Genomic DNA, 72,089 nt, shown 5'->3' on the forward strand with positions numbered 1-72,089 from the left:
AAAAGTGATAATTTACATGGAATAGTCATTTACAATCAAAAAATTAAACATTAAAAAATTTCCATTTCTGACCATATGGAGAAATTTGGACAGGTCACGGGTCATCGTTTTTCATCAGAAAATTGATTTTTTGGACTGTAGAAAAATTGATTCAAAATGTCATTTGGAATGTGCCTCATGCTGAATAACTACTTTTTGAAGCCTCAATGTGACCAAAATTGCCATTTTTACAGACATTTTCTCCTATTCAGAAGCGTCTATTTCGACCAATTTCAGGCATTAAAGTGACTCTAAACACACTTATTTTTGTTCCAAAAGTGATAATTTACATGGAATAGTCATTTGCAGTCAAAAAATTAAATATTAAATAATTTCCATTTCTGACCATCTGGAGAAATTTCGACAGGTCACGGGTCATCGTTTTTCATCAGAAAATTGATTTTTTTGGACTGTAGAAAAATTGATTCAAAATGTCATTTGGAATGTGCCTCATGTTGAATGACTACTTTTTAAAGCCTCAATGTGACCAAAATTGCCATTATTACAGACTTTTTCTCCTATTCAGAAGCTTTTGTTTCAACCAATTTCAGGCATTAAAGTGTCTCAAAACACACTTATTTTTCTTCCAAAAGTGATAATTTACATGGAATAGTCATTTACAGTCAAAAAATTATACATTAAAAAATGTACATTTCTGACAATCTGGAGAAATTTCAACAGGTCACGGGTCATCGTTTTTCATCAGAAAATTGATTTTTTGGACTGTAGAAATATTGATTCAAAATGTCATTTGGAATGTGGCTCATGCTGAATAACTACTTTTTAACACCTCAATGTGACCAAAATTGCCATTATTACAGACATTTTCTCCTATTCAGAAGCTTCTATTTCGACCAATTTCAGGCATTAAAGTGACTCTAAACACACTTATTTTAGTTCCAAAAGTGATAATTTACATGGAATAGTCATTTACAGTCAAAAAATTATACATTAAAAAATGTACATTTCTGACAATCTGGAGAAATTTCAACAGGTCACGGGTCATCGTTTTTCATCAGAAAATTGATTTTTTTGGACTGTAGAAAAATTGATTCAAAATGTCATTTGGATTGTGCCTCATGTTGAATAACTACTTTTTAAAGCCTGAATGTGACCAAAATTTCAATTTTTACAGACATTTTCTCCTATTCAGAAGCTTCTATTTCGACCAATTTCAGGCAATAAAGTGCCTCTAAACACACTTATTTTTGTTCCAAAAGTGATAATTTAAATGGAATAGTTATTTGCAGTAAAAAAACTTAAACATTAAAAAAATTCAATTTCTGACCAACTGGAGAAATGTCGACAGGTCACGGGTCATCGTTTTTCATCAGAAAATTGATTTTTTGGACTGTGGAAAACTTGATTCAAAATGTCATTTCGAATGTGCCTCATGTTGAATAACTACTTTTTAAAGCCTCAATGTGACCAAAATTGCCATTATTACAGACATTTTCTCGTATTCAGAAGCTTCTATTTCGACCAATTTCAGGCATTAAAGTGACTCTAAACACACTTAATGTTGTTCCAAAAGTGATAATTTACATGGAATAGTCATTTGCATTCAAAAAATTAAACATTAAAAAATTTCCATTTCTGACCATCTGGATAAATTTCGACAGGTCACGGGTCATTGTTTTTCATCAGAAAATTGATTTTTTTGGACTGTAGAAAAATTGATTCAAAATGTCATTTGGAATGTGCCTCATGTTGAATGACTACTTTTTAAAGCCTCAATGTCACCAAAATTGCCATTATTACAGACTTTTTCTCCTATTCAGAAGCTTTTGTTTCAACCAATTTCAGACATTAAAGTGACTCTAAACACACTTATTTTAGTTCCAAAAGTGATAATTCACATGGAATAGTCATTTACAATCCAAAAATTAAACATTAAAAAATGTCCATTTCTGACCATATGGAGAAATTTGGACAGGTCACGGGTCATCGTTTTTCATCAGAAAATTGATTTTTTGGACTGTAGAAATATTGATTTAAAATGTCATTTGGAATGTGCCTCATGCTGAATAACTACTTTTTAAAGCCTCAATGTGACCAAAATTGCCATTATTACAGACATTTTCTCCTATTGAGAAGCTTCTATTTCGACCAATTTCAGGCATTAAAGTGACTCTAAACACACTTATTTTTCTTCCAAAAGTTATAATTTACATGGAATAGTCATTTACAGTCAAAAAATTAAACATTAAAAAATTTCCATTTCTGACCATCTGGAGAAATTTCGACAGGTCACGGGTCATCGTTTTTCATCAGAAAATTGATTTTTTGGACTGTAGAAAAATTGATTCAAAATGTCATTTGGAATGTGCCTCATGCTGAATAACTACTTTTTAAAGCCTCAATGTGACCAAAATTGCCATTATTACAGACATTTTCTCCTATTCAGAAGCTTCTATTTCGACCAATTTCAGGCATTAAAGTGACTCTAAACACACTTATTTTAGTTCCAAAAGTGATAATTCACATGGAATAGTCATTTACAGTAAAAAAATTAAACATTAAAAAATTTCCATTTCTGACCATCTGGAGAAATTTCGACAGGTCACAGGTCATCGTTTTTCATCAGAAAATTGATTTTTTGGACTGTAGAAAAATTGATTCAAAATGTCATTTGGAATGTGCCTCATGCTGAATAACTACTTTTTAAAGCCTCAATGTGACCAAAATTGCCATTATTACAGACATTTTCTCCTATTCAGAAGCTTCTATTTCGACCAATTTCAGGCATTAAAGTGACTCTAAACACACTTATTTTAGTTCCAAAAGTGATAATTCACATGGAATAGTCATTTACAGTAAAAAAACTTAAACATTAAAAAATATCCATTTCTGACCATCTGGAGAAATTTCGACAGGTCATCGTTTTTCATCAGAAAATTTATTTTTTTGGACTGTAGAAAAATTGATTCAAAATGTCATTTGGAATGTGCCTCATGCTGAATAACTACTTTTTGAAGCCTCAATGTGACCAAAATTGCCATTTTTACAGACATTTTCTCCTATTCAGAAGCGTCTATTTCGACCAATTTCAGTCATAAAGTGACTAAACACACTTATTTTTGTTCCAAAAGTGATAATTTACATGGAATAGTCCTTTGCAGTCAAAAAATTAAACCTTAAAAAATTTCCATTTCTGACCATCTGGAGAAATTTCGACAGGTCACGGGTCATCGTTTTTCATCAGAAAATTGATTTTTTTGGACTGTTGAAAAATTGATTCAAAATGTCGTTTGGAATGTGCCTCATGTTGAATAACTACTTTTTAAAGCCTCAATGTGACCAAAATTGCCATTATTACAGACTTTTTCTCCTATTCAGAAGCTTTTGTTTCAACCAATTTCAGGCATTAAAGTGACTCTAAACACACTTATTTTTCTTCCAAAAGTTATAATTTACATGGAATAGTCATTTACAGTCAAAAAATTAAACATTAAAAAATTTCCATTTCTGACCATCTGGAGAAATTTCGACAGGTCACGGGTCATCATTTTTCATCAGAAAATAGATTTTTTGGACTGTAGAAAAATTGATTCAAAATGTCATTTGGAATGTGCCTCATGCTGAATAACTACTTTTTAAAGCCTCAATGTGACCAAAATTGCCATTATTACAGACATTTTCTCCTATTCAGAAGCTTCTATTTCGACCAATTTCAGGCATTAAAGTGACTCTAAACACACTTATTTTAGTTCCAAAAGTGATAATTTACATGGAATAGTCATTTACAGTCAAAAAATTATACATTAAAAAATGTACATTTCTGACAATCTGGAGAAATTTCAACAGGTCACGTGTCATCGTTTTTCATCAGAAAATTGATTTTTTTGGACTGTAGAAAAATTGATTCAAAATGTCATTTGGATTGTGCCTCATGTTGAATAACTACTTTTTAAAGCCTGAATGTGACCAAAATTTCAATTTTTACAGACATTTTCTCCTATTCAGAAGCTTCTATTTCGACCAATTTCAGGCAATAAAGTGCCTCTAAACACACTTATTTTTGTTCCAAAAGTGATAATTTAAATGGAATAGTTATTTGCAGTAAAAAAACTTAAACATTAAAAAAATTCAATTTCTGACCAACTGGAGAAATGTCGACAGGTCACGGGTCATCGTTTTTCATCAGAAAATTGATTTTTTGGACTGTGGAAAAATTGATTCAAAATGTCATTTCGAATGTGCCTCATGTTGAATAACTACTTTTTAAAGCCTCAATGTGACCAAAATTGCCATTATTACAGACATTTTCTCGTATTCAGAAGCTTCTATTTCGACCAATTTCAGGCATTAAAGTGACTCTAAACACACTTAATGTTGTTCCAAAAGTGATAATTTACATGGAATAGTCATTTGCATTCAAAAAATTAAACATTAAAAAATTTCCATTTCTGACCATCTGGATAAATTTCGACAGGTCACGGGTCATTGTTTTTCATCAGAAAATTGATTTTTTTGGACTGTAGAAAAATTGATTCAAAATGTCATTTGGAATGTGCCTCATGTTGAATGACTACTTTTTAAAGCCTCAATGTCACCAAAATTGCCATTATTACAGACTTTTTCTCCTATTCAGAAGCTTTTGTTTCAACCAATTTCAGACATTAAAGTGACTCTAAACACACTTATTTTAGTTCCAAAAGTGATAATTCACATGGAATAGTCATTTACAATCCAAAAATTAAACATTAAAAAATGTCCATTTCTGACCATATGGAGAAATTTGGACAGGTCACGGGTCATCGTTTTTCATCAGAAAATTGATTTTTTGGACTGTAGAAATATTGATTTAAAATGTCATTTGGAATGTGCCTCATGCTGAATAACTACTTTTTAAAGCCTCAATGTGACCAAAATTGCCATTATTACAGACATTTTCTCCTATTCAGAAGCTTCTATTTCGACCAATTTCAGGCATTAAAGTGACTCTAAACACACTTATTTTTCTTCCAAAAGTTATAATTTACATGGAATAGTCATTTACAGTCAAAAAATTAAACATTAAAAAATTTCCATTTCTGACCATCTGGAGAAATTTCGACAGGTCACGGGTCATCGTTTTTCATCAGAAAATTGATTTTTTGGACTGTAGAAAAATTGATTCAAAATGTCATTTGGAATGTGCCTCATGCTGAATAACTACTTTTTAAAGCCTCAATGTGACCAAAATTGCCATTATTACAGACATTTTCTCCTATTCAGAAGCTTCTATTTCGACCAATTTCAGGCATTAAAGTGACTCTAAACACACTTATTTTAGTTCCAAAAGTGATAATTCACATGGAATAGTCATTTACAGTAAAAAAATTAAACATTAAAAAATTTCCATTTCTGACCATCTGGAGAAATTTCGACAGGTCACAGGTCATCGTTTTTCATCAGAAAATTGATTTTTTGGACTGTAGAAAAATTGATTCAAAATGTCATTTGGAATGTGCCTCATGCTGAATAACTACTTTTTAAAGCCTCAATGTGACCAAAATTGCCATTATTACAGACATTTTCTCCTATTCAGAAGCTTCTATTTCGACCAATTTCAGGCATTAAAGTGACTCTAAACACACTTATTTTAGTTCCAAAAGTGATAATTCACATGGAATAGTCATTTACAGTAAAAAAACGTAAACATTAAAAAATATCCATTTCTGACCATCTGGAGAAATTTCGACAGGTCATCGTTTTTCATCAGAAAATTTATTTTTTTGGACTGTAGAAAAATTGATTCAAAATGTCATTTGGAATGTGCCTCATGCTGAATAACTACTTTTTGAAGACTCAATGTGACCAAAATTGCCATTTTTACAGACATTTTCTCCTATTCAGAAGCGTCTATTTCGACCAATTTCAGTCATAAAGTGACTAAACACACTTATTTTTGTTCCAAAAGTGATAATTTACATGGAATAGTCCTTTGCAGTCAAAAAATTAAACCTTAAAAAATTTCCATTTCTGACCATCTGGAGAAATTTCGACAGGTCACGGGTCATCGTTTTTCATCAGAAAATTGATTTTTTTGGACTGTTGAAAAATTGATTCAAAATGTCATTTGGAATGTGCCTCATGTTGAATAACTACTTTTTAAAGCCTCAATGTGACCAAAATTGCCATTATTACAGACTTTTTCTCCTATTCAGAAGCTTTTGTTTCAACCAATTTCAGGCATTAAAGTGACTCTAAACACACTTATTTTTCTTCCAAAAGTTATAATTTACATGGAATAGTCATTTACAGTCAAAAAATTAAACATTAAAAAATTTCCATTTCTGACCATCTGGAGAAATTTCGACAGGTCACGGGTCATCATTTTTCATCAGAAAATAGATTTTTTGGACTGTAGAAAAATTGATTCAAAATGTCATTTGGAATGTGCCTCATGCTGAATAACTACTTTTTAAAGCCTCAATGTGACCAAAATTGCCATTATTACAGACATTTTCTCCTATTCAGAAGCTTCTATTTCGACCAATTTCAGGCATTAAAGTGACTCTAAACACACTTATTTTAGTTCCAAAAGTGATAATTCACATGGAATAGTCATTTACAGTAAAAAAATTAAACATTAAAAAATTTCCATTTCTGACCATCTGGAGAAATTTCGACAGGTCACGGGTCATCGTTTTTCATCAGAAAATTGATTTTTTGGACTGTAGAAAAATTGATTCAAAATGTCATTTGGAATGTGCCTCATGCTGAATAACTACTTTTTGAAGCCTCAATGTGACCAAAATGGCCATTTTTACAGACATTTTCTCCTACTCAGAAGCGTCTATTTCGACCAATTTCAGGCATTAAAGTGACTCTAAACACACTTATTTTTGTTCCAAAAGTGGTAATTTACATGGAATAGTCATTTGCAGTCAAAAAATTAAACATTAAAAAATTTCCATTTCTGACCATCTGGAGAAATTTTGACAGGTCACGGGTCATCGTTTTTCATCAGAAAATTGATTTTTTTGGACTGTAGAAAAATTGATTCAAAATGTCATTTGGAATGTGCCGCATGTTGAATGACTACTTTTTAAAGCCTCAATGTGACCAAAATTGCCATTATTACAGACTTTTTCTCCCATTCAGAAGCTTTTGTTTCAACCAATTTCAGGCATTAAAGTGTCTCTAAACACACTTATTTTTCTTCCAAAAGTGATAATTTACATGGAATAGTCATTTAGAATCAAAAAATTAAACATTAAAAAATTTCCATTTCTGACCATATGGAGAAATTTGGACAGGTCACGGGTCATCGTTTTTCATCAGAAAATTGATTTTTTGGACTGTAGAAAAATTGATTCAAAATGTCATTTGGAATGTGCCTCATGCTGAATAACTACTTTTTGAAGCCTCAATGTGACCAAAATTGCCATTTTTACAGACATTTTCTCCTATTCAGAAGCGTCTATTTCGACCAATTTCAGGCATTAAAGTGACTCTAAACACACTTATTTTTGTTCCAAAAGTGATAATTTACATGGAATAGTCATTTGCAGTCAAAAAATTAAACATTAAAAAATTTCCATTTCTGACCATCTGGAGAAATTTCGACAGGTCACGGGTCATCATTTTTCATCAGAAAATTGTTTTTTTGGACTGTAGAAAAATTGATTCAAAATGTCATTTGGAATGTGCCTCATGTTGAATGACTACTTTTTAAAGCCTCAATGTGACCAAAATTGCCATTATTACAGACTTTTTCTCCTATTCAGAAGCTTTTGTTTCAACCAATTTCAGGCATTAAAGTGACTCTAAACACACTTATTTTTCTTCCAAAAGTGATAATTTACATGGAATAGTCATTTACAGTCAAAAAATTAAACATTAAAAAATGTACATTTCTGACCATCTGGAGAAATTTCGACAGGTCACGGGTCATCGTTTTTCATCAGAAAATTGATTTTTTGGACTGTAGAAAAATTGATTCAAAATGTCATTTGGAATGTGCCTCATGCTGAATAACTACTTTTTGAAGCCTCAATGTGACCAAAATTGCCATTATTACAGACATTTTCTCCTATTCAGAAGCTTCTATTTCGACCAATTTCAGGCATTAAAGTGACTCTAAACACACTTATTTTAGTTCCAAAAGTGATAATTCACATGGAATAGTCATTTACAGTAAAAAAATTAAACATTAAAAAATTTCCATTTCTGACCATCTGGAGAAATTTCGACAGGTCACGGGTCATCGTTTTTCATCAGAAAATTGATTTTTTGGACTGAGAAAAATTGATTCAAAATGTCATTTGGAATGTGCCTCATGCTGAATAACTACTTTTTGAAGCCTCAATGTGACCAAAATTGCCATTTTTACAGACATTTTCTCCTATTCAGAAGCGTCTATTTCGACCAATTTCAGGCATTAAAGTGACTCTAAACACACTTATTTTTGTTCCAAAAGTGATAATTTACATGGAATAGTCATTTGCAGTCAAAAAATTAAACATTAAAAAATTTCCATTTCTGACCATCTGGAGAAATTTCGACAGGTCACGGGTCATCATTTTTCATCAGAAAATTGTTTTTTTGGACTGTAGAAAAATTGATTCAAAATGTCATTTGGAATGTGCCTCATGTTGAATGACTACTTTTTAAAGCCTCAATGTGACCAAAATTGCCATTATTACAGACTTTTTCTCCTATTCAGAAGCTTTTGTTTCAACCAATTTCAGGCATTAAAGTGACTCTAAACACACTTATTTTTCTTCCAAAAGTGATAATTTACATGGAATAGTCATTTACAGTCAAAAAATTAAACATTAAAAAATGTACATTTCTGACCATCTGGAGAAATTTCGACAGGTCACGGGTCATCGTTTTTCATCAGAAAATTGATTTTTTGGACTGTAGAAAAATTGATTCAAAATGTCATTTGGATTGTGCCTCATGCTGAATAACTACTTTTTAAAGCCTGAATGTGACCAAAATTTCAATTTTTACAGACATTTTCTCCTATTCAGAAGCTTCTATTTCGACCAATTTCAGGCAATAAAGTGCCTCTAAACACACTTATTTTTGTTCCAAAAGTGATAATTTAAATGGAATAGTCATTTGCAGTAAAAAAACTTAAACATTAAAAAAATTCAATTTCTGACCAACTGGAGAAATGTCGACAGGTCACGGGTCATCGTTTTTCATCAGAAAATTGATTTTTTGGACTGTGGAAAAATTGATTCAAAATGTCATTTCGAATGTGCCTCATGTTGAATAACTACTTTTTAAAGCCTCAATGTGACCAAAATTGCCATTATTACAGACATTTTCTCGTATTCAGAAGCTTCTATTTCGACCAATTTCAGGCATTAAAGTGACTCTAAACACACTTAATGTTGTTCCAAAAGTGATAATTTACATGGAATAGTCATTTGCATTCAAAAAATTAAACATTAAAAAATTTCCATTTCTGACCATCTGGAGAAATTTCGACAGGTCACGGGTCATCGTTTTTCATCAGAAAATTGATTTTTTGGACTGTAGAAAAATTGATTCAAAATGTCATTTGGAATGTGCCTCATGCTGAATAACTACTTTTTAAAGCCTCAATGTGACCAAAATTGCCATTATTACAGACATTTTCTCCTATTCAGAAGCTTCTATTTCGACCAATTTCAGGCATTAAAGTGACTCTAAACACACTTATTTTAGTTCCAAAAGTGATAATTCACATGGAATAGTCATTTACAGTAAAAAAATTAAACATTAAAAAATTTCCATTTCTGACCATCTGGAGAAATTTCGACAGGTCACGGGTCATCGTTTTTCATCAGAAAATTGATTTTTTGGACTGTAGAAAAATTGATTCAAAATGTCATTTGGAATGTGCCTCATGCTGAATAACTACTTTTTGAAGCCTCAATGTGACCAAAATGGCCATTTTTACAGACATTTTCTCCTATTCAGAAGCGTCTATTTCGACCAATTTCAGGCATTAAAGTGACTCTAAACACACTTATTTTTGTTCCAAAAGTGATAATTTACATGGAATAGTCATTTGCAGTCAAAAAATTAAACATTAAAAAATTTCCATTTCTGACCATCTGGAGAAATTTCGACAGGTCACGGGTCATCGTTTTTCATCAGAAAATTGATTTTTTTGGACTGTAGAAAAATTGATTCAAAATGTCATTTGGAATGTGCCGCATGTTGAATGACTACTTTTTAAAGCCTCAATGTGACCAAAATTGCCATTATTACAGACTTTTTCTCCCATTCAGAAGCTATTGTTTCAACCAATTTCAGGCATTAAAGTGTCTCTAAACACACTTATTTTTCTTCCAAAAGTGATAATTTACATGGAATAGTCATTTACAATCAAAAAATTAAACATTAAAAAATTTCCATTTCTGACCATATGGAGAAATTTGGACAGGTCACGGGTCATCGTTTTTCATCAGAAAATTGATTTTTTGGACTGTAGAAAAATTGATTCAAAATGTCATTTGGAATGTGCCTCATGCTGAATAACTACTTTTTGAAGCCTCAATGTGACCAAAATTGCCATTTTTACAGACATTTTCTCCTATTCAGAAGCGTCTATTTCGACCAATTTCAGGCATTAAAGTGACTCTAAACACACTTATTTTTGTTCCAAAAGTGATAATTTACATGGAATAGTCATTTGCAGTCAAAAAATTAAACATTAAAAAATTTCCATTTCTGACCATCTGGAGAAATTTCGACAGGTCACGGGTCATCGTTTTTCATCAGAAAATTGATTTTTTTGGACTGTAGAAAAATTGATTCAAAATGTCATTTGGAATGTGCCGCATGTTGAATGACTACTTTTTAAAGCCTCAATGTGACCAAAATTGCCATTATTACAGACTTTTTCTCCTATTCAGAAGCTTTTGTTTCAACCAATTTCAGGCATTAAAGTGTCTCTAAACACACTTATTTTTCTTCCAAAAGTGATAATTTACATGGAATAGTCATTTACAGTCAAAAAATTAAACATTAAAAAATGTACATTTGTGACAATCTGGAGAAATTTCAACAGGTCACGGGTCATCGTTTTTCATCAGAAAATTGATTTTTTGGACTGTAGAAATATTGATTCAAAATGTCATTTGGAATGTGCCTCATGCTGAATAACTACTTTTTAAAGCCTGAATGTGACCAAAATTTCAATTTTTACAGACATTTTCTCCTATTTAGAAGCTTCTATTTCGACCAATTTCAGGCAATAAAGTGCCTCTAAACACACTTATTTTTGTTCCAAAAGTGATAATTTAAATGGAATAGTTATTTGCAGTAAAAAAACTTAAACATTAAAAAAATTCAATTTCTGACCAACTGGAGAAATGTCGACAGGTCACGGGTCATCGTTTTTCATCAGAAAATTGATTTTTTGGACTGTGGAAAAATTGATTCAAAATGTCATTTCGAATGTGCCTCATGTTGAATAACTACTTTTTAAAGCCTCAATGTGACCAAAATTGCCATTATTACAGACATTTTCTCGTATTCAGAAGCTTCTATTTCGACCAATTTCAGGCATTAAAGTGACTCTAAACACACTTCATGTTGTTCCAAAAGTGATAATTTACATGGAATAGTCATTTGCATTCAAAAAATTAAACATTAAAAAATTTCCATTTCTGACCATCTGGAGAAATTTCGACAGGTCACGGGTCATCGTTTTTCATCAGAAAATTGATTTTTTGGACTGTAGAAAAATTGATTCAAAATGTCATTTGGAATGTGCCTCATGCTGAATAACTACTTTTTGAAGCCTCAATGTGACCAAAATTGCCATTATTACAGACATTTTCTCCTATTCAGAAGCTTCTATTTCGACCAATTTCAGGCATTAAAGTGACTCTAAACACACTTATTTTAGTTCCAAAAGTGATAATTCACATGGAATAGTCATTTACAGTAAAAAAATTAAACATTAAAAAATTTCCATTTCTGACCATCTGGAGAAATTTCGACAGGTCACGGGTCATCGTTTTTCATCAGAAAATTGATTTTTTGGACTGAGAAAAATTGATTCAAAATGTCATTTGGAATGTGCCTCATGCTGAATAACTACTTTTTGAAGCCTCAATGTGACCAAAATTGCCATTTTTACAGACTTTTTCTCCTATTCAGAAGCTTTTGTTTCAACCAATTTCAGGCATTAAAGTGACTCTAAACACACTTATTTTTCTTCCAAAAGTGATAATTTACATGGAATAGTCATTTACAGTCAAAAAATTAAACATTAAAAAATGTACATTTCTGACCATCTGGAGAAATTTCGACAGGTCACGGGTCATCGTTTTTCATCAGAAAATTGATTTTTTGGACTGTGGAAAAATTGATTCAAAATGTCATTTCGAATGTGCCTCATGTTGAATAACTACTTTTTAAAGCCTCAATGTGACCAAAATTGCCATTATTACAGACATTTTCTCGTATTCAGAAGCTTCTATTTCGACCAATTTCAGGCATTAAAGTGACTCTAAACACACTTAATGTTGTTCCAAAAGTGATAATTTACATGGAATAGTCATTTGCATTCAAAAATTAAACATTAAAAAATTTCCATTTCTGACCATCTGGAGAAATTTCGACAGGTCACGGGTCATCGTTTTTCATCAGAAAATTGATTTTTTGGACTGTAGAAAAATTGATTCAAAATGTCATTTGGAATGTGCCTCATGCTGAATAACTACTTTTTAAAGCCTCAATGTGACCAAAATTGCCATTATTACAGACATTTTCTCCTATTCAGAAGCTTCTATTTCGACCAATTTCAGGCATTAAAGTGACTCTAAACACACTTATTTTAGTTCCAAAAGTGATAATTCACATGGAATAGTCATTTACAGTAAAAAAATTAAACATTAAAAAATTTCCATTTCTGACCATCTGGAGAAATTTCGACAGGTCACGGGTCATCGTTTTTCATCAGAAAATTGATTTTTTGGACTGTAGAAAAATTGATTCAAAATGTCATTTGGAATGTGCCTCATGCTGAATAACTACTTTTTGAAGCCTCAATGTGACCAAAATGGCCATTTTTACAGACATTTTCTCCTATTCAGAAGCGTCTATTTCGACCAATTTCAGGCATTAAAGTGACTCTAAACACACTTATTTTTGTTCCAAAAGTGATAATTTACATGGAATAGTCATTTGCAGTCAAAAAATTAAACATTAAAAAATTTCCATTTCTGACCATCTGGAGAAATTTCGACAGGTCACGGGTCATCGTTTTTCATCAGAAAATTGATTTTTTTGGACTGTAGAAAAATTGATTCAAAATGTCATTTGGAATGTGCCGCATGTTGAATGACTACTTTTTAAAGCCTCAATGTGACCAAAATTGCCATTATTACAGACTTTTTCTCCCATTCAGAAGCTATTGTTTCAACCAATTTCAGGCATTAAAGTGTCTCTAAACACACTTATTTTTCTTCCAAAAGTGATAATTTACATGGAATAGTCATTTACAATCAAAAAATTAAACATTACAAAATTTCCATTTCTGACCATATGGAGAAATTTGGACAGGTCACGGGTCATCGTTTTTCATTAGAAAATTGATTTTTTGGACTGTAGAAAAATTGATTCAAAATGTCATTTGGAATGTGCCTCATGCTGAATAACTACTTTTTGAAGCCTCAATGTGACCAAAATTGCCATTTTTACAGACATTTTCTCCTATTCAGAAGCGTCTATTTCGACCAATTTCAGGCATTAAAGTGACTCTAAACACACTTATTTTTGTTCCAAAAGTGATAATTTACATGGAATAGTCATTTGCAGTCAAAAAATTAAACATTAAAAAATTTCCATTTCTGACCATCTGGAGAAATTTCGACAGGTCACGGGTCATCGTTTTTCATCAGAAAATTGATTTTTTTGGACTGTAGAAAAATTGATTCAAAATGTCATTTGGAATGTGCCGCATGTTGAATGACTACTTTTTAAAGCCTCAATGTGACCAAAATTGCCATTATTACAGACTTTTTCTCCTATTCAGAAGCTTTTGTTTCAACCAATTTCAGGCATTAAAGTGTCTCTAAACACACTTATTTTTCTTCCAAAAGTGATAATTTACATGGAATAGTCATTTACAGTCAAAAAATTAAACATTAAAAAATGTACATTTGTGACAATCTGGAGAAATTTCAACAGGTCACGGGTCATCGTTTTTCATCAGAAAATTGATTTTTTGGACTGTAGAAATATTGATTCAAAATGTCATTTGGAATGTGCCTCATGCTGAATAACTACTTTTTAAAGCCTCAATGTGACCAAAATTGCCATTATTACAGACATTTTCTCCTCTTCAGAAGCTTCTATGTCGACCAATTTCAGGCATTAAAGTGACTCTAAACACACTTATTTTAGTTCCAAAAGTGATAATTCACATGGAATAATCATTTACAGTAAAAAACTTAAACATTAAAAAATATCCATTTCTGACCATCTGGAGAAATTTCGACAGGTCACGGGTCATCGTTTTTCATCAGAAAATTTATTTTTTTGGACTGTAGAAAAATTGATTCAAAATGTCATTTGGAATGTGCCTCATGCTGAATAACTACTTTTTGAAGCCTCAATGTGACCAAAATTGCCATTTTTACAGACATTTTCTCCTATTCAGAAGCGTCTATTTCGACCAATTTCAGTCATGAAGTGACTCTAAACACACTTATTTTTGTTCCAAAGGTGATAATTTACATGGAATAGTCCTTTGCAGTCAAAAAATTAAACCTTAAAAAAATTCAATTTCTGACCATCTGGAGAAATTTCGACAGGTCACGGGTCATCGTTTTTCATCAGAAAATTGATTTTTTTGGACTGTTGAAAAATTGATTCAAAATGTCATTTGGAATGTGGCTCATGCTGAATAACTACTTTTTAAAGCCTCAATGTGACCAAAATTGCCATTATTACAGACATTTTCTCCTATTCAGAAGCTTCTATTTCGACCAATTTCAGGCATTAAAGTGACTCTAAACACACTTATTTTAGTTCCAAAAGTGATAATTTACATGGAATAGTCATTTACAGTCAAAAAATTATACATTAAAAAATGTACATTTCTGACAATCTGGAGAAATTTCAACAGGTCACGGGTCATCGTTTTTCATCAGAAAATTGATTTTTTTGGACTGTAGAAAAATTGATTCAAAATGTCATTTGGATTGTGCCTCATGTTGAATAACTACTTTTTAAAGCCTGAATGTGACCAAAATTTCAATTTTTACAGACATTTTCTCCTATTCAGAAGCTTCTATTTCGACCAATTTCAGGCAATAAAGTGCCTCTAAACACACTTATTTTTGTTCCAAAAGTGATAATTTAAATGGAATAGTTATTTGCAGTAAAAAAACTTAAACATTAAAAAAATTCAATTTCTGACCAACTGGAGAAATGTCGACAGGTCACGGGTCATCGTTTTTCATCAGAAAATTGATTTTTTGGACTGTGGAAAAATTGATTCAAAATGTCATTTCGAATGTGCCTCATGTTGAATAACTACTTTTTAAAGCCTCAATGTGACCAAAATTGCCATTATTACAGACATTTTCTCGTATTCAGAAGCTTCTATTTCGACCAATTTCAGGCATTAAAGTGACTCTAAACACACTTAATGTTGTTCCAAAAGTGATAATTTACATGGAATAGTCATTTGCATTCAAAAAATTAAACATTAAAAAATTTCCATTTCTGACCATCTGGATAAATTTCGACAGGTCACGGGTCATTGTTTTTCATCAGAAAATTGATTTTTTTGGACTGTAGAAAAATTGATTCAAAATGTCATTTGGAATGTGCCTCATGTTGAATGACTACTTTTTAAAGCCTCAATGTCACCAAAATTGCCATTATTACAGACTTTTTCTCCTATTCAGAAGCTTTTGTTTCAACCAATTTCAGACATTAAAGTGACTCTAAACACACTTATTTTAGTTCCAAAAGTGATAATTCACATGGAATAGTCATTTACAATCCAAAAATTAAACATTAAAAAATGTCCATTTCTGACCATATGGAGAAATTTGGACAGGTCACGGGTCATCGTTTTTCATCAGAAAATTGATTTTTTGGACTGTAGAAATATTGATTTAAAATGTCATTTGGAATGTGCCTCATGCTGAATAACTACTTTTTAAAGCCTCAATGTGACCAAAATTGCCATTATTACAGACATTTTCTCCTATTCAGAAGCTTCTATTTCGACCAATTTCAGGCATTAAAGTGACTCTAAACACACTTATTTTTCTTCCAAAAGTTATAATTTACATGGAATAGTCATTTACAGTCAAAAAATTAAACATTAAAAAATTTCCATTTCTGACCATCTGGAGAAATTTCGACAGGTCACGGGTCATCATTTTTCATCAGAAAATTGATTTTTTGGACTGTAGAAAAATTGATTCAAAATGTCATTTGGAATGTGCCTCATGTTGAATAACTACTTTTTAAAGCCTCAATGTGACCAAAATTGCCATTATTACAGACTTTTTCTCCTATTCAGAAGCTTTTGTTTCAACCAATTTCAGGCATTAAAGTGACTCTAAACACACTTATTTTTCTTCCAAAAGTTATAATTTACATGGAATAGTCATTTACAGTCAAAAAATTAAACATTAAAAAATTTCCATTTCTGACCATCTGGAGAAATTTCGACAGGTCACGGGTCATCATTTTTCATCAGAAAATAGATTTTTTGGACTGTAGAAAAATTGATTCAAAATGTCATTTGGAATGTGCCTCATGCTGAATAACTACTTTTTAAAGCCTCAATGTGACCAAAATTGCCATTATTACAGACATTTTCTCCTATTCAGAAGCTTCTATTTCGACCAATTTCAGGCATTAAAGTGACTCTAAACACACTTATTTTAGTTCCAAAAGTGATAATTCACATGGAATAGTCATTTACAGTAAAAAAATTAAACATTAAAAAATTTCCATTTCTGACCATCTGGAGAAATTTCGACAGGTCACGGGTCATCGTTTTTCATCAGAAAATTGATTTTTTGGACTGTAGAAAAATTGATTCAAAATGTCATTTGGAATGTGCCTCATGCTGAATAACTACTTTTTGAAGCCTCAATGTGACCAAAATGGCCATTTTTACAGACATTTTCTCCTATTCAGAAGCGTCTATTTCGACCAATTTCAGGCATTAAAGTGACTCTAAACACACTTATTTTTGTTCCAAAAGTGATAATTTACATGGAATAGTCATTTGCAGTCAAAAAATTAAACATTAAAAAATTTCCATTTCTGACCATCTGGAGAAATTTCGACAGGTCACGGGTCATCATTTTTCATCAGAAAATTGTTTTTTTGGACTGTAGAAAAATTGATTCAAAATGTCATTTGGAATGTGCCTCATGTTGAATGACTACTTTTTAAAGCCTCAATGTGACCAAAATTGCCATTATTACAGACTTTTTCTCCTATTCAGAAGCTTTTGTTTCAACCAATTTCAGGCAATAAAGTGACTCTAAACACACTTATTTTTCTTCCAAAAGTGATAATTTACATGGAATAGTCATTTACAGTCAAAAAATTAAACATTAAAAAATGTACATTTCTGACCATCTGGAGAAATTTCGACAGGTCACGGGTCATCGTTTTTCATCAGAAAATTGATTTTTTGGACTGTAGAAAAATTGATTCAAAATGTCATTTGGAATGTGCCTCATGCTGAATAACTACTTTTTGAAGCCTCAATGTGACCAAAATTGCCATTATTACAGACATTTTCTCCTATTCAGAAGCTTCTATTTCGACCAATTTCAGGCATTAAAGTGACTCTAAACACACTTATTTTAGTTCCAAAAGTGATAATTCACATGGAATAGTCATTTACAGTAAAAAAATTAAACATTAAAAAATTTCCATTTCTGACCATCTGGAGAAATTTCGACAGGTCACGGGTCATCGTTTTTCATCAGAAAATTGATTTTTTGGACTGTAGAAAAATTGATTCAAAATGTCATTTGGAATGTGCCTCATGCTGAATAACTACTTTTTGAAGCCTCAATGTGACCAAAATGGCCATTTTTACAGACATTTTCTCCTATTCAGAAGCGTCTATTTCGACCAATTTCAGGCATTAAAGTGACTCTAAACACACTTATTTTAGTTCCAAAAGTGATAATTTACATGGAATAGTCATTTGCAGTCAAAAAATTAAACATTAAAAAATTTCCATTTCTGACCATCTGGAGAAATTTCGACAGGTCACGGGTCATCGTTTTTCATCAGAAAATTGATTTTTTTGGACTGTAGAAAAATTGATTCAAAATGTCATTTGGAATGTGCCGCATGTTGAATGACTACTTTTTAAAGCCTCAATGTGACCAAAATTGCCATTATTACAGACTTTTTCTCCCATTCAGAAGCTTTTGTTTCAACCAATTTCAGGCATTAAAGTGTCTCTAAACACACTTATTTTTCTTCCAAAAGTGATAATTTACATGGAATAGTCATTTACAATCAAAAAATTAAACATTAAAAAATTTCCATTTCTGACCATATGGAGAAATTTGGACAGGTCACGGGTCATCGTTTTTCATCAGAAAATTGATTTTTTGGACTGTAGAAAAATTGATTCAAAATGTCATTTGGAATGTGCCTCATGCTGAATAACTACTTTTTGAAGCCTCAATGTGACCAAAATTGCCATTTTTACAGACATTTTCTCCTATTCAGAAGCGTCTATTTCGACCAATTTCAGGCATTAAAGTGACTCTAAACACACTTATTTTTGTTCCAAAAGTGATAATTTACATGGAATAGTCATTTGCAGTCAAAAAATTAAACATTAAAAAATTTCCATTTCTGACCATCTGGAGAAATTTCGACAGGTCACGGGTCATCATTTTTCATCAGAAAATTGTTTTTTTGGACTGTAGAAAAATTGATTCAAAATGTCATTTGGAATGTGCCTCATGTTGAATGACTACTTTTTAAAGCCTCAATGTGACCAAAATTGCCATTATTACAGACTTTTTCTCCTATTCAGAAGCTTTTGTTTCAACCAATTTCAGGCATTAAAGTGACTCTAAACACACTTATTTTTCTTCCAAAAGTGATAATTTACATGGAATAGTCATTTACAGTCAAAAAATTAAACATTAAAAAATGTACATTTCTGACAATCTGGAGAAATTTCAACAGGTCACGGGTCATCGTTTTCATCAGAAAATTGATTTTTTGGACTGTAGAAAAATTGATTCAAAATGTCATTTGGATTGTGCCTCATGTTGAATAACTACTTTTTAAAGCCTGAATGTGACCAAAATTTCAATTTTTACAGACATTTTCTCCTATTCAGAAGCTTCTATTTCGACCAATTTCAGGCATTAAAGTGACTCTAAACACACTTATTTTTGTTCCAAAAGTGATAATTTACATGGAATAGTCATTTGCAGTCAAAAAATTAAACATTAAAAAATTTCCATTTCTGACCATCTGGAGAAATTTCGACAGGTCACGGGTCATCATTTTTCATCAGAAAATTGTTTTTTTGGACTGTAGAAAAATTGATTCAAAATGTCATTTGGAATGTGCCTCATGTTGAATGACTACTTTTTAAAGCCTCAATGTGACCAAAATTGCCATTATTACAGACTTTTTCTCCTATTCAGAAGCTTTTGTTTCAACCAATTTCAGGCATTAAAGTGACTCTAAACACACTTATTTTTCTTCCAAAAGTGATAATTTACATGGAATAGTCATTTACAGTCAAAAAATTAAACATTAAAAAATGTACATTTCTGACCATCTGGAGAAATTTCGACAGGTCACGGGTCATCGTTTTTCATCAGAAAATTGATTTTTTGGACTGTAGAAAAATTGATTCAAAATGTCATTTGGAATGTGCCTCATGCTGAATAACTACTTTTTGAAGCCTCAATGTGACCAAAATTGCCATTATTACAGACATTTTCTCCTATTCAGAAGCTTCTATTTCGACCAATTTCAGGCATTAAAGTGACTCTAAACACACTTATTTTAGTTCCAAAAGTGATAATTCACATGGAATAGTCATTTACAGTAAAAAAATTAAACATTAAAAAATTTCCATTTCTGACCATCTGGAGAAATTTCGACAGGTCACGGGTCATCGTTTTTCATCAGAAAATTGATTTTTTGGACTGTAGAAAAATTGATTCAAAATGTCATTTGGAATGTGCCTCATGCTGAATAACTACTTTTTGAAGCCTCAATGTGACCAAAATGGCCATTTTTACAGACATTTTCTCCTATTCAGAAGCGTCTATTTCGACCAATTTCAGGCATTAAAGTGACTCTAAACACACTTATTTTAGTTCCAAAAGTGATAATTTACATGGAATAGTCATTTGCAGTCAAAAAATTAAACATTAAAAAATTTCCATTTCTGACCATCTGGAGAAATTTCGACAGGTCACGGGTCATCGTTTTTCATCAGAAAATTGATTTTTTTGGACTGTAGAAAAATTGATTCAAAATGTCATTTGGAATGTGCCGCATGTTGAATGACTACTTTTTAAAGCCTCAATGTGACCAAAATTGCCATTATTACAGACTTTTTCTCCCATTCAGAAGCTTTTGTTTCAACCAATTTCAGGCATTAAAGTGTCTCTAAACACACTTATTTTTCTTCCAAAAGTGATAATTTACATGGAATAGTCATTTACAATCAAAAAATTAAACATTAAAAAATTTCCATTTCTGACCATATGGAGAAATTTGGACAGGTCACGGGTCATCGTTTTTCATCAGAAAATTGATTTTTTGGACTGTAGAAAAATTGATTCAAAATGTCATTTGGAATGTGCCTCATGCTGAATAACTACTTTTTGAAGCCTCAATGTGACCAAAATTGCCATTTTTACAGACATTTTCTCCTATTCAGAAGCGTCTATTTCGACCAATTTCAGGCATTAAAGTGACTCTAAACACACTTATTTTTGTTCCAAAAGTGATAATTTACATGGAATAGTCATTTGCAGTCAAAAAATTAAACATTAAAAAATTTCCATTTCTGACCATCTGGAGAAATTTCGACAGGTCACGGGTCATCATTTTTCATCAGAAAATTGTTTTTTTGGACTGTAGAAAAATTGATTCAAAATGTCATTTGGAATGTGCCTCATGTTGAATGACTACTTTTTAAAGCCTCAATGTGACCAAAATTGCCATTATTACAGACTTTTTCTCCTATTCAGAAGCTTTTGTTTCAACCAATTTCAGGCATTAAAGTGACTCTAAACACACTTATTTTTCTTCCAAAAGTGATAATTTACATGGAATAGTCATTTACAGTCAAAAAATTAAACATTAAAAAATGTACATTTCTGACAATCTGGAGAAATTTCAACAGGTCACGGGTCATCGTTTTCATCAGAAAATTGATTTTTTGGACTGTAGAAAAATTGATTCAAAATGTCATTTGGATTGTGCCTCATGTTGAATAACTACTTTTTAAAGCCTGAATGTGACCAAAATTTCAATTTTTACAGACATTTTCTCCTATTCAGAAGCTTCTATTTCGACCAATTTCAGGCAATAAAGTGCCTCTAAACACACTTATTTTTGTTCCAAAAGTGATAATTTAAATGGAATAGTCATTTGCAGTAAAAAAACTTAAACATTAAAAAAATTCAATTTCTGACCAACTGGAGAAATGTCGACAGGTCACGGGTCATCGTTTTTCATCAGAAAATTGATTTTTTGGACTGTGGAAAAATTGATTCAAAATGTCATTTCGAACGTGCCTCATGTTGAATAACTACTTTTTGAAGCCTCAATGTGACCAAAATTGCCATTATTACAGACATTTTCTCCTATTCAGAAGCTTCTATTTCGACCAATTTCAGGCATTAAAGTGACTCTAAACACACTTATTTTAGTTCCAAAAGTGATAATTCACATGGAATAGTCATTTACAGTAAAAAAATTAAACATTAAAAAATTTCCATTTCTGACCATCTGGAGAAATTTCGACAGGTCACGGGTCATCGTTTTTCATCAGAAAATTGATTTTTTGGACTGTAGAAAAATTGATTCAAAATGTCATTTGGAATGTGCCTCATGCTGAATAACTACTTTTTGAAGCCTCAATGTGACCAAAATGGCCATTTTTACAGACATTTTCTCCTATTCAGAAGCGTCTATTTCGACCAATTTCAGGCATTAAAGTGACTCTAAACACACTTATTTTTGTTCCAAAAGTGATAATTTACATGGAATAGTCATTTGCAGTCAAAAAATTAAACATTAACAAATTTCCATTTCTGACCATCTGGAGAAATTTCGACAGGTCACGGGTCATCGTTTTTCATCAGAAAATTGATTTTTTTGGACTGTAGAAAAATTGATTCAAAATGTCATTTGGAATGTGCCTCATGTTGAATGACTACTTTTTAAAGCCTCAATGTCACCAAAATTGCCATTATTACAGACTTTTTCTCCTATTCAGAAGCTTTTGTTACAACCAATTTCAGACATTAAAGTGACTCTAAACACACTTATTTGAGTTCCAAAAGTGATAATTCACATGGAATAGTCATTTACAATCCAAAAATTAAACATTAAAAAATGTCCATTTCTGACCATATGGAGAAATTTGGACAGGTCACGGGTCATCGTTTTTCATCAGAAAATTGATTTTTTGGACTGTAGAAATATTGATTTAAAATGTCATTTGGAATGTGCCTCATGCTGAATAACTACTTTTTAAAGCCTCAATGTGACCAAAATTGCCATTATTACAGACATTTTCTCCTATTCAGAAGCTTCTATTTCGACCAATTTCAGGCATTAAAGTGACTCTAAACACACTTATTTTTCTTCCAAAAGTTATAATTTACATGGAATAGTCATTTACAGTCAAAAAATTAAACATTAAAAAATTTCCATTTCTGACCATCTGGAGAAATTTCGACAGGTCACGGGTCATCATTTTTCATCAGAAAATTGATTTTTTGGACTGTAGAAAAATTGATTCAAAATGTCATTTGGAATGTGCCTCATGTTGAATAACTACTTTTTAAAGCCTCAATGTGACCAAAATTGCCATTATTACAGACTTTTTCTCCTATTCAGAAGCTTTTGTTTCAACCAATTTCAGGCATTAAAGTGACTCTAAACACACTTATTTTTCTTCCAAAAGTTATAATTTACATGGAATAGTCATTTACAGTCAAAAAATTAAACATTAAAAAATTTCCATTTCTGACCATCTGGAGAAATTTCGACAGGTCACGGGTCATCATTTTTCATCAGAAAATAGATTTTTTGGACTGTAGAAAAATTGATTCAAAATGTCATTTGGAATGTGCCTCATGCTGAATAACTACTTTTTAAAGCCTCAATGTGACCAAAATTGCCATTATTACAGACATTTTCTCCTATTCAGAAGCTTCTATTTCGACCAATTTCAGGCATTAAAGTGACTCTAAACACACTTATTTTAGTTCCAAAAGTGATAATTCACATGGAATAGTCATTTACAGTAAAAAAATTAAACATTAAAAAATTTCCATTTCTGGCCATCTGGAGAAATTTCGACAGGTCACGGGTCATCGTTTTTCATCAGAAAATTGATTTTTTGGACTGTAGAAAAATTGATTCAAAATGTCATTTGGAATGTGCCTCATGCTGAATAACTACTTTTTGAAGCCTCAATGTGACCAAAATGGCCATTTTTACAGACATTTTCTCCTATTCAGAAGCGTCTATTTCGACCAATTTCAGGCATTAAAGTGACTCTAAACACACTTATTTTTGTTCCAAAAGTGATAATTTACATGGAATAGTCATTTGCAGTCAAAAAATTAAACATTAAAAAATTTCCATTTCTGACCATCTGGAGAAATTTCGACAGGTCACGGGTCATCATTTTTCATCAGAAAATTGTTTTTTTGGACTGTAGAAAAATTGATTCAAAATGTCATTTGGAATGTGCCTCATGTTGAATGACTACTTTTTAAAGCCTCAATGTGACCAAAATTGCCATTATTACAGACTTTTTCTCCTATTCAGAAGCTTTTGTTTCAACCAATTTCAGGCATTAAAGTGACTCTAAACACACTTATTTTTCTTCCAAAAGTGATAATTTACATAGAATAGTCATTTACAGTCAAAAAATTAAACATTAAAAAATGTACATTTCTGACCATCTGGAGAAATTTCGACAGGTCACGGGTCATCGTTTTTCATCAGAAAATTGATTTTTTGGACTGTAGAAAAATTGATTCAAAATGTCATTTGGAATGTGCCTCATGCTGAATAACTACTTTTTGAAGCCTCAATGTGACCAAAATTGCCATTATTACAGACATTTTCTCCTATTCAGAAGCTTCTATTTCGACCAATTTCAGGCATTAAAGTGACTCTAAACACACTTATTTTAGTTCCAAAAGTGATAATTCACATGGAATAGTCATTTACAGTAAAAAAATTAAACATTAAAAAATTTCCATTTCTGACCATCTGGAGAAATTTCGACAGGTCACGGGTCATCGTTTTTCATCAGAAAATTGATTTTTTGGACTGTAGAAAAATTGATTCAAAATGTCATTTGGAATGTGCCTCATGCTGAATAACTACTTTTTGAAGCCTCAATGTGACCAAAATGGCCATTTTTACAGACATTTTCTCCTATTCAGAAGCGTCTATTTCGACCAATTTCAGGCATTAAAGTGACTCTAAACACACTTATTTTAGTTCCAAAAGTGATAATTTACATGGAATAGTCATTTGCAGTCAAAAAATTAAACATTAAAAAATTTCCATTTCTGACCATCTGGAGAAATTTCGACAGGTCACGGGTCATCGTTTTTCATCAGAAAATTGATTTTTTTGGACTGTAGAAAAATTGATTCAAAATGTCATTTGGAATGTGCCGCATGTTGAATGACTACTTTTTAAAGCCTCAATGTGACCAAAATTGCCATTATTACAGACTTTTTCTCCCATTCAGAAGCTTTTGTTTCAACCAATTTCAGGCATTAAAGTGTCTCTAAACACACTTATTTTTCTTCCAAAAGTGATAATTTACATGGAATAGTCATTTACAATCAAAAAATTAAACATTAAAAAATTTCCATTTCTGACCATATGGAGAAATTTGGACAGGTCACGGGTCATCGTTTTTCATCAGAAAATTGATTTTTTGGACTGTAGAAAAATTGATTCAAAATGTCATTTGGAATGTGCCTCATGCTGAATAACTACTTTTTGAAGCCTCAATGTGACCAAAATTGCCATTTTTACAGACATTTTCTCCTATTCAGAAGCGTCTATTTCGACCAATTTCAGGCATTAAAGTGACTCTAAACACACTTATTTTTGTTCCAAAAGTGATAATTTACATGGAATAGTCATTTGCAGTCAAAAAATTAAACATTAAAAAATTTCCATTTCTGACCATCTGGAGAAATTTCGACAGGTCACGGGTCATCATTTTTCATCAGAAAATTGTTTTTTTGGACTGTAGAAAAATTGATTCAAAATGTCATTTGGAATGTGCCTCATGTTGAATGACTACTTTTTAAAGCCTCAATGTGACCAAAATTGCCATTATTACAGACTTTTTCTCCTATTCAGAAGCTTTTGTTTCAACCAATTTCAGGCATTAAAGTGACTCTAAACACACTTATTTTTCTTCCAAAAGTGATAATTTACATGGAATAGTCATTTACAGTAAAAAAATTAAACATTAAAAAATGTACATTTCTGACAATCTGGAGAAATTTCAACAGGTCACGGGTCATCGTTTTCATCAGAAAATTGATTTTTTGGACTGTAGAAAAATTGATTCAAAATGTCATTTGGATTGTGCCTCATGTTGAATAACTACTTTTTAAAGCCTGAATGTGACCAAAATTTCAATTTTTACAGACATTTTCTCCTATTCAGAAGCTTCTATTTCGACCAATTTCAGGCAATAAAGTGCCTCTAAACACACTTATTTTTGTTCCAAAAGTGATAATTTAAATGGAATAGTCATTTGCAGTAAAAAAACTTAAACATTAAAAAAATTCAATTTCTGACCAACTGGAGAAATGTCGACAGGTCACGGGTCATCGTTTTTCATCAGAAAATTGATTTTTTGGACTGTGGAAAAATTGATTCAAAATGTCATTTCGAATGTGCCTCATGTTGAATAACTACTTTTTAAAGCCTCAATGTGACCAAAATTGCCATTATTACAGACATTTTCTCGTATTCAGAAGCTTCTATTTCGACCAATTTCAGGCATTAAAGTGACTCTAAACACACTTAATGTTGTTCCAAAAGTGATAATTTACATGGAATAGTCATTTGCATTCAAAAAATTAAACATTAAAAAATTTCCATTTCTGACCATCTGGAGAAATTTCGACAGGTCACGGGTCATCGTTTTTCATCAGAAAATTGATTTTTTGGACTGTAGAAAAATTGATTCAAAATGTCATTTGGAATGTGCCTCATGCTGAATAACTACTTTTTGAAGCCTCAATGTGACCAAAATGGCCATTTTTACAGACATTTTCTCCTATTCAGAAGCGTCTATTTCGACCAATTTCAGGCATTAAAGTGACTCTAAACACACTTATTTTTCTTCCAAAAGTGATAATTTACATGGAATAGTCATTTGCAGTCAAAAAATTAAACATTAAAAAATTTCCATTTCTGACCATCTGGAGAAATTTCGACAGGTCACGGGTCATCGTTTTTCATCAGAAAATTGATTTTTTTGGACTGTAGAAAAATTGATTCAAAATGTCATTTGGAATGTGCCGCATGTTGAATGACTACTTTTTAAAGCCTCAATGTGACCAAAATTGCCATTATTACAGACTTTTTCTCCCATTCAGAAGCTATTGTTTCAACCAATTTCAGTCATAAAGTGACTCTAAACACACTTATTTTTGTTCCAAATGTGATAATTTACATGGAATAGTCCTTTGCAGTCAAAAAATTAAACCTTAAAAAAATTCAATTTCTGACCATCTGGAGAAATTTCGACAGGTCACGGGTCATCGTTTTTCATCAGAAAATTGATTTTTTGGACTGTAGAAAAATTGATTCAAAATGTCATTTGGAATGTGCCTCATGCTGAATAACTACTTTTTGAAGCCTCAATGTGACCAAAATTGCCATTTTTACAGACATTTTCTCCTATTCAGAAGCGTCTATTTCGACCAATTTCAGGCATTAAAGTGACTCTAAACACACTTATTTTTGTTCCAAAAGTGATAATTTACATGGAATAGTCATTTGCAGTCAAAAAATTAAACATTAAAAAATTTCCATTTCTGACCATCTGGAGAAATTTCGACAGGTCACGGGTCATCGTTTTTCATCAGAAAATTGATTTTTTGGACTGTAGAAAAATTGATTCAAAATGTCATTTGGAATGTGCCTCATGCTGAATAACTACTTTTTGAAGCCTCAATGTGACCAAAATTGCCATTTTTACAGACATTTTCTCCTATTCAGAAGCGTCTATTTCGACCAATTTCAGGCATTAAAGTGACTCTAAACACACTTATTTTTGTTCCAAAAGTGATAATTTACATGGAATAGTCATTTGCAGTCAAAAAATTAAACATTAAAAAATTTCCATTTCTGACCATCTGGAGAAATTTCGACAGGTCACGGGTCATCGTTTTTCATCAGAAATTGATTTTTTTGGACTGTTGAAAAATTGATTCAAAATGTCGTTTGGAATGTGCCTCATGTTGAATGACTACTTTTTAAAGCCTCAATGTGACCAAAATTGCCATTATTAGAGACTTTTTCTCCTATTCAGAAGCTATTGTTTCAACCAATTTCAGTCATAAAGTGACTCTAAACACACTTATTTTTGTTCCAAATGTGATAATTTACATGGAATAGTCCTTTGCAGTCAAAAAATTAAACCTTAAAAAAATTCAATTTCTGACCATCTGGAGAAATTTCGACAGGTCACGGGTCATCGTTTTTCATCAGAAAATTGATTTTTTGGACTGTAGAAAAATTGATTCAAAATGTCATTTGGAATGTGCCTCATGCTGAATAACTACTTTTTGAAGCCTCAATGTGACCAAAATTGCCATTTTTACAGACATTTTCTCCTATTCAGAAGCGTCTATTTCGACCAATTTCAGGCATTAAAGTGACTCTAAACACACTTATTTTTGTTCCAAAAGTGATAATTTACATGGAATAGTCATTTGCAGTCAAAAAATTAAACATTAAAAAATTTCCATTTCTGACCATCTGGAGAAATTTCGACAGGTCACGGGTCATCGTTTTTCATCAGAAATTGATTTTTTTGGACTGTTGAAAAATTGATTCAAAATGTCGTTTGGAATGTGCCTCATGTTGAATGACTACTTTTTAAAGCCTCAATGTGACCAAAATTGCCATTATTAGAGACTTTTTCTCCTATTCAGAAGCTTTTGTTTCAACCAATTTCAGGCATTAAAGTGACTCTAAACACACTTATTTTTCTTCCAAAAGTTATAATTTACATGGAATAGTCATTTACAGTCAAAAAATTAAACATTAAAAAATTTCCATTTCTGACCATCTGGAGAAATTTCGACAGGTCACGGGTCATCGTTTTTCATCAGAAAATTGATTTTTTGGACTGTAGAAAAATTGATTCAAAATGTCATTTGGAATGTGCCTCATGCTGAATAACTACTTTTTAAAGCCTCAATGTGACCAAAATTGCCATTATTACAGACATTTTCTCCTATTCAGAGCTTCTATTTCGACCAATTTCAGGCATTAAAGTGACTCTAAACACACTTATTTTAGTTCCAAAAGTGATAATTCACATGGAATAGTCATTTACAGTAAAAAAATTAAACATTAAAAAATTTCCATTTCTGGCCATCTGGAGAAATTTCGACAGGTCACGGGTCATCGTTTTTCATCAGAAAATTGATTTTTTGGACTGTAGAAAAATTGATTCAAAATGTCATTTGGAATGTGCCTCATGCTGAATAACTACTTTTTGAAGCCTCAATGTGACCAAAATGGCCATTTTTACAGACATTTTCTCCTATTCAGAAGCGTCTATTTCGACCAATTTCAGGCATTAAAGTGACTCTAAACACACTTATTTTTGTTCCAAAAGTGATAATTTACATGGAATAGTCATTTGCAGTCAAAAAATTAAACATTAAAAAATTTCCATTTCTGACCATCTGGAGAAATTTCGACAGGTCACGGGTCATCATTTTTCATCAGAAAATTGTTTTTTTGGACTGTAGAAAAATTGATTCAAAATGTCATTTGGAATGTGCCTCATGTTGAATGACTACTTTTTAAAGCCTCAATGTGACCAAAATTGCCATTATTACAGACTTTTTCTCCTATTCAGAAGCTTTTGTTTCAACCAATTTCAGGCATTAAAGTGACTCTAAACACACTTATTTTTCTTCCAAAAGTGATAATTTACATAGAATAGTCATTTACAGTCAAAAAATTAAACATTAAAAAATGTACATTTCTGACCATCTGGAGAAATTTCGACAGGTCACGGGTCATCGTTTTTCATCAGAAAATTGATTTTTTGGACTGTAGAAAAATTGATTCAAAATGTCATTTGGAATGTGCCTCATGCTGAATAACTACTTTTTGAAGCCTCAATGTGACCAAAATTGCCATTATTACAGACATTTTCTCCTATTCAGAAGCTTCTATTTCGACCAATTTCAGGCATTAAAGTGACTCTAAACACACTTATTTTAGTTCCAAAAGTGATAATTCACATGGAATAGTCATTTACAGTAAAAAAATTAAACATTAAAAAATTTCCATTTCTGACCATCTGGAGAAATTTCGACAGGTCACGGGTCATCGTTTTTCATCAGAAAATTGATTTTTTGGACTGTAGAAAAATTGATTCAAAATGTCATTTGGAATGTGCCTCATGCTGAATAACTACTTTTTGAAGCCTCAATGTGACCAAAATGGCCATTTTTACAGACATTTTCTCCTATTCAGAAGCGTCTATTTCGACCAATTTCAGGCATTAAAGTGACTCTAAACACACTTATTTTAGTTCCAAAAGTGATAATTTACATGGAATAGTCATTTGCAGTCAAAAAATTAAACATTAAAAAATTTCCATTTCTGACCATCTGGAGAAATTTCGACAGGTCACGGGTCATCGTTTTTCATCAGAAAATTGATTTTTTTGGACTGTAGAAAAATTGATTCAAAATGTCATTTGGAATGTGCCGCATGTTGAATGACTACTTTTTAAAGCCTCAATGTGACCAAAATTGCCATTATTACAGACTTTTTCTCCCATTCAGAAGCTTTTGTTTCAACCAATTTCAGGCATTAAAGTGTCTCTAAACACACTTATTTTTCTTCCAAAAGTGATAATTTACATGGAATAGTCATTTACAATCAAAAAATTAAACATTAAAAAATTTCCATTTCTGACCATATGGAGAAATTTGGACAGGTCACGGGTCATCGTTTTTCATCAGAAAATTGATTTTTTGGACTGTAGAAAAATTGATTCAAAATGTCATTTGGAATGTGCCTCATGCTGAATAACTACTTTTTGAAGCCTCAATGTGACCAAAATTGCCATTTTTACAGACATTTTCTCCTATTCAGAAGCGTCTATTTCGACCAATTTCAGGCATTAAAGTGACTCTAAACACACTTATTTTTGTTCCAAAAGTGATAATTTACATGGAATAGTCATTTGCAGTCAAAAAATTAAACATTAAAAAATTTCCATTTCTGACCATCTGGAGAAATTTCGACAGGTCACGGGTCATCATTTTTCATCAGAAAATTGTTTTTTTGGACTGTAGAAAAATTGATTCAAAATGTCATTTGGAATGTGCCTCATGTTGAATGACTACTTTTTAAAGCCTCAATGTGACCAAAATTGCCATTATTACAGACTTTTTCTCCTATTCAGAAGCTTTTGTTTCAACCAATTTCAGGCATTAAAGTGACTCTAAACACACTTATTTTTCTTCCAAAAGTGATAATTTACATGGAATAGTCATTTACAGTAAAAAAATTAAACATTAAAAAATGTACATTTCTGACAATCTGGAGAAATTTCAACAGGTCACGGGTCATCGTTTTCATCAGAAAATTGATTTTTTGGACTGTAGAAAAATTGATTCAAAATGTCATTTGGATTGTGCCTCATGTTGAATAACTACTTTTTAAAGCCTGAATGTGACCAAAATTTCAATTTTTACAGACATTTTCTCCTATTCAGAAGCTTCTATTTCGACCAATTTCAGGCAATAAAGTGCCTCTAAACACACTTATTTTTGTTCCAAAAGTGATAATTTAAATGGAATAGTCATTTGCAGTAAAAAAACTTAAACATTAAAAAAATTCAATTTCTGACCAACTGGAGAAATGTCGACAGGTCACGGGTCATCGTTTTTCATCAGAAAATTGATTTTTTGGACTGTGGAAAAATTGATTCAAAATGTCATTTCGAATGTGCCTCATGTTGAATAACTACTTTTTAAAGCCTCAATGTGACCAAAATTGCCATTATTACAGACATTTTCTCGTATTCAGAAGCTTCTATTTCGACCAATTTCAGGCATTAAAGTGACTCTAAACACACTTAATGTTGTTCCAAAAGTGATAATTTACATGGAATAGTCATTTGCATTCAAAAAATTAAACATTAAAAAATTTCCATTTCTGACCATCTGGAGAAATTTCGACAGGTCACGGGTCATCGTTTTTCATCAGAAAATTGATTTTTTGGACTGTAGAAAAATTGATTCAAAATGTCATTTGGAATGTGCCTCATGCTGAATAACTACTTTTTGAAGCCTCAATGTGACCAAAATGGCCATTTTTACAGACATTTTCTCCTATTCAGAAGCGTCTATTTCGACCAATTTCAGGCATTAAAGTGACTCTAAACACACTTATTTTTCTTCCAAAAGTGATAATTTACATGGAATAGTCATTTGCAGTCAAAAAATTAAACATTAAAAAATTTCCATTTCTGACCATCTGGAGAAATTTCGACAGGTCACGGGTCATCGTTTTTCATCAGAAAATTGATTTTTTTGGACTGTAGAAAAATTGATTCAAAATGTCATTTGGAATGTGCCGCATGTTGAATGACTACTTTTTAAAGCCTCAATGTGACCAAAATTGCCATTATTACAGACTTTTTCTCCCATTCAGAAGCTATTGTTTCAACCAATTTCAGTCATAAAGTGACTCTAAACACACTTATTAGTGTTCCAAATGTGATAATTTACATGGAATAGTCCTTTGCAGTCAAAAAATTAAACCTTAAAAAAATTCAATTTCTGACCATCTGGAGAAATTTCGACAGGTCACGGGTCATCGTTTTTCATCAGAAAATTGATTTTTTGGACTGTAGAAAAATTGATTTAAAATGTCATTTGGAATGTGCCTCATGCTGAATAACTACTTTTTGAAGCCTCAATGTGACCAAAATTGCCATTTTTACAGACATTTTCTCCTATTCAGAAGCGTCTATTTCGACCAATTTCAGGCATTAAAGTGACTCTAAACACACTTATTTTTGTTCCAAAAGTGATAATTTACATGGAATAGTCATTTGCAGTCAAAAAATTAAACATTAAAAAATTTCCATTTCTGACCATCTGGAGAAATTTCGACAGGTCACGGGTCATCGTTTTTCATCAGAAAATTGATTTTTTGGACTGTAGAAAAATTGATTCAAAATGTCATTTGGAATGTGCCTCATGCTGAATAACTACTTTTTGAAGCCTCAATGTGACCAAAATTGCCATTTTTACAGACATTTTCTCCTATTCAGAAGCGTCTATTTCGACCAATTTCAGGCATTAAAGTGACTCTAAACACACTTATTTTTGTTCCAAAAGTGATAATTTACATGGAATAGTCATTTGCAGTCAAAAAATTAAACATTAAAAAATTTCCATTTCTGACCATCTGGAGAAATTTCGACAGGTCACGGGTCATCGTTTTTCATCAGAAATTGATTTTTTTGGACTGTTGAAAAATTGATTCAAAATGTCGTTTGGAATGTGCCTCATGTTGAATGACTACTTTTTAAAGCCTCAATGTGACCAAAATTGCCATTATTAGAGACTTTTTCTCCTATTCAGAAGCTATTGTTTCAACCAATTTCAGTCATAAAGTGACTCTAAACACACTTATTTTTGTTCCAAATATGATAATTTACATGGAATAGTCCTTTGCAGTCAAAAAATTAAACCTTAAAAAAATTCAATTTCTGACCATCTGGAGAAATTTCGACAGGTCACGGGTCATCGTTTTTCATCAGAAAATTGATTTTTTGGACTGTAGAAAAATTGATTCAAAATGTCATTTGGAATGTGCCTCATGCTGAATAACTACTTTTTAAAGCCTCAATGTTACCAAAATTGCCATTATTACAGACATTTTCTCCTATTCAGAAGCTTCTATTTCGACCAATTTCAGGCATTAAAGTGACTCTAAACACACTTATTTTAGTTCCAAAAGTAATAATTCACATGGAATAGTCATTTACAGTAAAAAAATTAAACATTAAAAAATTTCCATTTCTGACCATCTGGAGAAATTTCGACAGGTCACGGGTCATCGTTTTTCATCAGAAAATTGATTTTTTGGACTGTAGAAAAATTGATTCAAAATGTCATTTGGAAGGTGCCTCATGCTGAATAACTACTTTTTGAAGCCTCAATGTGACCAAAATGGCCATTTTTACAGACATTTTCTCCTATTCAGAAGCGTCTATTTCGACCAATTTCAGGCATTAAAGTGACTCTAAACACACTTATTTTTGTTCCAAAAGTGATAATTTACATGGAATAGTCATTTGCAGTCAAAAAATTAAACATTAAAAAATTTCCATTTCTGACCATCTGGAGAAATTTCGACAGGTCACGGGTCATCGTTTTTCATCAGAAAATTGATTTTTTTGGACTGTAGAAAAATTGATTCAAAATGTCATTTGGAATGTGCCGCATGTTGAATGACTACTTTTTAAAGCCTCAATGTGACCAAAATTGCCATTATTACAGACTTTTTCTCCCATTCAGGAGCTTTTGTTTCAACCAATTTCAGGCATTAAAGTGTCTCTAAACACACTTATTTTTCTTCCAAAAGTGATAATTTACATGGAATAGTCATTTACAATCAAAAAATTAAACATTAAAAAATTTCCATTTCTGACCATATGGAGAAATTTGGACAGGTCACGGGTCATCGTTTTTCATCAGAAAATTGATTTTTTGGACTGTAGAAAAATTGATTCAAAATGTCATTTGGAATGTGCCTCATGCTGAATAACTACTTTTTGAAGCCTCAATGTGACCAAAATTGCCATTTTTACAGACATTTTCTCCTATTCAGAAGCGTCTATTTCGACCAATTTCAGGCATTAAAGTGACTCTAAACACACTTATTTTTGTTCCAAAAGTGATAATTTACATGGAATAGTCATTTGCAGTCAAAAAATTAAACATTAAAAAATTTCCATTTCTGACCATCTGGAGAAATTTCGACAGGTCACGGGTCATCGTTTTTCATCAGAAAATTGATTTTTTTGGACTGTTGAAAAATTGATTCAAAATGTCGTTTGGAATGTGCCTCATGTTGAATGACTACTTTTTAAAGCCTCAATGTGACCAAAATTGCCATTATTACAGACTTTTTCTCCTATTCTGAAGCTTTTGTTTCAACCAATTTCAGGCATTAAAGTGACTCTAAACACACTTATTTTTCTTCCAAAAGTGATAATTTACATGGAATAGTCATTTACAGTCAAAAAATTAAACATTAAAAAATGTACATTTCTGACCATCTGGAGAAATTTCGACAGGTCACGGGTCATCGTTTTTCATCAGAAAATTGATTTTTTGGACTGTAGAAAAATTGATTCAAAATGTCATTTGGAATGTGCCTCATGCTGAATAACTACTTTTTAAAGCCTGAATGTGACCAAAATTTCAATTTTTACAGACATTTTCTCCTATTCAGAAGCTTCTATTTCGACCAATTTCAGGCATTAAAGTGACTCTAAACACACTTAATGTTGTTCCAAAAGTGATAATTTACATGGAATAGTCATTTGCATTCAAAAAATTAAACATTAAAAAATTTCCATTTCTGACCATCTGGAGAAATTTCGACAGGTCACGGGTCATCGTTTTTCATCAGAAAATTGATTTTTTGGACTGTAGAAAAATTGATTCAAAATGTCATTTGGAATGTGCCTCATGCTGAATAACTACTTTTTAAAGCCTCAATGTGACCAAAATTGCCATTATTACAGACATTTTCTCCTATTCAGAAGCTTCTATTTCGACCAATTTCAGGCATTAAAGTGACTCTAAACACACTTATTTTAGTTCCAAAAGTGATAATTCACATGGAATAGTCATTTACAGTAAAAAAATTAAACATTAAAAAATTTCCATTTCTGACCATCTGGAGAAATTTCGACAGGTCACGGGTCATCGTTTTTCATCAGAAAATTGATTTTTTGGACTGTAGAAAAATTGATTCAAAATGTCATTTGGAATGTGCCTCATGCTGAATAACTACTTTTTGAAGCCTCAATGTGACCAAAATGGCCATTTTTACAGACATTTTCTCCTATTCAGAAGCGTCTATTTCGACCAATTTCAGGCATTAAAGTGACTCTAAACACACTTATTTTTGTTCCAAAAGTGATAATTTACATGGAATAGTCATTTGCAGTCAAAAAATTAAACATTAAAAAATTTCCATTTCTGACCATCTGGAGAAATTTCGACAGGTCACGGGTCATCGTTTTTCATCAGAAATTGATTTTTTTGGACTGTTGAAAAATTGATTCAAAATGTCGTTTGGAATGTGCCTCATGTTGAATGACTACTTTTTAAAGCCTCAATGTGACCAAAATTGCCATTATTAGAGACTTTTTCTCCTATTCAGAAGCTATTGTTTCAACCAATTTCAGTCATAAAGTGACTCTAAACACACTTATTTTTGTTCCAAATATGATAATTTACATGGAATAGTCCTTTGCAGTCAAAAAATTAAACCTTAAAAAAATTCAATTTCTGACCATCTGGAGAAATTTCGACAGGTCACGGGTCATCGTTTTTCATCAGAAAATTGATTTTTTGGACTGTAGAAAAATTGATTCAAAATGTCATTTGGAATGTGCCTCATGCTGAATAACTACTTTTTGAAGCCTCAATGTGACCAAAATTGCCATTTTTACAGACATTTTCTCCTATTCAGAAGCGTCTATTTCGACCAATTTCAGGCATTAAAGTGACTCTAAACACACTTATTTTTGTTCCAAAAGTGATAATTTACATGGAATAGTCATTTGCAGTCAAAAAATTAAACATTAAAAAATTTCCATTTCTGACCATCTGGAGAAATTTCGACAGGTCACGGGTCATCGTTTTTCATCAGAAATTGATTTTTTTGGACTGTTGAAAAATTGATTCAAAATGTCGTTTGGAATGTGCCTCATGTTGAATGACTACTTTTTAAAGCCTCAATGTGACCAAAATTGCCATTATTAGAGACTTTTTCTCCTATTCAGAAGCTTTTGTTTCAACCAATTTCAGGCATTAAAGTGACTCTAAACACACTTATTTTTCTTCCAAAAGTTATAATTTACATGGAATAGTCATTTACAGTCAAAAAATTAAACATTAAAAAATTTCCATTTCTGACCATCTGGAGAAATTTCGACAGGTCACGGGTCATCGTTTTTCATCAGAAAATTGATTTTTTGGACTGTAGAAAAATTGATTCAAAATGTCATTTGGAATGTGCCTCATGCTGAATAACTACTTTTTAAAGCCTCAATGTTACCAAAATTGCCATTATTACAGACATTTTCTCCTATTCAGAAGCTTCTATTTCGACCAATTTCAGGCATTAAAGTGACTCTAAACACACTTATTTTAGTTCCAAAAGTAATAATTCACATGGAATAGTCATTTACAGTAAAAAAATTAAACATTAAAAAATTTCCATTTCTGACCATCTGGAGAAATTTCGACAGGTCACGGGTCATCGTTTTTCATCAGAAAATTGATTTTTTGGACTGTAGAAAAATTGATTCAAAATGTCATTTGGAAGGTGCCTCATGCTGAATAACTACTTTTTGAAGCCTCAATGTGACCAAAATGGCCATTTTTACAGACATTTTCTCCTATTCAGAAGCGTCTATTTCGACCAATTTCAGGCATTAAAGTGACTCTAAACACACTTATTTTTGTTCCAAAAGTGATAATTTACATGGAATAGTCATTTGCAGTCAAAAAATTAAACATTAAAAAATTTCCATTTCTGACCATCTGGAGAAATTTCGACAGGTCACGGGTCATCGTTTTTCATCAGAAAATTGATTTTTTTGGACTGTAGAAAAATTGATTCAAAATGTCATTTGGAATGTGCCGCATGTTGAATGACTACTTTTTAAAGCCTCAATGTGACCAAAATTGCCATTATTACAGACTTTTTCTCCCATTCAGGAGCTTTTGTTTCAACCAATTTCAGGCATTAAAGTGTCTCTAAACACACTTATTTTTCTTCCAAAAGTGATAATTTACATGGAATAGTCATTTACAATCAAAAAATTAAACATTAAAAAATTTCCATTTCTGACCATATGGAGAAATTTGGACAGGTCACGGGTCATCGTTTTTCATCAGAAAATTGATTTTTTGGACTGTAGAAAAATTGATTCAAAATGTCATTTGGAATGTGCCTCATGCTGAATAACTACTTTTTGAAGCCTCAATGTGACCAAAATTGCCATTTTTACAGACATTTTCTCCTATTCAGAAGCGTCTATTTCGACCAATTTCAGGCATTAAAGTGACTCTAAACACACTTATTTTTGTTCCAAAAGTGATAATTTACATGGAATAGTCATTTGCAGTCAAAAAATTAAACATTAAAAAATTTCCATTTCTGACCATCTGGAGAAATTTCGACAGGTCACGGGTCATCGTTTTTCATCAGAAAATTGATTTTTTTGGACTGTTGAAAAATTGATTCAAAATGTCGTTTGGAATGTGCCTCATGTTGAATGACTACTTTTTAAAGCCTCAATGTGACCAAAATTGCCATTATTACAGACTTTTTCTCCTATTCTGAAGCTTTTGTTTCAACCAATTTCAGGCATTAAAGTGACTCTAAACACACTTATTTTTCTTCCAAAAGTGATAATTTACATGGAATAGTCATTTACAGTCAAAAAATTAAACATTAAAAAATGTACATTTCTGACCATCTGGAGAAATTTCGACAGGTCACGGGTCATCGTTTTTCATCAGAAAATTGATTTTTTGGACTGTAGAAAAATTGATTCAAAATGTCATTTGGAATGTGCCTCATGCTGAATAACTACTTTTTAAAGCCTGAATGTGACCAAAATTTCAATTTTTACAGACATTTTCTCCTATTCAGAAGCTTCTATTTCGACCAATTTCAGGCATTAAAGTGACTCTAAACACACTTAATGTTGTTCCAAAAGTGATAATTTACATGGAATAGTCATTTGCATTCAAAAAATTAAACATTAAAAAATTTCCATTTCTGACCATCTGGAGAAATTTCGACAGGTCACGGGTCATCGTTTTTCATCAGAAAATTGATTTTTTGGACTGTAGAAAAATTGATTCAAAATGTCATTTGGAATGTGCCTCATGCTGAATAACTACTTTTTAAAGCCTCAATGTGACCAAAATTGCCATTATTACAGACATTTTCTCCTATTCAGAAGCTTCTATTTCGACCAATTTCAGGCATTAAAGTGACTCTAAACACACTTATTTTAGTTCCAAAAGTGATAATTCACATGGAATAGTCATTTACAGTAAAAAAATTAAACATTAAAAAATTTCCATTTCTGACCATCTGGAGAAATTTCGACAGGTCACGGGTCATCGTTTTTCATCAGAAAATTGATTTTTTGGACTGTAGAAAAATTGATTCAAAATGTCATTTGGAATGTGCCTCATGCTGAATAACTACTTTTTGAAGCCTCAATGTGACCAAAATGGCCATTTTTACAGACATTTTCTCCTATTCAGAAGCGTCTATTTCGACCAATTTCAGGCATTAAAGTGACTCTAAACACACTTATTTTTGTTCCAAAAGTGATAATTTACATGGAATAGTCATTTGCAGTCAAAAAATTAAACATTAAAAAATTTCCATTTCTGACCATCTGGAGAAATTTCGACAGGTCACGGGTCATCGTTTTTCATCAGAAAATTGATTTTTTTGGACTGTAGAAAAATTGATTCAAAATGTCATTTGGAATGTGCCGCATGTTGAATGACTACTTTTTAAAGCCTCAATGTGACCAAAATTACCATTATTACAGACTTTTTCTCCCATTCAGAAGCTATTGTTTCAACCAATTTCAGGCATTAAAGTGTCTCTAAACACACTTATTTTTCTTCCAAAAGTGATAATTTACATGGAATAGTCATTTACAATAAAAAAATTAAACATTAAAAAATTTCCATTTCTGAACATATGGAGAAATTTGGACAGGTCACGGGTCATCGTTTTTCATCAGAAAATTGATTTTTTGGACTGTAGAAAAATTGATTCAAAATGTCATTTGGAATGTGCCTCATGCTGAATAACTACTTTTTGAAGCCTCAATGTGACCAAAATTGCCATTTTTACAGACATTTTCTCCTATTCAGAAGCGTCTATTTCGACCAATTTCAGGCATTAAAGTGACTCTAAACACACTTATTTTTGTTCCAAAAGTGATAATTTACATGGAATAGTCATTTGCAGTCAAAAAATTAAACATTAAAAAATTTCCATTTCTGACCATCTGGAGAAATTTCGACAGGTCACGGGTCATCGTTTTTCATCAGAAAATTGATTTTTTTGGACTGTAGAAAAATTGATTCAAAATGTCATTTGGAATGTGCCGCATGTTGAATGACTACTTTTTAAAGCCTCAATGTGACCAAAATTGCCATTATTACAGACTTTTTCTCCTATTCAGAAGCTTTTGTTTCAACCAATTTCAGGCATTAAAGTGTCTCTAAACACACTTATTTTTCTTCCAAAAGTGATAATTTACATGGAATAGTCATTTACAGTCAAAAAATTAAACATTAAAAAATGTACATTTGTGACAATCTGGAGAAATTTCAACAGGTCACGGGTCATCGTTTTTCATCAGAAAATTGATTTTTTGGACTGTAGAAATATTGATTCAAAATGTCATTTGGAATGTGCCTCATGCTGAATAACTACTTTTTAAAGCCTCAATGTGACCAAAATTGCCATTATTACAGACATTTTCTCCTATTCAGAAGCTTCTATTTCGACCAATTTCAGGCATTAAAGTGACTCTAAACACACTTATTTTAGTTCCAAAAGTGATAATTCACATGGAATAATCATTTACAGTAAAAAACTTAAACATTAAAAAATATCCATTTCTGACCATCTGGAGAAATTTCGACAGGTCACGGGTCATCGTTTTTCATCAGAAAATTTATTTTTTTGGACTGTAGAAAAATTGATTCAAAATGTCATTTGGAATGTGCCTCATGCTGAATAACTACTTTTTGAAGCCTCAATGTGACCAAAATTGCCATTTTTACAGACATTTTCTCCTATTCAGAAGCATCTATTTCGACCAATTTCAGGCATTAAAGTGACTCTAAACACACTTATTTTAGTTCCAAAAGTGATAATTCACATGGAATAGTCATTTACAGTAAAAAAATTAAACATTAAAAAATTTCCATTTCTGACCATCTGGAGAAATTTCGACAGGTCACGGGTCATCGTTTTTCATCAGAAAATTGATTTTTTGGACTGTAGAAAAATTGATTCAAAATGTCATTTTGAATGTGCCTCATGCTGAATAACTACTTTTTGAAGCCTCAATGTGACCAAAATGGCCATTTTTACAGACATTTTCTCCTATTCAGAAGCGTCTATTTCGACCAATTTCAGGCATTAAAGTGACTCTAAACACACTTATTTTTGTTCCAAAAGTGATAATTTACATGGAATAGTCATTTGCAGTCAAAAAATTAAACATTAAAAAATTTCCATTTCTGACCATCTGGAGAAATTTCGACAGGTCACGGGTCATCGTTTTTCATCAGAAAATTGATTTTTTTGGACTGTAGAAAAATTGATTCAAAATGTCATTTGGAATGTGCCGCATGTTGAATGACTACTTTTTAAAGCCTCAATGTGACCAAAATTGCCATTATTACAGACTTTTTCTCCCATTCAGAAGCTATTGTTTCAACCAATTTCAGGCATTAAAGTGTCTCTAAACACACTTATTTTTCTTCCAAAAGTGATAATTTACATGGAATAGTCATTTACAATCAAAAAATTAAACATTAAAAAATTTCCATTTCTGACCATATGGAGAAATTTGGACAGGTCACGGGTCATCGTTTTTCATCAGAAAATTGATTTTTTGGACTGTAGAAAAATTGATTCAAAATGTCATTTGGAATGTGCCTCATGCTGAATAACTACTTTTTGAAGCCTCAATGTGACCAAAATTGCCATTTTTACAGACATTTTCTCCTATTCAGAAGCGTCTATTTCGACCAATTTCAGGCATTAAAGTGACTCTAAACACACTTATTTTTGTTCCAAAAGTGATAATTTACATGGAATAGTCATTTGCAGTCAAAAAATTAAACATTAAAAAATTTCCATTTCTGACCATCTGGAGAAATTTCGACAGGTCACGGGTCATCGTTTTTCATCAGAAAATTGATTTTTTTGGACAGTAGAAAAATTGATTCAAAATGTCATTTGGAATGTGCCGCATGTTGAATGACTACTTTTTAAAGCCTCAATGTGACCAAAATTGCCATTATTACAGACTTTTTCTCCTATTCAGAAGCTTTTGTTTCAACCAATTTCAGGCATTAAAGTGTCTCTAAACACACTTATTTTTCTTCCAAAAGTGATAATTTACATGGAATAGTCATTTACAGTCAAAAAATTAAACATTAAAAAATGTACATTTGTGACAATCTGGAGAAATTTCAACAGGTCACGGGTCATCGTTTTTCATCAGAAAATTGATTTTTTGGACTGTAGAAATATTGATTCAAAATGTCATTTGGAATGTGCCTCATGCTGAATAACTACTTTTTAAAGCCTCAATGTGACCAAAATTGCCATTATTACAGACATTTTCTCCTATTCAGAAGCTTCTATTTCGACCAATTTCAGGCATTAAAGTGACTCTAAACACACTTATTTTAGTTCCAAAAGTGATAATTCACATGGAATAATCATTTACAGTAAAAAACTTAAACATTAAAAAATATCCATTTCTGACCATCTGGAGAAATTTCGACAGGTCACGGGTCATCGTTTTTCATCAGAAAATTTATTTTTTTGGACTGTAGAAAAATTGATTCAAAATGTCATTTGGAATGTGCCTCATGCTGAATAACTACTTTTTGAAGCCTCAATGTGACCAAAATTGCCATTTTTACAGACATTTTCTCCTATTCAGAAGCGTCTATTTCGACCAATTTCAGTCATAAAGTGACTCTAAACACACTTATTTTTGTTCCAAAGGTGATAATTTACATGGAATAGTCCTTTGCAGTCAAAAAATTAAACCTTAAAAAAATTCAATTTCTGACCATCTGGAGAAATTTCGACAGGTCACGGGTCATCGTTTTTCATCAGAAAATTGATTTTTTTGGACTGTTGAAAAATTGATTCAAAATGTCATTTGGAATGTGGCTCATGCTGAATAACTACTTTTTAAAGCCTCAATGTGACCAAAATTGCCATTATTACAGACATTTTCTCCTATTCAGAAGCTTCTATTTCGACCAATTTCAGGCATTAAAGTGACTCTAAACACACTTATTTTAGTTCCAAAAGTGATAATTTACATGGAATAGTCATTTACAGTCAAAAAATTATACATTAAAAAATGTACATTTCTGACAATCTGGAGAAATTTCAACAGGTCACGGGTCATCGTTTTTCATCAGAAAATTGATTTTTTTGGACTGTAGAAAAATTGATTCAAAATGTCATTTGGATTGTGCCTCATGTTGAATAACTACTTTTTAAAGCCTGAATGTGACCAAAATTTCAATTTTTACAGACATTTTCTCCTATTCAGAAGCTTCTATTTCGACCAATTTCAGGCAATAAAGTGCCTCTAAACACACTTATTTTTGTTCCAAAAGTGATAATTTAAATGGAATAGTTATTTGCAGTAAAAAAACTTAAACATTAAAAAAATTCAATTTCTGACCAACTAGAGAAATGTCGACAGGTCACGGGTCATCGTTTTTCATCAGAAAATTGATTTTTTGCACTGTGGAAAAATTGATTCAAAATGTCATTTCGAATGTGCCTCATGTTGAATAACTACTTTTTAAAGCCTCAATGTGACCAAAATTGCCATTATTACAGACATTTTCTCGTATTCAGAAGCTTCTATTTCGACCAATTTCAGGCATTAAAGTGACTCTAAACACACTTAATGTTGTTCCAAAAGTGATAATTTACATGGAATAGTCATTTGCATTCAAAAAATTAAACATTAAAAAATTTCCATTTCTGACCATCTGGATAAATTTCGACAGGTCACGGGTCATTGTTTTTCATCAGAAAATTGATTTTTTTGGACTGTAGAAAAATTGATTCAAAATGTCATTTGGAATGTGCCTCATGTTGAATGACTACTTTTTAAAGCCTCAATGTCACCAAAATTGCCATTATTACAGACTTTTTCTCCTATTCAGAAGCTTTTGTTTCAACCAATTTCAGACATTAAAGTGACTCTAAACACACTTATTTTAGTTCCAAAAGTGATAATTCACATGGAATAGTCATTTACAATCCAAAAATTAAACATTAAAAAATGTCCATTTCTGACCATATGGAGAAATTTGGACAGGTCACGGGTCATCGTTTTTCATCAGAAAATTGATTTTTTGGACTGTAGAAATATTGATTTAAAATGTCATTTGGAATGTGCCTCATGCTGAATAACTACTTTTTAAAGCCTCAATGTGACCAAAATTGCCATTATTACAGACATTTTCTCCTATTCAGAAGCTTCTATTTCGACCAATTTCAGGCATTAAAGTGACTCTAAACACACTTATTTTTCTTCCAAAAGTTATAATTTACATGGAATAGTCATTTACAATCAAAAAATTAAACATTAAAAAATTTCCATTTCTGACCATCTGGAGAAATTTCGACAGGTCACGGGTCATCATTTTTCATCAGAAAATTGATTTTTTGGACTGTAGAAAAATTGATTCAAAATGTCATTTGGAATGTGCCTCATGTTGAATAACTACTTTTTAAAGCCTCAATGTGACCAAAATTGCCATTATTACAGACTTTTTCTCCTATTCAGAAGCTTTTGTTTCAACCAATTTCAGGCATTAAAGTGACTCTAAACACACTTATTTTTCTTCCAAAAGTTATAATTTACATGGAATAGTCATTTACAGTCAAAAAATTAAACATTAAAAAATTTCCATTTCTGACCATCTGGAGAAATTTCGACAGGTCACGGGTCATCATTTTTCATCAGAAAATAGATTTTTTGGACTGTAGAAAAATTGATTCAAAATGTCATTTGGAATGTGCCTCATGCTGAATAACTACTTTTTAAAGCCTCAATGTGACCAAAATTGCCATTATTACAGACATTTTCTCCTATTCAGAAGCTTCTATTTCGACCAATTTCAGGCATTAAAGTGACTCTAAACACACTTATTTTAGTTCCAAAAGTGATAATTCACATGGAATAGTCATTTACAGTAAAAAAATTAAACATTAAAAAATTTCCATTTCTGACCATCTGGAGAAATTTCGACAGGTCACGGGTCATCGTTTTTCATCAGAAAATTGATTTTTTGGACTGTAGAAAAATTGATTCAAAATGTCATTTGGAATGTGCCTCATGCTGAATAACTACTTTTTGAAGCCTCAATGTGACCAAAATGGCCATTTTTACAGACATTTTCTCCTATTCAGAAGCGTCTATTTCGACCAATTTCAGGCATTAAAGTGACTCTAAACACACTTATTTTTGTTCCAAAAGTGATAATTTACATGGAATAGTCATTTGCAGTCAAAAAATTAAACATTAAAAAATTTCCATTTCTGACCATCTGGAGAAATTTCGACAGGTCACGGGTCATCATTTTTCATCAGAAAATTGTTTTTTTGGACTGTAGAAAAATTGATTCAAAATGTCATTTGGAATGTGCCTCATGTTGAATGACTACTTTTTAAAGCCTCAATGTGACCAAAATTGCCATTATTACAGACTTTTTCTCCTATTCAGAAGCTTTTGTTTCAACCAATTTCAGGCATTAAAGTGACTCTAAACACACTTATTTTTCTTCCAAAAGTGATAATTTACATGGAATAGTCATTTACAGTCAAAAAATTAAACATTAAAAAATGTACATTTCTGACCATCTGGAGAAATTTCGACAGGTCACGGGTCATCGTTTTTCATCAGAAAATTGATTTTTTGGACTGTAGAAAAATTGATTCAAAATGTCATTTGGAATGTGCCTCATGCTGAATAACTACTTTTTGAAGCCTCAATGTGACCAAAATTGCCATTATTACAGACATTTTCTCCTATTCAGAAGCTTCTATTTCGACCAATTTCAGGCATTAAAGTGACTCTAAACACACTTATTTTAGTTCCAAAAGTGATAATTCACATGGAATAGTCATTTACAGTAAAAAAATTAAACATTAAAAAATTTCCATTTCTGACCATCTGGAGAAATTTCGACAGGTCACGGGTCATCGTTTTTCATCAGAAAATTGATTTTTTGGACTGTAGAAAAATTGATTCAAAATGTCATTTGGAATGTGCCTCATGCTGAATAACTACTTTTTGAAGCCTCAATGTGACCAAAATGGCCATTTTTACAGACATTTTCTCCTATTCAGAAGCGTCTATTTCGACCAATTTCAGGCATTAAAGTGACTCTAAACACACTTATTTTTGTTCCAAAAGTGATAATTTACATGGAATAGTCATTTGCAGTCAAAAAATTAAACATTAAAAAATTTCCATTTCTGACCATCTGGAGAAATTTCGACAGGTCACGGGTCATCGTTTTTCATCAGAAAATTGATTTTTTTGGACTGTAGAAAAATTGATTCAAAATGTCATTTGGAATGTGCCGCATGTTGAATGACTACTTTTTAAAGCCTCAATGTGACCAAAATTGCCATTATTACAGACTTTTTCTCCCATTCAGAAGCTATTGTTTCAACCAATTTCAGGCATTAAAGTGTCTCTAAACACACTTATTTTTCTTCCAAAAGTGATAATTTACATGGAATAGTCATTTACAATCAAAAAATTAAACATTAAAAAATTTCCATTTCTGAACATATGGAGAAATTTGGACAGGTCACGGGTCATCGTTTTTCATCAGAAAATTGATTTTTTGGACTGTAGAAAAATTGATTCAAAATGTCATTTGGAATGTGCCTCATGCTGAATAACTACTTTTTGAAGCCTCAATGTGACCAAAATTGCCATTTTTACAGACATTTTCTCCTATTCAGAAGCGTCTATTTCGACCAATTTCAGGCATTAAAGTGACTCTAAACACACTTATTTTTGTTCCAAAAGTGATAATTTACATGGAATAGTCATTTGCAGTCAAAAAATTAAACATTAAAAAATTTCCATTTCTGACCATCTGGAGAAATTTCGACAGGTCACGGGTCATCGTTTTTCATCAGAAAATTGATTTTTTTGGACTGTAGAAAAATTGATTCAAAATGTCATTTGGAATGTGCCGCATGTTGAATGACTACTTTTTAAAGCCTCAATGTGACCAAAATTGCCATTATTACAGACTTTTTCTCCTATTCAGAAGCTTTTGTTTCAACCAATTTCAGGCATTAAAGTGTCTCTAAACACACTTATTTTTCTTCCAAAAGTGATAATTTACATGGAATAGTCATTTACAGTCAAAAAATTAAACATTAAAAAATGTACATTTGTGACAATCTGGAGAAATTTCAACAGGTCACGGGTCATCGTTTTTCATCAGAAAATTGATTTTTTGGACTGTAGAAATATTGATTCAAAATGTCATTTGGAATGTGCCTCATGCTGAATAACTACTTTTTAAAGCCTCAATGTGACCAAAATTGCCATTATTACAGACATTTTCTCCTATTCAGAAGCTTCTATTTCGACCAATTTCAGGCATTAAAGTGACTCTAAACACACTTATTTTAGTTCCAAAAGTGATAATTCACATGGAATAATCATTTACAGTAAAAAACTTAAACATTAAAAAATATCCATTTCTGACCATCTGGAGAAATTTCGACAGGTCACGGGTCATCGTTTTTCATCAGAAAATTTATTTTTTTGGACTGTAGAAAAATTGATTCAAAATGTCATTTGGAATGTGCCTCATGCTGAATAACTACTTTTTGAAGCCTCAATGTGACCAAAATTGCCATTTTTACAGACATTTTCTCCTATTCAGAAGCGTCTATTTCGACCAATTTCAGGCATTAAAGTGACTCTAAACACACTTATTTTAGTTCCAAAAGTGATAATTCACATGGAATAGTCATTTACAGTAAAAAAATTAAACATTAAAAAATTTCCATTTCTGACCATCTGGAGAAATTTCGACAGGTCACGGGTCATCGTTTTTCATCAGAAAATTGATTTTTTGGACTGTAGAAAAATTGATTCAAAATGTCATTTTGAATGTGCCTCATGCTGAATAACTACTTTTTGAAGCCTCAATGTGACCAAAATGGCCATTTTTACAGACATTTTCTCCTATTCAGAAGCGTCTATTTCGACCAATTTCAGGCATTAAAGTGACTCTAAACACACTTATTTTTGTTCCAAAAGTGATAATTTACATGGAATAGTCATTTGCAGTCAAAAAATTAAACATTAAAAAATTTCCATTTCTGACCATCTGGAGAAATTTCGACAGGTCACGGGTCATCGTTTTTCATCAGAAAATTGATTTTTTTGGACTGTAGAAAAATTGATTCAAAATGTCATTTGGAATGTGCCGCATGTTGAATGACTACTTTTTAAAGCCTCAATGTGACCAAAATTGCCATTATTACAGACTTTTTCTCCCATTCAGAAGCTATTGTTTCAACCAATTTCAGGCATTAAAGTGTCTCTAAACACACTTATTTTTCTTCCAAAAGTGATAATTTACATGGAATAGTCATTTACAATCAAAAAATTAAACATTAAAAAATTTCCATTTCTGACCATATGGAGAAATTTGGACAGGTCACGGGTCATCGTTTTTCATCAGAAAATTGATTTTTTGGACTGTAGAAAAATTGATTCAAAATGTCATTTGGAATGTGCCTCATGCTGAATAACTACTTTTTGAAGCCTCAATGTGACCAAAATTGCCATTTTTACAGACATTTTCTCCTATTCAGAAGCGTCTATTTCGACCAATTTCAGGCATTAAAGTGACTCTAAACACACTTATTTTTGTTCCAAAAGTGATAATTTACATGGAATAGTCATTTGCAGTCAAAAAATTAAACATTAAAAAATTTCCATTTGTGACAATCTGGAGAAATTTCAACAGGTCACGGGTCATCGTTTTTCATCAGAAAATTGATTTTTTGGACTGTAGAAATATTGATTCAAAATGTCATTTGGAATGTGCCTCATGCTGAATAACTACTTTTTAAAGCCTCAATGTGACCAAAATTGCCATTATTACAGACATTTTCTCCTATTCAGAAGCTTCTATTTCGACCAATTTCAGGCATTAAAGTGACTCTAAACACACTTATTTTAGTTCCAAAAGTGATAATTCACATGGAATAATCATTTACAGTAAAAAACTTAAACATTAAAAAATATCCATTTCTGACCATCTGGAGAAATTTCGACAGGTCACGGGTCATCGTTTTTCATCAGAAAATTTATTTTTTTGGACTGTAGAAAAATTGATTCAAAATGTCATTTGGAATGTGCCTCATGCTGAATAACTACTTTTTGAAGCCTCAATGTGACCAAAATTGCCATTTTTACAGACATTTTCTCCTATTCAGAAGCGTCTATTTCGACCAATTTCAGTCATAAAGTGACTCTAAACACACTTATTTTTGTTCCAAAGGTGATAATTTACATGGAATAGTCCTTTGCAGTCAAAAAATTAAACCTTAAAAAAATTCAATTTCTGACCATCTGGAGAAATTTCGACAGGTCACGGGTCATCGTTTTTCATCAGAAAATTGATTTTTTTGGACTGTTGAAAAATTGATTCAAAATGTCATTTGGAATGTGGCTCATGCTGAATAACTACTTTTTAAAGCCTCAATGTGACCAAAATTGCCATTATTACAGACATTTTCTCCTATTCAGAAGCTTCTATTTCGACCAATTTCAGGCATTAAAGTGACTCTAAACACACTTATTTTAGTTCCAAAAGTGATAATTTACATGGAATAGTCATTTACAGTCAAAAAATTATACATTAAAAAATGTACATTTCTGACAATCTGGAGAAATTTCAACAGGTCACGGGTCATCGTTTTTCATCAGAAAATTGATTTTTTTGGACTGTAGAAAAATTGATTCAAAATGTCATTTGGATTGTGCCTCATGTTGAATAACTACTTTTTAAAGCCTGAATGTGACCAAAATTTCAATTTTTACAGACATTTTCTCCTATTCAGAAGCTTCTATTTCGACCAATTTCAGGCAATAAAGTGCCTCTAAACACACTTATTTTTGTTCCAAAAGTGATAATTTAAATGGAATAGTTATTTGCAGTAAAAAAACTTAAACATTAAAAAAATTCAATTTCTGACCAACTAGAGAAATGTCGACAGGTCACGGGTCATCGTTTTTCATCAGAAAATTGATTTTTTGGACTGTGGAAAAATTGATTCAAAATGTCATTTCGAATGTGCCTCATGTTGAATAACTACTTTTTAAAGCCTCAATGTGACCAAAATTGCCATTATTACAGACATTTTCTCGTATTCAGAAGCTTCTATTTCGACCAATTTCAGGCATTAAAGTGACTCTAAACACACTTAATGTTGTTCCAAAAGTGATAATTTACATGGAATAGTCATTTGCATTCAAAAAATTAAACATTAAAAAATTTCCATTTCTGACCATCTGGATAAATTTCGACAGGTCACGGGTCATTGTTTTTCATCAGAAAATTGATTTTTTTGGACTGTAGAAAAATTGATTCAAAATGTCATTTGGAATGTGCCTCATGTTGAATGACTACTTTTTAAAGCCTCAATGTCACCAAAATTGCCATTATTACAGACTTTTTCTCCTATTCAGAAGCTTTTGTTTCAACCAATTTCAGACATTAAAGTGACTCTAAACACACTTATTTTAGTTCCAAAAGTGATAATTCACATGGAATAGTCATTTACAATCCAAAAATTAAACATTAAAAAATGTCCATTTCTGACCATATGGAGAAATTTGGACAGGTCACGGGTCATCGTTTTTCATCAGAAAATTGATTTTTTGGACTGTAGAAATATTGATTTAAAATGTCATTTGGAATGTGCCTCATGCTGAATAACTACTTTTTAAAGCCTCAATGTGACCAAAATTGCCATTATTACAGACATTTTCTCCTATTCAGAAGCTTCTATTTCGACCAATTTCAGGCATTAAAGTGACTCTAAACACACTTATTTTTCTTCCAAAAGTTATAATTTACATGGAATAGTCATTTACAATCAAAAAATTAAACATTAAAAAATTTCCATTTCTGACCATCTGGAGAAATTTCGACAGGTCACGGGTCATCGTTTTTCATCAGAAAATTGATTTTTTGGACTGTAGAAAAATTGATTCAAAATGTCATTTGGAATGTGCCTCATGCTGAATAACTACTTTTTGAAGCCTCAATGTGACCAAAATGGCCATTTTTACAGACATTTTCTCCTATTCAGAAGCGTCTATTTCGACCAATTTCAGGCATTAAAGTGACTCTAAACACACTTATTTTTGTTCCAAAAGTGATAATTTACATGGAATAGTCATTTGCAGTCAAAAAATTAAACATTAAAAAATTTCCATTTCTGACCATCTGGAGAAATTTCGACAGGTCACGGGTCATCATTTTTCATCAGAAAATTGTTTTTTTGGACTGTAGAAAAATTGATTCAAAATGTCATTTGGAATGTGCCTCATGTTGAATGACTACTTTTTAAAGCCTCAATGTGACCAAAATTGCCATTATTACAGACTTTTTCTCCTATTCAGAAGCTTTTGTTTCAACCAATTTCAGGCATTAAAGTGACTCTAAACACACTTATTTTTCTTCCAAAAGTGATAATTTACATGGAATAGTCATTTACAGTCAAAAAATTAAACATTAAAAAATGTACATTTCTGACCATCTGGAGAAATTTCGACAGGTCACGGGTCATCGTTTTTCATCAGAAAATTGATTTTTTGGACTGTAGAAAAATTGATTCAAAATGTCATTTGGAATGTGCCTCATGCTGAATAACTACTTTTTGAAGCCTCAATGTGACCAAAATTGCCATTATTACAGACATTTTCTCCTATTCAGAAGCTTCTATTTCGACCAATTTCAGGCATTAAAGTGACTCTAAACACACTTATTTTAGTTCCAAAAGTGATAATTCACATGGAATAGTCATTTACAGTAAAAAAATTAAACATTAAAAAATTTCCATTTCTGACCATCTGGAGAAATTTCGACAGGTCACGGGTCATCGTTTTTCATCAGAAAATTGATTTTTTGGACTGTAGAAAAATTGATTCAAAATGTCATTTGGAATGTGCCTCATGCTGAATAACTACTTTTTGAAGCCTCAATGTGACCAAAATGGCCATTTTTACAGACATTTTCTCCTATTCAGAAGCGTCTATTTCGACCAATTTCAGGCATTAAAGTGACTCTAAACACACTTATTTTAGTTCCAAAAGTGATAATTTACATGGAATAGTCATTTGCAGTCAAAAAATTAAACATTAAAAAATTTCCATTTCTGACCATCTGGAGAAATTTCGACAGGTCACGGGTCATCGTTTTTCATCAGAAAATTGATTTTTTTGGACTGTAGAAAAATTGATTCAAAATGTCATTTGGAATGTGCCGCATGTTGAATGACTACTTTTTAAAGCCTCAATGTGACCAAAATTGCCATTATTACAGACATTTTCTCCTATTCAGAAGCTTCTATTTCGACCAATTTCAGGCATTAAAGTGACTCTAAACACACTTATTTTAGTTCCAAAAGTGATAATTCACATGGAATAATCATTTACAGTAAAAAACTTAAACATTAAAAAATATCCATTTCTGACCATCTGGAGAAATTTCGACAGGTCACGGGTCATCGTTTTTCATCAGAAAATTTATTTTTTTGGACTGTAGAAAAATTGATTCAAAATGTCATTTGGAATGTGCCTCATGCTGAATAACTACTTTTTGAAGCCTCAATGTGACCAAAATTGCCATTTTTACAGACATTTTCTCCTATTCAGAAGCGTCTATTTCGACCAATTTCAGTCATAAAGTGACTCTAAACACACTTATTTTTGTTCCAAAGGTGATAATTTACATGGAATAGTCCTTTGCAGTCAAAAAATTAAACCTTAAAAAAATTCAATTTCTGACCATCTGGAGAAATTTCGACAGGTCACGGGTCATCGTTTTTCATCAGAAAATTGATTTTTTTGGACTGTTGAAAAATTGATTCAAAATGTCATTTGGAATGTGGCTCATGCTGAATAACTACTTTTTAAAGCCTCAATGTGACCAAAATTGCCATTATTACAGACATTTTCTCCTATTCAGAAGCTTCTATTTCGACCAATTTCAGGCATTAAAGTGACTCTAAACACACTTATTTTAGTTCCAAAAGTGATAATTTACATGGAATAGTCATTTACAGTCAAAAAATTATACATTAAAAAATGTACATTTCTGACAATCTGGAGAAATTTCAACAGGTCACGGGTCATCGTTTTTCATCAGAAAATTGATTTTTTTGGACTGTAGAAAAATTGATTCAAAATGTCATTTGGATTGTGCCTCATGTTGAATAACTACTTTTTAAAGCCTGAATGTGACCAAAATTTCAATTTTTACAGACATTTTCTCCTATTCAGAAGCTTCTATTTCGACCAATTTCAGGCAATAAAGTGCCTCTAAACACACTTATTTTTGTTCCAAAAGTGATAATTTAAATGGAATAGTTATTTGCAGTAAAAAAACTTAAACATTAAAAAAATTCAATTTCTGACCAACTAGAGAAATGTCGACAGGTCACGGGTCATCGTTTTTCATCAGAAAATTGATTTTTTGGACTGTGGAAAAATTGATTCAAAATGTCATTTCGAATGTGCCTCATGTTGAATAACTACTTTTTAAAGCCTCAATGTGACCAAAATTGCCATTATTACAGACATTTTCTCGTATTCAGAAGCTTCTATTTCGACCAATTTCAGGCATTAAAGTGACTCTAAACACACTTAATGTTGTTCCAAAAGTGATAATTTACATGGAATAGTCATTTGCATTCAAAAAATTAAACATTAAAAAATTTCCATTTCTGACCATCTGGATAAATTTCGACAGGTCACGGGTCATTGTTTTTCATCAGAAAATTGATTTTTTTGGACTGTAGAAAAATTGATTCAAAATGTCATTTGGAATGTGCCTCATGTTGAATGACTACTTTTTAAAGCCTCAATGTCACCAAAATTGCCATTATTACAGACTTTTTCTCCTATTCAGAAGCTTTTGTTTCAACCAATTTCAGACATTAAAGTGACTCTAAACACACTTATTTTAGTTCCAAAAGTGATAATTCACATGGAATAGTCATTTACAATCCAAAAATTAAACATTAAAAAATGTCCATTTCTGACCATATGGAGAAATTTGGACAGGTCACGGGTCATCGTTTTTCATCAGAAAATTGATTTTTTGGACTGTAGAAATATTGATTTAAAATGTCATTTGGAATGTGCCTCATGCTGAATAACTACTTTTTAAAGCCTCAATGTGACCAAAATTGCCATTATTACAGACATTTTCTCCTATTCAGAAGCTTCTATTTCGACCAATTTCAGGCATTAAAGTGACTCTAAACACACTTATTTTTCTTCCAAAAGTTATAATTTACATGGAATAGTCATTTACAATCAAAAAATTAAACATTAAAAAATTTCCATTTCTGACCATCTGGAGAAATTTCGACAGGTCACGGGTCATCGTTTTTCATCAGAAAATTGATTTTTTGGACTGTAGAAAAATTGATTCAAAATGTCATTTGGAATGTGCCTCATGCTGAATAACTACTTTTTGAAGCCTCAATGTGACCAAAATGGCCATTTTTACAGACATTTTCTCCTATTCAGAAGCGTCTATTTCGACCAATTTCAGGCATTAAAGTGACTCTAAACACACTTATTTTTGTTCCAAAAGTGATAATTTACATGGAATAGTCATTTGCAGTCAAAAAATTAAACATTAAAAAATTTCCATTTCTGACCATCTGGAGAAATTTCGACAGGTCACGGGTCATCATTTTTCATCAGAAAATTGTTTTTTTGGACTGTAGAAAAATTGATTCAAAATGTCATTTGGAATGTGCCTCATGTTGAATGACTACTTTTTAAAGCCTCAATGTGACCAAAATTGCCATTATTACAGACTTTTTCTCCTATTCAGAAGCTTTTGTTTCAACCAATTTCAGGCATTAAAGTGACTCTAAACACACTTATTTTTCTTCCAAAAGTGATAATTTACATGGAATAGTCATTTACAGTCAAAAAATTAAACATTAAAAAATGTACATTTCTGACCATCTGGAGAAATTTCGACAGGTCACGGGTCATCGTTTTTCATCAGAAAATTGATTTTTTGGACTGTAGAAAAATTGATTCAAAATGTCATTTGGAATGTGCCTCATGCTGAATAACTACTTTTTGAAGCCTCAATGTGACCAAAATTGCCATTATTACAGACATTTTCTCCTATTCAGAAGCTTCTATTTCGACCAATTTCAGGCATTAAAGTGACTCTAAACACACTTATTTTTCTTCCAAAAGTGATAATTTACATGGAATAGTCATTTACAATCAAAAAACTTAAACATTAAAAAATTTCCATTTCTGACCATATGGAGAAATTTGGACAGGTCACGGGTCATCGTTTTTCATCAGAAAATTGATTTTTTGGACTGTAGAAAAATTGATTCAAAATGTCATTTGGAATGTGCCTCATGCTGAATAACTACTTTTTGAAGCCTCAATGTGACCAAAATTGCCATTTTTACAGACATTTTCTCCTATTCAGAAGCGTCTATTTCGACCAATTTCAGGCATTAAAGTGACTCTAAACACACTTATTTTTGTTCCAAAAGTGATAATTTACATGGAATAGTCATTTGCAGTCAAAAAATTAAACATTAAAAAATTTCCATTTCTGACCATCTGGAGAAATTTCGACAGGTCACGGGTCATCGTTTTTCATCAGAAATTGATTTTTTTGGACTGTTGAAAAATTGATTCAAAATGTCGTTTGGAATGTGCCTCATGTTGAATGACTACTTTTTAAAGCCTCAATGTGACCAAAATTGCCATTATTAGAGACTTTTTCTCCTATTCAGAAGCTTTTGTTTCAACCAATTTCAGGCATTAAAGTGACTCTAAACACACTTATTTTTCTTCCAAAAGTTATAATTTACATGGAATAGTCATTTACAGTCAAAAAATTAAACATTAAAAAATTTCCATTTCTGACCATCTGGAGAAATTTCGACAGGTCACGGGTCATCGTTTTTCATCAGAAAATTGATTTTTTGGACTGTAGAAAAATTGATTCAAAATGTCATTTGGAATGTGCCTCATGCTGAATAACTACTTTTTAAAGCCTCAATGTGACCAAAATTGCCATTATTACAGACATTTTCTCCTATTCAGAAGCTTCTATTTCGACCAATTTCAGGCATTAAAGTGACTCTAAACACACTTATTTTAGTTCCAAAAGTGATAATTCACATGGAATAGTCATTTACAGTAAAAAAATTAAACATTAAAAAATTTCCATTTCTGACCATCTGGAGAAATTTCGACAGGTCACGGGTCATCGTTTTTCATCAGAAAATTGATTTTTTGGACTGTAGAAAAATTGATTCAAAATGTCATTTGGAAGGTGCCTCATGCTAAATAACTACTTTTTGAAGCCTCAATGTGACCAAAATGGCCATTTTTACAGACATTTTCTCCTATTCAGAAGCGTCTATTTCAACCAATTTCAGGCATTAAAGTGACTCTAAACACACTTATTTTTGTTCCAAAAGTGATAATTTACATGGAATAGTCATTTGCAGTCAAAAAATTAAACATTAAAAAATTTCCATTTCTGACCATCTGGAGAAATTTCGACAGGTCACGGGTCATCGTTTTTCATCAGAAAATTGATTTTTTTGGACTGTAGAAAAATTGATTCAAAATGTCATTTGGAATGTGCCGCATGTTGAATGACTACTTTTTAAAGCCTCAATGTGACCAAAATTGCCATTATTACAGACTTTTTCTCCCATTCAGGAGCTTTTGTTTCAACCAATTTCAGGCATTAAAGTGTCTCTAAACACACTTATTTTTCTTCCAAAAGTGATAATTTACATGGAATAGTCATTTACAATCAAAAAATTAAACATTAAAAAATTTCCATTTCTGACCATATGGAGAAATTTGGACAGGTCACGGGTCATCGTTTTTCATCAGAAAATTGATTTTTTGGACTGTAGAAAAATTGATTCAAAATGTCATTTGGAATGTGCCTCATGCTGAATAACTACTTTTTGAAGCCTCAATGTGACCAAAATTGCCATTTTTACAGACATTTTCTCCTATTCAGAAGCGTCTATTTCGACCAATTTCAGGCATTAAAGTGACTCTAAACACACTTATTTTTGTTCCAAAAGTGATAATTTACATGGAATAGTCATTTGCAGTCAAAAAATTAAACATTAAAAAATTTCCATTTCTGACCATCTGGAGAAATTTCGACAGGTCACGGGTCATCGTTTTTCATCAGAAAATTGATTTTTTTGGACTGTTGAAAAATTGATTCAAAATGTCGTTTGGAATGTGCCTCATGTTGAATGACTACTTTTTAAAGCCTCAATGTGACCAAAATTGCCATTATTAGAGACTTTTTCTCCTATTCAGAAGCTTTTGTTTCAACCAATTTCAGGCATTAAAGTGACTCTAAACACACTTATTTTTCTTCCAAAAGTTATAATTTACATGGAATAGTCATTTACAGTCAAAAAATTAAACATTAAAACATTTCCATTTCTGACCATCTGGAGAAATTTCGACAGGTCACGGGTCATCGTTTTTCATCAGAAAATTGATTTTTTGGACTGTAGAAAAATTGATTCAAAATGTCATTTGGAATGTGCCTCATGCTGAATAACTACTTTTTAAAGCCTCAATGTGACCAAAATTGCCATTATTACAGACATTTTCTCCTATTCAGAAGCTTCTATTTCGACCAATTTCAGGCATTAAAGTGACTCTAAACACACTTATTTTAGTTCCAAAAGTGATAATTCACATGGAATAGTCATTTACAGTAAAAAAATTAAACATTAAAAAATTTCCATTTCTGACCATCTGGAGAAATTTCGACAGGTCACGGGTCATCGTTTTTCATCAGAAAATTGATTTTTTGGACTGTAGAAAAATTGATTCAAAATGTCATTTGGAAGGTGCCTCATGCTGAATAACTACTTTTTGAAGCCTCAATGTGACCAAAATGGCCATTTTTACAGACATTTTCTCCTATTCAGAAGCGTCTATTTCGACCAATTTCAGGCATTAAAGTGACTCTAAACACACTTATTTTTGTTCCAAAAGTGATAATTTACATGGAATAGTCATTTGCAGTCAAAAAATTAAACATTAAAAAATTTCCATTTCTGACCATCTGGAGAAATTTCGACAGGTCACGGGTCATCGTTTTTCATCAGAAAATTGATTTTTTTGGACTGTAGAAAAATTGATTCAAAATGTCATTTGGAATGTGCCGCATGTTGAATGACTACTTTTTAAAGCCTCAATGTGACCAAAATTGCCATTATTACAGACTTTTTCTCCCATTCAGGAGCTTTTGTTTCAACCAATTTCAGGCATTAAAGTGTCTCTAAACACACTTATTTTTCTTCCAAAAGTGATAATTTACATGGAATAGTCATTTACAATAAAAAAATTAAACATTAAAAAATTTCCATTTCTGACCATATGGAGAAATTTGGACAGGTCACGGGTCATCATTTTTCATCAGAAAATTGTTTTTTTGGACTGTAGAAAAATTGATTCAAAATGTCATTTGGAATGTGCCTCATGTTGAATGACTACTTTTTAAAGCCTCAATGTGACCAAAATTGCCATTATTACAGACTTTTTCTCCTATTCAGAAGCTTTTGTTTCAACCAATTTCAGGCATTAAAGTGACTCTAAACACACTTATTTTTCTTCCAAAAGTGATAATTTACATGGAATAGTCATTTACAGTCAAAAAATTAAACATTAAAAAATGTACATTTCTGACAATCTGGAGAAATTTCAACAGGTCACGGGTCATCGTTTTTCATCAGAAAATTGATGTTTTGGACTGTAGAAAAATTGTTTCAAAATGTCATTTGGATTGTGCCTCATGTTGAATAACTACTTTTTAAAGCCTGAATGTGACCAAAATTTCAATTTTTACAGACATTTTCTCCTATTCAGAAGCTTCTATTTCGACAAATTTCAGGCAATAAAGTGCCTCTAAACACACTTATTTTTGTTCCAAAAGTGATAATTTAAATGGAATAGTCATTTGCAGTAAAAAAACTTAAACATTAAAAAAATTCAATTTCTGACCAACTGGAGAAATGTCGACAGGTCACGGGTCATCGTTTTTCATCAGAAAATTAATTTTTTTGGACTGTAGAAAAATTGATTCAAAATGTCATTTGGAATGTGCCGAATGTTGAATGACTACTTTTTAAAGCCTCAATGTGACCAAAATTGCCATTATTACAGACTTTTTCTCCCATTCAGGAGCTTTTGTTTCAACCAATTTCAGGCATTAAAGTGTCTCTAAACACACTTATTTTTCTTCCAAAAGTGATAATTTACATGGAATAGTCATTTACAATCAAAAAATTAAATATTAAAAAATTTCCATTTCTGACCATATGGAGAAATTTGGACAGGTCACGGGTCATCGTTTTTCATCAGAAAATTGATTTTTTGGACTGTAGAAAAATTGATTCAAAATGTCATTTGGAATGTGCCTCATGCTGAATAACTACTTTTTGAAGCCTCAATGTGACCAAAATTGCCATTTTTACAGACATTTTCTCCTATTCAGAAGCGTCTATTTCGACCAATTTCAGGCATTAAAGTGACTCTAACACACTTATTTTTGTTCCAAAAGTGATAATTTACATGGAATAGTCATTTGCAGTCAAAAAATTAAACATTAAAAAATTTCCATTTCTGACCATCTGGAGAAATTTCGACAGGTCACGGGTCATCGTTTTTCATCAGAAAATTGATTTTTTGGACTGTAGAAAAATTGATTCAAAATGTCGTTTGGAATGTGCCTCATGTTGAATGACTACTTTTTAAAGCCTCAATGTGACCAAAATTGCCATTATTAGAGACTTTTTCTCCTATTCAGAAGCTTTTGTTTCAACCAATTTCAGGCATTAAAGTGACTCTAAACACACTTATTTTTCTTCCAAAAGTTATAATTTACATGGAATAGTCATTTACAGTCAAAAAATTAAACATTAAAAAATTTCCATTTCTGACCATCTGGAGAAATTTCGACAGGTCACGGGTCATCGTTTTTCATCAGAAAATTGATTTTTTGGACTGTAGAAAAATTGATTCAAAATGTCATTTGGAATGTGCCTCATGCTGAATAAATACTTTTTAAAGCCTCAATGTGACCAAAATTGCCATTATTACAGACATTTTCTCCTATTCAGAAGCTTCTATTTCGACCAATTTCAGGCATTAAAGTGACTCTAAACACACTTATTTTTGTCCCAAAGGTGATAATTTACATGGAATAGTCATTTACAGTAAAAAAATTAAACATTAAAAAATTTCCATTTCTGACCATCTGGAGAAATTTCGACAGGTCACGGGTCATCGTTTTTCATCAGAAAATTGATTTTTTGGACTGTAGAAAAATTGATTCAAAATGTCATTTGGAAGGTGCCTCATGCTGAATAACTACTTTTTGAAGCCTCAATGTGACCAAAATGGCCATTTTTACAGACATTTTCTCCTATTCAGAAGCGTCTATTTCGACCAATTTCAGGCATTAAAGTGACTCTAAACACACTTATTTTTGTTCCAAAAGTGATAATTTACATGGAATAGTCATTTGCAGTCAAAAAATTAAACATTAAAAAATTTCCATTTCTGACCATCTGGAGAAATTTCGACAGGTCACACGGGTCATCGTTTTTCATCAGAAAATTGATTTTTTTGGACTGTAGAAAAATTGATTCAAAATGTCATTTGGAATGTGCCGCATGTTGAATGACTACTTTTTAAATCCTCAATGTGACCAAAATTGCCATTATTACAGACTTTTTCTCCCATTCAGGAGCTTTTGTTTCAACCAATTTCAAGCATTAAAGTGTCTCTAAACACACTTATTTTTCTTCCAAAAGTGATAATTTACATGGAATAGTCATTTACAATCAAAAAATTAAACATTAAAAAATTTCCATTTCTGACCATATGGAGAAATTTGGACAGGTCACGGGTCATCGTTTTTCATCAGAAAATTGATTTTTTGGACTGTAGAAAAATTGATTCAAAATGTCATTTGGAATGTGCCTCATGCTGAATAACTACTTTTTGAAGCCTCAATGTGACCAAAATTGCCATTTTTACAGACATTTTCTCCTATTCAGAAGCGTTTATTTCGACCAATTTCAGGCATTAAAGTGACTCTAAACACACTTATTTTTGTTCCAAAAGTGATAATTTACATGGAATAGTCATTTGCAGTCAAAAAATTAAACATTAAAAAATTTCCATTTCTGACCATCTGGAGAAATTTCGACAGGTCACGGGTCATCATTTTTCATCAGAAAATTGTTTTTTTGGACTGTAGAAAAATTGATTCAAAATGTCATTTGGAATGTGCCTCATGTTGAATGACTACTTTTTAAAGCCTCAATGTGACCAAAATTGCCATTATTACAGACTTTTTCTCCTATTCAGAAGCTTTTGTTTCAACCAATTTCAGGCATTAAAGTGACTCTAAACACACTTATTTTTCTTCCAAAAGTGATAATTTACATGGAATAGTCATTTACAGTCAAAAAATTAAACATTAAAAAATGTACATTTCTGACAATCTGGAGAAATTTCAACAGGTCACGGGTCATCGTTTTTCATCAGAAAATTGATGTTTTGGACTGTAGAAAAATTGTTTCAAAATGTCGTTTGGAATGTGCCTCATGTTGAATGACTACTTTTTAAAGCCTCAATGTGACCAAAATTGCCAGTATTAGAGACTTTTTCTCCTATTCAGAAGCTTTTGTTTCAACCAATTTCAGGCATTAAAGTGACTCTAAACACACTTATTTTAGTTCCAAAAGTGATAATTCACATGGAATAGTCATTTACAGTCAAAAAATTAAACATTAAAAAATGTACATTTCTGACAATCTGGAGAAATTTCAACAGGTCACGGGTCATCGTTTTTCATCAGAAAATTGATGTTTTGGACTCTAGAAAAATTGATTCAAAATGTCATTTGGATTGTGCCTCATGTTGAATAACTACTTTTTAAAGCCTGAATGTGACCAAAATTTCAATTTTTACAGACATTTTCTCCTATTCAGAAGCGTCTATTTCGACCAATTTCAGGCATTAAAGTGACTCTAAACACACTTATTTTTGTTCCAAAAGTGATAATTTACATGGAATAGTCATTTGCAGTCAAAAAATTAAACATTAAAAAATTTCCATTTCTGACCATCTGGAGAAATTTCGACAGGTCACGGGTCATCGTTTTTCATCAGAAAATTGATTTTTTTGGACTGTTGAAAAATTGATTCAAAATGTCGTTTGGAATGTGCCTCATGTTGAATGACTACTTTTTAAAGCCTCAATGTGACCAAAATTGCCATTATTAGAGACTTTTTCTCCTATTCAGAAGCTTTTGTTTCAACCAATTTCAGGCATTAAAGTGACTCTAAACACACTTATTTTTCTTCCAAAAGTTATAATTTACATGGAATAGTCATTTACAGTCAAAAAATTAAACATTAAAAAATTTCCATTTCTGACCATCTGGAGAAATTTCGACAGGTCACGGGTCATCGTTTTTCATCAGAAAATTGATTTTTTGGACTGTAGAAAAATTGATTCAAATGTCATTTGGAATGTGCCTCATGCTGAATAAATACTTTTTAAAGCCTCAATGTGACCAAAATTGCCATTATTACAGACATTTTCTCCTATTCAGAAGCTTCTATTTCGACCAATTTCAGGCATTAAAGTGACTCTAAACACACTTATTTTAGTTCCAAAAGTGATAATTCACATGGAATAGTCATTTACAGTAAAAAAATTAAACATTAAAAAATTTCCATTTCTGACCATCTGGAGAAATTTCGACAGGTCACGGGTCATCGTTTTTCATCAGAAAATTGATTTTTTTTTGGACTGTAGAAAAATTGATTCAAAATGTCATTTGGAATGTGCCGCATGTTGAATGACTACTTTTTAAAGCCTCAATGTGACCAAAATTGCCATTATTACAGACTTTTTCTCCCATTCAGGAGCTTTTGTTTCAACCAATTTCAGGCATTAAAGTGTCTCTAAACACACTTATTTTTCTTCCAAAAGTGATAATTTACATGGAATAGTCATTTACAATCAAAAAATTAAACATTAAAAAATTTCCATTTCTGACCATATGGAGAAATTTGGACAGGTCACGGGTCATCGTTTTTCATCAGAAAATTGATTTTTTGGACAGTAGAAAAATTGATTCAAAATGTCATTTGGAATGTGCCTCATGCTGAATAACTACTTTTTGAAGCCTCAATGTGACCAAAATTGCCATTTTTACAGACATTTTCTCCTATTCAGAAGCGTCTATTTCGACCAATTTCAGGCATTAAAGTGACTCTAAACACACTTATTTTTGTTCCAAAAGTGATAATTTACATGGAATAGTCATTTGCAGTCAAAAAATTAAACATTAAAAAATTTCCATTTCTGACCATCTGGAGAAATTTCGACAGGTCACGGGTCATCATTTTTCATCAGAAAATTGTTTTTGTGGACTGTAGAAAAATTGATTCAAAATGTCATTTGGAATGTGCCTCATGTTGAATGACTACTTTTTAAAGCCTCAATGTGACCAAAATTGCCATTATTACAGACTTTTTCTCCTATTCAGAAGCTTTTGTTTCAACCAATTTCAGGCATTAAAGTGACTCTAAACACACTTATTTTTCTTCCAAAAGTGATAATTTACATGGAATAGTCATTTACAGTCAAAAAATTAAACATTAAAAAATGTACATTTCTGACAATCTGGAGAAATTTCAACAGGTCACGGGTCATCGTTTTTCATCAGAAAATTGATGTTTTGGACTGTAGAAAAATTGTTTCAAAATGTCATTTGGATTGTGCCTCATGTTGAATAACTACTTTTTAAAGCCTGAATGTGACCAAAATTTCAATTTTTACAGACATTTTCTCCTATTCAGAAGCTTCTATTTCGACAAATTTCAGGCAATAAAGTGCCTCTAAACACACTTATTTTTGTTCCAAAAGTGATAATTTAAATGGAATAGTCATTTGCAGTAAAAAAACTTAAACATTAAAAAAATTCAATTTCTGACCAACTGGAGAAATGTCGACAGGTCACGGGTCATCGTTTTTCATCAGAAAATTGATTTTTTTGGACTGTAGAAAAATTGATTCAAAATGTCATTTGGAATGTGCCGCATGTTGAATGACTACTTTTTAAAGCCTCAATGTGACCAAAATTGCCATTATTACAGACTTTTTCTCCCATTCAGGAGCTTTTGTTTCAACCAATTTCAGGCATTAAAGTGTCTCTAAACACACTTCTTTTTCTTCCAAAAGTGATAATTTACATGGAATAGTCATTTACAATCAAAAAATTAAACATTAAAAAATTTCCATTTCTGACCATATGGAGAAATTTGGACAGGTCACGGGTCATCGTTTTTCATCAGAAAATTGATTTTTTGGACTGTAGAAAAATTGATTCAAAATGTCATTTGGAATGTGCCTCATGCTGAATAACTACTTTTTGAAGCCTCAATGTGACCAAAATTGCCATTTTTACAGACATTTTCTCCTATTCAGAAGCGTCTATTTCGACCAATTTCAGGCATTAAAGTGACTCTAAACACACTTATTTTTGTTCCAAAAGTGATAATTTACATGGAATAGTCATTTGCAGTCAAAAAATTAAACATTAAAAAATTTCCATTTCTGACCATCTGGAGAAATTTCGACAGGTCACGGGTCATCGTTTTTCATCAGAGAATTGATTTTTTTGGACTGTTGAAAAATTGATTCAAAATGTTGTTTGGAATGTGCCTCATGTTGAATGACTACTTTTTAAAGCCTCAATGTGACCAAAATTGCCATTATTAGAGACTTTTTCTCCTATTCAGAAGCTTTTGTTTCAACCAATTTCAGGCATTAAAGTGACTCTAAACACACTTATTTTAGTTCCAAAAGTGATAATTCACATGGAATAGTCATTTACAGTAAAAAAAATTAAACATTAAAAAATTTCCATTTCTGACCATCTGGAGAAATTTCGACAGGTCACGGGTCATCGTTTTTCATCAGAAAATTTATTTTTTTGGACTGTAGAAAAATTGATTCAAAATGTCATTTGGAATGTGCCTCATGCTGAATAACTACTTTTTGAAGCCTCAATGTGACCAAAATTGCCATTTTTACAGACATTTTCTCCTATTCAGAAGCGTCTATTTCGACCAATTTCAGGCATTAAAGTGACTCTAAACACACTTATTTTTGTTCCAAAAGTGATAATTTACATGGAATAGTCATTTGCAGTCAAAAAATTAAACATTAAAAAATTTCCATTTCTGACCATCTGGAGAAATTTCGACAGGTCACGGTTCATCATTTTTCATCAGAAAATTGTTTTTTTGGACTGTAGAAAAATTGATTCAAAATGTCATTTGGAATGTGCCTCATGTTGAATGACTACTTTTTAAAGCCTCAATGTGACCAAAATTGCCATTATTACAGACTTTTTCTCCTATTCAGAAGCTTTTGTTTCAACCAATTTCAGGCATTAAAGTGACTCTAAACACACTTATTTTTCTTCCAAAAGTGATAATTTACATGGAATAGTCATTTACAGTCAAAAAATTAAACATTAAAAAATGTACATTTCTGACAATCTGGAGAAATTTCAACAGGTCACGGGTCATCGTTTTTCATCAGAAAATTGATGTTTTGGACTGTAGAAAAATTGTTTCAAAATGTCATTTGGATTGTGCCTCATGTTGAATAACTACTTTTTAAAGCCTGAATGTGACCAAAATTTCAATTTTTACAGACATTTTCTCCTATTCAGAAGCTTCTATTTCGACAAATTTCAGGCAATAAAGTGCCTCTAAACACACTTATTTTTGTTCCAAAAGTGATAATTTAAATGGAATAGTCATTTGCAGTAAAAAAACTTAAACATTAAAAAAATTCAATTTCTGACCAACTGGAGAAATGTCGACAGGTCACGGGTCATCGTTTTTCATCAGAAAATTGATTTTTTTGGACTGTAGAAAAATTGATTCAAAATGTCATTTGGAATGTGCCGCATGTTGAATGACTACTTTTTAAAGCCTCAATGTGACCAAAATTGCCATTATTACAGACTTTTTCTCCCATTCAGGAGCTTTTGTTTCAACCAATTTCAGGCATTAAAGTGTCTCTAAACACACTTATTTTTCTTCCAAAAGTGATAATTTACATGGAATAGTCATTTACAATCAAAAAATTAAACATTAAAAAATTTCCATTTCTGACCATATGGAGAAATTTGGACAGGTCACGGGTCATCGTTTTTCATCAGAAAATTGATTTTTTGGACTGTAGAAAAATTGATTCAAAATGTCATTTGGAATGTGCCTCATGCTGAATAACTACTTTTTGAAGCCTCAATGTGACCAAAATTGCCATTTTTACAGACATTTTCTCCTATTCAGAAGCGTCTATTTCGACCAATTTCAGGCAATAAAGTGACTCTAAACACACTTATTTTTGTTCCAAAAGTGATAATTTACATGGAATAGTCATTTGCAGTCAAAAAATTAAACATTAAAAAATTTCCATTTCTGAACATCTGGAGAAATTTCGACAGGTCACGGGTCATCGTTTTTCATCAGAAAATTGATTTTTTTGGACTGTTGAAAAATTGATTCAAAATGTCGTTTGGAATGTGCCTCATGTTGAATGACTACTTTTTAAAGCCTCAATGTGACCAAAATTGCCATTATTAGAGACTTTTTCTCCTATTCAGAAGCTTTTGTTTCAACCAATTTCAGGCATTAAAGTGACTCTAAACACACTTATTTTTCTTCCAAAAGTTATAATTTACATGGAATAGTCATTTACAGTCAAAAAATTAAACATTAAAACATTTCCATTTCTGACCATCTGGAGAAATTTCGACGGGTCACGGGTCATCGTTTTTCATCAGAAAATTGATTTTTTGGACTGTAGAAAAATTGATTCAAAATGTCATTTGGAATGTGCCTCATGCTGAATAAATACTTTTTAAAGCCTCAATGTGACCAAAATTGCCATTATTACAGACATTTTCTCCTATTCAGAAGCTTCTATTTCGACCAATTTCAGGCATTAAAGTGACTCTAAACACACTTATTTTAGTTCCAAAAGTGATAATTCACATGGAATAGTCATTTACAGTAAAAAAATTAAACATTAAAAAATTTCCATTTCTGACCATCTGGAGAAATTTCGACAGGTCACGGGTCATCGTTTTTCATCAGAAAATTGATTTTTTGGACTGTAGAAAAATTGATTCAAAATGTCATTTGGAAGGTGCCTCATGCTGAATAACTACTTTTTGAAGCCTCAATGTGACCAAAATGGCCATTTTTACAGACATTTTCTCTTATTCAGAAGCGTCTATTTCGACCAATTTCAGGCATTAAAGTGACTCTAAATACACTTATTTTTGTTCCAAAAGTGATAATTTACATGGAATAGTCATTTGCAGTCAAAAAATTAAACATTAAAAAATTTCCATTTCTGACCATCTGGAGAAATTTCGACAGGTCACGGGTCATCGTTTTTCATCAGAAAATTTATTTTTTTGGACTGTAGAAAAATTGATTCAAAATGTCATTTGGAATGTGCCGCATTTTGAATGACTACTTTTTAAAGCCTCAATGTGACCAAAATTGCCATTATTACAGACTTTTTCTCCCATTCAGGAGCTTTTGTTTCAACCAATTTCAGGCATTAAAGTGTCTCTAAACACACTTATTTTTCTTCCAAAAGTGATAATTTACATGGAATAGTCATTTACAATCAAAAAATTAAACATTAAAAAATTTCCATTTCTGACCATATGGAGAAATTTCGACAGGTCACGGGTCATCGTTTTTCATCAGAAAATTGATTTTTTTTGGACTGTAGAAAAATTGATTCAAAATGTCATTTGGAATGTGCCTCATGCTGAATAAATACTTTTTAAAGCCTCAATGTGACCAAAATTGCCATTATTACAGACATTTTCTCCTATTCAGAAGCTTCTATTTCGACCAATTTCAGGCATTAAAGTGACTCTAAACACACTTATTTTAGTTCCAAAAGTGATAATTCACATGGAATAGTCATTTACAGTAAAAAAATTAAACATTAAAAAATTTCCATTTCTGACCATCTGGAGAAATTTCGACAGGTCACGGGTCATCGTTTTTCATCAGAAAATTGATTTTTTTTGGACTGTAGAAAAATTGATTCAAAATGTCATTTGGAATGTGCCGCATGTTGAATGACTACTTTTTAAAGCCTCAATGTGACCAAAATTGCCATTATTACAGACTTTTTCTCCCATTCAGGAGCTTTTGTTTCAACCAATTTCAGGCATTAAAGTGTCTCTAAACACACTTATTTTTCTTCCAAAAGTGATAATTTACATGGAATAGTCATTTACAATCAAAAAATTAAACATTAAAAAATTTCCATTTCTGACCATATGGAGAAATTTGGACAGGTCACGGGTCATCGTTTTTCATCAGAAAATTGATTTTTTGGACTGTAGAAAAATTGATTCAAAATGTCATTTGGAATGTGCCTCATGCTGAATAACTACTTTTTGAAGCCTCAATGTGACCAAAATTGCCATTTTTACAGACATTTTCTCCTATTCAGAAGCGTCTATTTCGACCAATTTCAGGCATTAAAGTGACTCTAAACACACTTATTTTTGTTCCAAAAGTGATAATTTACATGGAATAGTCATTTGCAGTCAAAAAATTAAACATTAAAAAATTTCCATTTCTGACCATCTGGAGAAATTTCGACAGGTCACGGGTCATCATTTTTCATCAGAAAATTGTTTTTTTGGACTGTAGAAAAATTGATTCAAAATGTCATTTGGAATGTGCCTCATGTTGAATGACTACTTTTTAAAGCCTCAATGTGACCAAAATTGCCATTATTACAGACTTTTTCTCCTATTCAGAAGCTTTTGTTTCAACCAATTTCAGGCATTAAAGTGACTCTAAACACACTTATTTTTCTTCCAAAAGTGATAATTTACATGGAATAGTCATTTACAGTCAAAAAATTAAACATTAAAAAATGTACATTTCTGACAATCTGGAGAAATTTCAACAGGTCACGGGTCATCGTTTTTCATCAGAAAATTGATGTTTTGGACTGTAGAAAAATTGTTTCAAAATGTCATTTGGATTGTGCCTCATGTTGAATAACTACTTTTTAAAGCCTGAATGTGACCAAAATTTCAATTTTTACAGACATTTTCTCCTATTCAGAAGCTTCTATTTCGACAAATTTCAGGCAATAAAGTGCCTCTAAACACACTTATTTTTGTTCCAAAAGTGATAATTTAAATGGAATAGTCATTTGCAGTAAAAAAACTTAAACATTAAAAAAATTCAATTTCTGACCAACTGGAGAAATGTCGACAGGTCACGGGTCATCGTTTTTCATCAGAAAATTGATTTTTTTGGACTGTAGAAAAATTGATTCAAAATGTCATTTGGAATGTGCCGCATGTTGAATGACTACTTTTTAAAGCCTCAATGTGACCAAAATTGCCATTATTACAGACTTTTTCTCCCATTCAGGAGCTTTTGTTTCAACCAATTTCAGGCATTAAAGTGTCTCTAAACACACTTATTTTTCTTCCAAAAGTGATAATTTACATGGAATAGTCATTTACAATCAAAAAATTAAACATTAAAAAATTTCCATTTCTGACCATATGGAGAAATTTGGACAGGTCACGGGTCATCGTTTTTCATCAGAAAATTGATTTTTTGGACTGTAGAAAAATTGATTCAAAATGTCATTTGGAATGTGCCTCATGCTGAATAACTACTTTTTGAAGCCTCAATGTGACCAAAATTGCCATTTTTACAGACATTTTCTCCTATTCAGAAGCGTCTATTTCGACCAATTTCAGGCATTAAAGTGACTCTAAACACACTTATTTTTGTTCCAAAAGTGATAATTTACATGGAATAGTCATTTGCAGTCAAAAAATTAAACATTAAAAAATTTCCATTTCTGAACATCTGGAGAAATTTCGACAGGTCACGGGTCATCGTTTTTCATCAGAAAATTGATTTTTTTGGACTGTTGAAAAATTGATTCAAAATGTCGTTTGGAATGTGCCTCATGTTGAATGACTACTTTTTAAAGCCTCAATGTGACCAAAATTGCCATTATTAGAGACTTTTTCTCCTATTCAGAAGCTTTTGTTTCAACCAATTTCAGGCATTAAAGTGACTCTAAACACACTTATTTTTCTTCCAAAAGTTATAATTTACATGGAATAGTCATTTACAGTCAAAAAATTAAACATTAAAACATTTCCATTTCTGACCATCTGGAGAAATTTTGACAGGTCACGGGTCATCGTTTTTCATCAGAAAATTGATTTTTTGGACTGTAGAAAAATTGATTCAAAATGTCATTTGGAATGTGCCTCATGCTGAATAAATACTTTTTAAAGCCTCAATGTGACCAAAATTGCCATTATTACAGACATTTTCTCCTATTCAGAAGCTTCTATTTCGACCAATTTCAGGCATTAAAGTGACTCTAAACACACTTATTTTAGTTCCAAAAGTGATAATTCACATGGAATAGTCATTTACAGTAAAAAAATTAAACATTAAAAAATTTCCATTTCTGACCATCTGGAGAAATTTCGACAGGTCACGGGTCATCGTTTTTCATCAGAAAATTTATTTTTTGGACTGTAGAAAAATTGATTCAAAATGTCATTTGGAAGGTGCCTCATGCTGAATAACTACTTTTTGAAGCCTCAATGTGACCAAAATGGCCATTTTTACAGACATTTTCTCTTATTCAGAAGCGTCTATTTCGACCAATTTCAGGCATTAAAGTGACTCTAAATACACTTATTTTTGTTCCAAAAGTGATAATTTACATGGAATAGTCATTTGCAGTCAAAAAATTAAACATTAAAAAATTTCCATTTCTGACCATCTGGAGAAATTTCGACAGGTCACGGGTCATCGTTTTTCATCAGAAAATTTATTTTTTTGGACTGTAGAAAAATTGATTCAAAATGTCATTTGGAATGTGCCGCATTTTGAATGACTACTTTTTAAAGCCTCAATGTGACCAAAATTGCCATTATTACAGACTTTTTCTCCCATTCAGGAGCTTTTGTTTCAACCAATTTCAGGCATTAAAGTGTCTCTAAACACACTTATTTTTCTTCCAAAAGTGATAATTTACATGGAATAGTCATTTACAATCAAAAAATTAAACATTAAAAAATTTCCATTTCTGACCATATGGAGAAATTTCGACAGGTCACGGGTCATCGTTTTTCATCAGAAAATTGATTTTTTTTGGACTGTAGAAAAATTGATTCAAAATGTCATTTGGAATGTGCCTCATGCTGAATAAATACTTTTTAAAGCCTCAATGTGACCAAAATTGCCATTATTACAGACATTTTCTCCTATTCAGAAGCTTCTATTTCGACCAATTTCAGGCATTAAAGTGACTCTAAACACACTTATTTTAGTTCCAAAAGTGATAATTCACATGGAATAGTCATTTACAGTAAAAAAATTAAACATTAAAAAATTTCCATTTCTGACCATCTGGAGAAATTTCGACAGGTCACGGGTCATCGTTTTTCATCAGAAAATTGATTTTTTTTGGACTGTAGAAAAATTGATTCAAAATGTCATTTGGAATGTGCCGCATGTTGAATGACTACTTTTTAAAGCCTCAATGTGACCAAAATTGCCATTATTACAGACTTTTTCTCCCATTCAGGAGCTTTTGTTTCAACCAATTTCAGGCATTAAAGTGTCTCTAAACACACTTATTTTTCTTCCAAAAGTGATAATTTACATGGAATAGTCATTTACAATCAAAAAATTAAACATTAAAAAATTTCCATTTCTGACCATATGGAGAAATTTGGACAGGTCACGGGTCATCGTTTTTCATCAGAAAATTGATTTTTTGGACTGTAGAAAAATTGATTCAAAATGTCATTTGGAATGTGCCTCATGCTGAATAACTACTTTTTGAAGCCTCAATGTGACCAAAATTGCCATTTTTACAGACATTTTCTCCTATTCAGAAGCGTCTATTTCGACCAATTTCAGGCATTAAAGTGACTCTAAACACACTTATTTTTGTTCCAAAAGTGATAATTTACATGGAATAGTCATTTGCAGTCAAA

The sequence above is a fragment of the Triturus cristatus genome, chromosome 10 (genome assembly GCF_964204655.1).
Source record: "Triturus cristatus chromosome 10, aTriCri1.1, whole genome shotgun sequence".
Lineage (NCBI taxonomy): Eukaryota > Metazoa > Chordata > Amphibia > Caudata > Salamandridae > Triturus > Triturus cristatus.